Here is a 61,999-nt window from a genome sequence, read left to right on the forward strand (position 1 = left end):
GAAACCTAGATCGTTCTGGCAGTTTAATGTTAACATTTTACAAGATTTGATTTTCTGTGAGAATTTTTATTTGTTTTGGATCAACTGGAAATCAAAGAAAGAGTCTTTTCCCTCCCTGAGTCAGTGGTGGGAGGTAGGAAAGGCTCAGATTAGAGTGTTCTGTCAACAGTATACAGCCTACTCCACTGCAAACATTAGGAGAGCTATAGAGCAGTTAGAGAGAGAGATCAGAGAGTTAGAGAGTGTGTCTGCTCGAAATGTAGAACAGTCCCTCCTAAAACAACAGCTTAACTGTTTTCTTCAGGAGAAAGCCAAGGGAGCTCTGATCAGAGCCCGTTTTACTTCCATGAGAGACATTGATGCACCAACCACCTTTTTCTTCAACCTGGAGGGGTCTGTGGGCCAAAGGAAGCAGATGGTATGTCTGCGTCTTCCCGATGGACAGGTAACCTCTGAACCTGCTGAGATGAGGAGACATGAAGTGTCCTTCTACACGGACCTGTTCAAAGCCGAAGGTTGTGACGTGGAAGCCGCTGATGAACTTTTTCAGGGTCTTCCACAGCTGAGTCCAGCCGAAAGTGACACCTTGGGCTCTGACATTACGCTGGAGGAACTGACCTCTGCGGTGACACAGATGGCCTCCGGCAAGGCTCCGGGCATAGACGGTTTACCTGCAGACTTTTTTAAACATTTTTGGAGCATTCTAGGACATGATTTGTTGGATGTATTGATGGAGTCCTTTGGGAAAGGGACTCTTCCAGCTTCCTGTAGGCGTGCAGTGATTTCACTGTTGCCTAAGAAAGGAGATCTAACCCTGCTGAAGAATTGGAGACCTGTGGCTCTCTTATGTACGGACTATAAGATACTGTCAAAGGTTTTAGCTAACAGACTGAAGTGTTTTATCGAACTTCTTGTTGGTACTGATCAAACATATTGCATCCCTGGCAGATCAATTGTGGACAATTTGTTTTTGATGAGAGACACTTTTGATGTTTGCAAACTGTACAATATAAATGTTGGTATTATTTCTATTGACCAAGAGAAGGCCTTTGATCGTGTGGATCACACTTTTCTGGCTGCCACATTGCAGGCTTTTGGTGTTGGGGAGCATTTTTGTCCTGGGTGAAGTGTTTGTACAGTGATGCATGTTGTGTTGTGAAAGTGGGGGGAGGGCTGAGCAGACCTGTACCAGTTAAAAGGGGGATCAGGCAGGGCTGCCCTATCTCAGGCCTATTATATAGTATTGCCATCGAGCCACTTTTGTGCAGGCTTAGAAACCGGCTGAGGGGCCTGAGTCTGCCAGTGTCAGCTCAGGCCCCCCCGGTGGTTGTATCAGCTTATGCTGATGATGTCAGTGTTTTTATCCAGGGTCAGCAAGATATCCAGGAGCTACAGGACAGTTTAGTTTTGTATAGGAAGGCTGCCTCAGCCAAAGTTAACTGGGAGAAGAGTGAGGCAGTTTTGGTAGGTCAGTGGAGTTTAGAAAATAGGCCCAGTCTTCCTGGTAACCTCAGCTGGGGAAACAAGGGTTTAAAGGTCCTGGGAGTTTGGTTGGGGTCTGAGGACATGGTGGCACAGAACTGGGAGGGATTGCTGGGAAAGGTGCGAGCAAAATTAGCTAAATGGAAATGGCTGCTACCCCAGCTGTCCTACAGGGGAAGAGTTCTTGTAGCCAACAATCTGGTTGCCTCATCTTTGTGGCACAGACTCCAGGTGTTAACCCCACCGCCGGGCCTCATGAAACAACTGCAGCGGCTCCTCGTGGATTTCTTCTGGTCGGGTCATCACTGGGTGCCAGCATCGGTCCTGTACCTCCCTGTGGCGGAGGGGGGGCAGGGCCTTGTGGACATTAATGTGAGGACTGCTGCTTTTAGACTGCAGGCAGCTCAGCGGCTGCTGTATGGTGCCTCTCGCTGCTGGCTGGCTATGGCCCGGCTGTTGCTCTGGAGGGCAGGGGGCTTTGGTTTTGATAAACACCTGTTTCTGCTGAAGGCCCCTGCGTACAAGATAACTGGACTTGCACCTTTTTACTGCTCAGTCATCAATGCCTGGAAGATTCTGAGTTTTACCAGACCACCCGACCCCCGGCCTGGGATATGGCTGTTTGAGGAGCCCCTGTTTGACACTGGTTTTCTTTCCGGAACCATTTTCTCTTCAGCCGCCCTAAAAAATGCGTTCATTGAAGCGGGAGTGGTAAAACTTGGCCATTTGACAGGGATCTCCACAGAAAAACTGGCTGAGGTGACGGGCATTCGATCAACTCGAGTTCTGGAGAACCTGGTAGAAGAGGTGTGGCAGTCGCTGTCGCCATCCCACCAGACTTTTGCTCTGGATGCAGATCTGGCCGACCAGTGGAGAAAGGGACATGATTATGTTTTTCCTGCCTTGAGTGTGGGTCCTGCGGTGGAGGAATGGAGAGAGGAGGATGGTCTCCTGCTATCACTGGGGACTCTAACACCTGGAATGTTCAGCTCCTGCAATGGGAAGAAGCTATATCTTAGCTGCGTAAAGGTGCTAAACCTCAGCTCGCTCGCAGGCGTCAGAGAGTCGAGGTGGACAGATGTGTTTGGTTTGGGCTCTTCCCCTCAGGGCAGCTGGCGGATCCTGTATAAGTCTCCGGTTGAAAAACGGATGGCTGACATCCAATGGAGAATTATACACGGTGCAATAGCCACTAACAAATACAGGGCTCATTTTGACCCAGGCACAAGGGGGGGCTGTCCGTTCTGTTTTATGGCAGAAACATTGGAGCATTTAGTGGTGTCCTGTCCCCGGTTGGCTGGTCTTAAAAAAATGTTACAGGAGTGGGTGGAGCGGTTCGGGGAGGTTTTCTCCATACCACTTTTTGTCCATGGCCCCAAATACATCCTGAAAAAGAAGGAAATCCTACTATTGATCAATTTCTTGTTTGCTAATGCAAAATTAGCAATCTGGAAAAGTAGGAAGAACAAACTTGCTGGAGTAGGGTGGACGGATGCAGTGCTCTGTCTGAGGGGGCTGGTGGCAGCGCGTCTGAGGGTGGAGCATGCATACTATACGCTGATCAATCATCTACAGGGGTTTCTGGATGTGTGGGCTGTTGGGCAGGTTCTGTGCTCACTGGGGGAAAATGACTCTCTAATATTGAAGTTTTAAAGGGTAGGTGAATTTTTTTGTTTTTAAGGTGTGTAAAAGATGATGTTTTGAAATGGGTAAAACGTTTTCAAATGACATTTATTTGGTAGACGTGAACATCTGTTTATTTATTTTGATTTGTGTAATGTTTTTAGTTTTTTGTTTCGGTGTATAGTTAAAACAAATGGAAACATTTTTTTGTTTTAAAAATCAAAAATTATTCTTCTTCTTCTTCTTCTTCTTCTTCTTCTTCTTGTAGTTTGTTATTTGATTTGAGGTGACAGTGAGGAGTTATAGCTCTTGAAGTTATAATTTACCTAAACTGTGCCTATATTGAACGGTTCATGGCCATATGTGAAAAACACACCCGGCTCTTGGCAAAGTGTTCTCTCGCGTCTTGTGAGGAGAGCTATCTTAAGACGGCAACAGATGGCGGCGTTGGCATCAAATGGCATTTAAGGATGGTAGCTTCTGGTTGGATGCCAACACGCTGCTCCTCATCTTAATGTGCCTCTGTGTGTTTCTGTGTGTGTCAGTGTTTCTGTGTGTGTATATCATGCTTTTCTACATTGTCTGTGCATCTCGCTGTCAATCATTCAGTACGGACACATGAAACCAAACACTAAAGGAAGTACGAGTTCACGACTACTTTAGGAAAGTTATTTGTGTGTATTTTCTCTTTGTTTTTGCGCAGTGAGTTTGTAGGCAGCACTATTGAAGGTGTGAGCAATTAAATGTGCTAAACCATCTGTCTATAACCTGCCTCATGCTGCGGCTCCCACATTACTCAGCACACAAGGCATCATTTTTTCTTTAAAAATACTTTTAAAATCATACCTCTTTTAATGTTTCTGGATCTGTTTATTTCACACACTCATGTATCTTCTAATTAAAAAACTGATTTATAATTCATCATCTTTAATGCCTATTTTCTGCTGCCATGTTATTTTTTGTTTAAAAATACTAGGCCTGTCAAAGTTAACACGTTAGGTAAAAAGTAAAAATGTTGGCTTCTGAAATGTAGTGGAGTTCAAATAAAATAGCATAACATGAAAATACTCAGCTAAGAACCTGAAGATTGAAGAACGGCAGTTTTTGAGTAAATGCACTTTCTGGCTATACTTGCAGGACGATTACCTTGAATTAAATTAACTACACATAAAATGTGTCTTTGTTTTAGATTGTTGCAATAATAATAAACATACACTTTCTATAAAGCTGTCATATTAGTCCACTCCCATGTTGATAATGAGTCTTAACGACTTTCAAAAATATCCCTTGAAGGTGCATTTAAAAATAATTTTCTTTTAAAAGTGCGAATAATTTGTTACTATTTAACACATTTCAAGCTAAACTATGGAAATCATGAGATTAATTAAAGATTTTAATCGATTGGCAGATCTAAAAAAAAAAAACATGTTGACAGAAATAATGTCGTAGTAACTAATTTGATCATAATAAAAAGAGAAGGAAAAAATGAGGTCCAAATAAAATAAAATTAGTCACTGGGGGAAAAGACAAACAAAAAGATTTTGATTGAGAACATTTGTATTTTTGACATGTATTTTTGAGAACCCCGAACTTCACATTCTCAATCTCCGTTTACTGTCAGTTTCCAGAAAACTAAACAAATCTGTCAAACTAAAGTTATCCAATACATCTGTGGAAAAGTTATTTAGAATGAACCTCACAAGATGAGTAAATATGAAAGTTAAAACACTCCATACCTCGTTGTTTTTTACCTGTAGTCTTTTCGCTTAGACTTAAACATATACAACAGTTTTCCCATAATGCACTTTTGCCTGAGTTATGACTCAGAAGAAGTGGTGGGACACTACCTGTATGTTTAGTTGGTTTTTGCTGAAGCACCTTTGAAACAGATAAGGTATACAAGAGTGCTTTATGTAGGGAACCTCGTACATTTGGCAAGCCTGACTGCATGAGTTAGTGTCCATTGTTTTTTGTAATATATATGATTATTTTTTAAAAACCCTTCCCACACTCATATCCCCTCCAAAAATAAACACATTTACATTACTTCAAACAGCCTGAAGGGAATTAATCCTTCTCTAGGTTTCCTCTGATGAATTAAGAGCATTTCCCTCAGCGAGCTGCCGCGTTGATCGAAAATTGGCCTGAAGTTTGGGGAATAGTGATTTGGTCTGTTTCCTAGCTTAACTGAGAAAACCAACACGCAAATAACACCAGGGGAGGCACTTAAGGAAAGAAGAGGAAGTGGGGGGTGGGGGGGCGAGGGGAAGGAGCTCTTTCAGCATCAAAGCCAGCTAAAACGTCCACACCAGGGACCCGGTCCCATGTTAAATACTGAACTAGATTATTAATTGCTGTACCAGTAGGACCTGTTAATAAGAACCCAAAATAAAAGCTGCTTCCTCTCTGTCTTCATCTCTTGTTCTATTTCCACTTTCTATGGCTCCTTACTGGAGTCTGCTGCTGTTCATGCTTTTAAATATATAATAAATAAAGGATTACAAATTATAAAAAATAAATTAAAAGGCTGAATGGAGGATCGAACCAAATCAACTTTTGATAGTTACAGAGCAAACAGTGAAGTTCAGACCCCCATATCGGGAGCAGGGGGCCCCAATGATTAAAGTGTTTAAATATGCAGGTCATCGTTCACCCCTTCATACAGAGGCTGGAATCGAACCCACAACTTTCTGAAATGAAAATGACCACAGCCGCAGTTGCCCCTTATACAGCATCCAGCCACTAACATTCTGATATACATTTCCATTGTAGGTTGTCATATTGTAATGGTAATTCCCTTGTGCTTATATTTACATTACTTATATTAATATTCTTTTATGTTTTAGAGTACTTTTTTTTAATAGATTTCAAATTGTTAAATATTTACTAATTTTTTACATCTTCACTTTGCTTTTTAATAAATGTATGCACAATTATACAGCAAAGTGTGTAGACTATTTAGCAAAAAACCTAATTCTGAGTTGTTGCCTTGCTTATGGGCACCGCTGCAGTGCCCGGCAGGCATTTGGTCCACGTTTGATTCTTGGAACCTAAGGGTGGTAACCGGCGACCCTCAGGTTCCTAAAGTCATGTTCCCAATACTACAGTTCCACATCTGATTCTTTTCCATTCACTCCACAGTATTGACTCATCTATTTGCTATACACTGATTCACTCCAAAATTTAAAGTGGAGAGAAGACGCTACACTTACAAAATATACCTGTGTGCGTGGACAAGCCAACATTTCTCTAGGTTTTCCTTATTCAACCACTAGTTTTATTTGAATAAGTATGATAGACAAAGTCATTCATTTTTGGCAGTGGTGGAGTATAATAAAGTACATGTACACAAGCACTGGCTACAGCAGTGGTTCTCAAACCTTTTCTGTCAGGCCCCCCTTTTGGAGAAAAAAAAAGTTGGGCCCCCCCAACACAAATAGTCACGTAATGGGCCAAGTTAACATTTATTAAAATACATCAATATGAACGTGAGCATTCCGTTGCTAGAACAGTGATAATAAAACAATGCTCCATCCGTCTGTGTGGTAAAAAAAATGAATACATAATACAACTGTGCAATCCCTTTGCTAGAACAATAAGTTATAATACTTTGCCACTTTGCAATCCGTGCAAAAAAATGAAAAGAAAGAAAATGCTGATATTTGGCAAAAAAGTTTCTTATCACTAGTGGCTGCAATGAGCCTGTTTTGCTCTGCACATTTCTTCAAAACGGGGTTGCAGGCTCAGTGGCGGCGCCAGCGATTTCTTTTGGGGGTGCTGTGGGGTAGCTTGACGTTTCATAGAGGGTGCTCAAACATTTAGGGTTTCCCATTAATGTACCGGTCTATACAGGTGAATTTTCTACTGCAACAATCCCCGCAAATACACAGTGTGGCGGTTACAATGAATGCTCGATAATCAGTTCACGGCATAAGCAGGGGTAAAGTGCTATTTTTTATAGGTGGTGTGTGGACCTAACCTCGTCTAGGGGGGTCCGGGGGCATGCTCCCCCGGGAAGATTTATTTTTAAATATTGAAGTTAAATGCATCAATCTAGTGCACTTTGAGAGCAACATTAAGAGATCTATGGATACATCTCTCAACACCCATATGAAACAGAACTGTAAGCAGATTTTTCTTTATGGATATTTTATAAATCACTCCCCTTTTAAACTGTATTATTGTTTTCATTTATTGTCTTATTTGTTTATACCTATAATGATCATTTAAAAATACGTGCCTCGGAAATAATTGCTTACATTAATCGTGACCAAACTGTTTGAGACCCACTGAGATAACTTAGACTAAAGTCAGGACACTCCTCCACCTTGTTGTTGACAAAGCTCCTTATACCCGTTAGCGTAGCTCGCTAGCACCAGAAGCTAACAACAACGATCTCCGGTACCAGTGCGCTCTCTCTCCCTCTCTCTCTCTTTCTCTCTCTCTCTCTCCCTCTCTCTCTTTCTCTCCCTCTCTCTCTCTCTCTCTCCCGCACACACACAAATTGGCTCGTTCCACACACACACAGAGCCGAGCTTGAATGAAACACAGAGACCCCCACTTTGAGAAACATTGGGCTAAAGGATCTCTATTATGTTTTTTGGGGTTTTCTCTTTCCTGTAGTGTGTTACATTATACAGTTGCAAGAAAAAGTATGTGAACCCTTTGGAATTACCTGGATTTCTGCATAAGTTGGTCATAAAATGGAGGAAGCCACTGCTGTTGGAGCTGCTTTGCTGCCTCAGGGCCTGGAGAGATTGCCATCATCGATGGAAAAATGAATTCTCAAGTTTATCAAGACATTTTGCGGGAGAATTTAAGGCCATCTGTCCACCAATTGAAGCTCAACAGAAGATGGGTGATGCAACAGGACAACGACCCAAAGCACAGAAGTAAATCAACAACAGAATGGCTTCAACAGAAGAAAATACGCCTTCTGGAGTGGCCCAGTCAGAGTCCTGACCTCAACCCAATTGAGATGCTGTGGCATGACCTCAAGAGAGCGATTCACACCAAGCATCCCAATAATATGGCTGAACTGAAACAGTTTTGTAAAGAGGAATGGTCCAAAATTCCTCCTGACCGTTGTGCAGGTCTGATATGCAACTATAGGAAACGTTTGGTTGAGGTTATTGCTGCCCAAGGAGGGTCAACCAGTTATTAAATCCAAGGGTTCACATACTTTTTCCACCCTGCACTGTAAATGTTTACATGGTGTGTTCAATAAAAACATAAAAACATATAATTGTCTGTGTGGTTTTAGCTTAAGCAGACTGTGTTTGTCTATTGTTGTGACTTAGATGAAGATCAGAACACATTTTATGACCAATTTATGCAGAAATCCAGGTAGTTCCAAAGGGTTCACATACTTTTTCTTGCAACTGTATATACTTTTGTGCATGTAAATGGTCTGCAAAGGCTAAAATCCCAAAATGTATGTCCCACACACATTCCCCTCTTCCCTGAAACGCCATTGTACGTGATATGCTTGGGGCGGGACATCTCTGAGAGGTTAACCAATCACAACTGAGAGGTGAAAAGAGGTGCTGCAGCACAGGCAGTATGAGAAAAATAAAGACCATTGTTATTTTACTGATACTAAAATCAGTGTGTGTGTGTGTGTGTGTGTGTGTGTGTGTGTGTGTGTGTGTGTGTGTGTGTGTGTGTGTGTGTGTGTGTGTGTGTGTGTGTGTGTGTGTGTGTGTGTGTGTGTGTGTGTGTGTGTGTGTGTGTGTGTGTGTGTGTGTGTGTGTGTGTGTGTGTGTGTGTGTGTGTGTGTGTGTGTGTGTGTAAATGCTAGACATTGCCTTGTTTTTCCCTGCTGAACTGAGGGAGGCACACTTTGCTGCTGACCTGTCACTGTACACAGATAATGGATGCCTGTGTGTGTGTGTGTGTGTGTGTGTGTGTGTGTGTGTGTGTGTGTGTGTGTGTGTGTGTGTGTGTGTGTGTGTGTGTGTGTGTGTGTGTGTGTGTGTGTGTGTGTGTGTGTGTGTGTGTGTGTGTGTGTGTGTGTGTGTGTGTGTGTGTGTGTGTGTGTGTGTGTGTGTGTGTGTGTGTAGCCTGTCAGCCATGTCTCTCAGTAATAAAGAGGGGGAGAAAAGGGAAGAAAATGGAGGGCAGAGGGGGTTGATAGATATGCCGGCCACCTGCTTCTCACTCACATTCTGACACAAAGAGCGTCGATGCTGCGCTGCGTTAATCATCATGAACTTCCTTTGACCTCCACTCTCAGCGATAACAGCTAAAAGTTCAGTCAGAAACACATAGCAACAGACCGGAGACACTGACGATGGTGCCACAGGGACACAAAGAGGGAGTGAATGTTATTGCTGAGAAATAAACTGTGGAAGTGTTCAAATGAGACAAATACCGGAAGTATTGTCATTGTTGTGCATTATTTTAACACACTGTAAGGTAAGGTATGTTACGTTTATTTATATACAGTAGCACATTTCAGACGCAGAGGCAATTCAAAGTGCTTTACATGATCATTAACACATAATAGTAAGACAACAGAGAGGAACACAATAAATAAACATAATGTAACAGATTCATAAAAACCAAACATGAATGAGATACAAAATTGTTTAAAAACGTCACTGTAATTACGGTAGGTGCTAAAAGTTAAAAGGCTTCTGGGTAATCAGCTGTAAAAAGTAGTGTTTTTAGCCTTGACTTAAAATAACTCAGCATTGGTGAAGTAAGTCCCCCCCCCCGATGATCTCAGAGCTCTGGGGGGCTCGTAACAGAGCAGCATGTCGGACATATATTGGGGTCCCAAACCATTTAATGCTTTATAAGTTAACAATATAATTTTAAAATCGATTCTGTAAGCTACTGGTAGCCAGCGCAGAGACCTGAGTACTGGGGTGATGTGTTTTACTCTCTTTGTTTTGGTCAGGACTCTGGCAGCGGCGTTCTGGATTAGTTGTAGTTTTCTAACCTATTTTTTACAGAGGCCTGTAAATACACTATTACAGTAATCAAGCCTGCTAAAAACAAAGTTTGCTCTAGTTTTTCAAGGTCTTGTTGAGACATGAATGTTCTAAGTCTGGCTATGTTTTTCAGGTGATAGTATGCTGATTTAGTAATTTGTTGATCTGGGATTTGAAATTGAGGTCGGGGTCCAGAACTACGCCTAGATTTCTCACCTTTTCCGATGTATTTAGAAGTAGGGCTTCTAGTTTAGCGCTTACTTCAGCCCGTTCCTCCCTTTTTGCACCAAAGATAATTGTCTCTGTTTTGTTTTTGTTTAATTGTAGGAAATGTTTGCTCATCCAGCTACTGATTTGTTCCATGCAGTTGGTGAGGGATTGTAGTGGTCCGTAGTCGCCAGGCTTTATTGTAATGTATAACTGAGTGTCATCTGCATAATTGTGGTACTACATTTTGTTAACTTTTAGGATCTGGGCTAGAGGAAGCATGTATATGTTGAATATAATTGGACCAAGAATCGACCCTTGGGGAACTCCACAAGTCATTGCAGTTTGTTGCGATTGAAAAGAACCAACAGACACAAAGAAGTCCCTGTCCTGCAGATACGATTTGAACCAATTAAGTGCTTTGCCAGATAAACAACCAAGGTTTTCTAGTCTGTCCAGTAATATTTTGTGGTCCACTGTATCAAAGGCGGCACTGAGGTCCACTGTTTAAATATATGTCGTTTTAAACCCTCATAAGTGCGGGTTCAGTGCTGTGATGGCATGTTTTACACTGTACCGGAGTACAGGTTTTTTCATTAAATGAAGATTTTATGTAAGTATAGTGAGTTAGAATATTTAAACATGCTCTATATTAACTTGCTTGCTTAAAAAAAAGAATTTGAGAACAAAATGTCAGTTGTTCACAAGGGCTGTTACTTTGGGATCAGAGGTGGATGTAACATTTATCACAACCTTAAACTAAACCAAATTAAATGTTAAAAATAAATATTCCTCAACTTTGAATTATTTTTACTTTACAAATTAAGATGATGAAAGAAATAAATTACATTTAAATCAAATATTTTGTGTTGATATTCTACTGTCCATTTTGTTGAATCAGAATGTTAGTTAATGCAGAGGCCTGCCACTTAAAAATCCCTTTTGTTACTTAAAGCATGTCCATAACCACTTTATGTATTTTTAACTAATCTATTTTTAGGATGAAAGACCTATTTGGGGTTGTGTTAATGTTATTTTTTTTCTGAAAATAAAATATCTTCTTTCATATATCTTGTATTTTATCTCTGGTTTTCCTAGGAGCGAATGTCTCGTTCATTTCGTTAGAATTTCAGACGATAACATTACATACTGTTTTCTTTCCTTTAACACATCTGAAGACATATTTGGAATAAGTGCCAAATCGTACAACTTTAACTAAAATAGGCCCAATCACAGGGATGTAACTACAAATATACTTTTGGCGATATTTGTTTTTACACTTATTATTGAAGTTAAAGATGAGCAAAAAAAAAAAGGGAAAATATAAACCCAGAAAACATTATTTGCCTGATAAGTGCTTACAATTGCTGGCATGAAATGTGTGTTTGTAAAATAAAAATAAAATGCTGACCTCTTGTCATTATTCCTCATCTTATGACCCTGATAACATGAATAAATAATATAAATAAAACAACTTGTTTCTTTCCTAAAGAAATTACATTTCCAATTACATGTACAACTTTATTTATTACTGGTGTGTCTTTATTATTAATCTCAAAAAGAGGGGATGATTTATGACGGATTAAACTATTAGCTAATTTCCATATGCATGTGGGAAGATACACAATTAACGAGGAACTAAAAACACAAGGCCGTATCAAACTAACAACAATAAATCAGATCAAAGCATGGAACAACATATTAATCAGTATAATATATAATATAATATAATAATTCATTTTCACAAAAACCTTAAATTATGTTCTAGGTAATGTCGACTGGTGGCTAATGCTTTTTTTTCATGGTGTGAAAAAGATTGTGAGTCTGTTCTTGTTTAAGCTCAGCTGAAAGATATTCAATGGCTGTAAAGGAAAAAGCTAAGTAATCCTGCTTCAATGTGCAGGTATAAAAGGCCTATCCTAAGATTGGTTAATATAATTGATATCTTGAATGTATAATGCAACATGGTGCAATCCAAACGTGTGTGTGTGTGTGTGTGTGTGTGTGTGTGTGTGTGTGTGTGTGTGTGTGTGTGTGTGTGTGTGTGTGTGTGTGTGTGTGTGTGTGTGTGTGTGTGTGTGTGTGTGTGTGTGTGTGTGTGTGTGTGTGTGTGTGTGTATATATATATATATATATATATATATATATATATGAGAGAGAGAGAGAGAGAGAGAGAGAGAGAGAGAGAGAGTGTATCAAGGCGCCCTGGCCAGGTGCTCCTCAAGGACTTGCATCCAATTTGTGCATAACACGAGAAGAGGAGGGTGACGTCTGTGTGTGCGTTCATCTTTGTTATGTAACTGTAAGAGACTACAGTTACCTTTTTTTTAATATCCTAACGTAATCCCATTACATGTAGTCCGTTACTCCCAATGCCCGCATCCGCATGTACACAGCACCATAAACACGGGAAAACATAGGCCGAATTCCAAAGCGGCCCCTACACACTCCCACTCTGTGTAGTCCTGTAGTCACACTAAACAAGGCTGCCTTCTTTCAGGTGGGGGCTGTTCGGGACAAACTCCCCTCTCTCCGGCAGAATCACGGCCTGTCATCTTTTTCGTAACACCAATTTTAAATCAGCATATTTTGGACTACTCAATTATAAAAAATAAATAGAATCAGAATCAGAATAAACTCAATATGAACTTTAGTGGCATATTTTTTGTTCTTTGAAATCCTTGTTTGGTTTGGAATTGGGCCTCATTGTTGGGAGGGCTTGATAAGCCACTCCCCACTTGATGGTTTGGAACGGCACTGCATGTGTTGGACTCTCCACGTGAACGTGCAAACCGAGTGAACAAGGTCACGGGGAGGGTGTAGGGGTCGTTTTGGAATCAGGCCTAGTCTCATAGTACCAGAAAACTCTGTCCATTCTTGGACTTGAACCGGCGGCAATCAGAGCTACTGCTCTTCACTGCTCCAGTTTCACAGTGCAAACTTCCTCTATCTGAACTTAGCAACGTGTATTTTTGCGAGGCGTGCAGGTAGCGTTAGCATTAGCCACACATATCCCTCTGTCACAGAGATCAGCTTGTAAACACGATCAGGACTTGATCTTGTTTTTGCATTTTTCCGGAATAAACTCAGCTACCAAGGGGCTTAACTTGCATTGGATCCAAACAACACAACGACTCTTTAAAACCTCTTCCGGTGGCGTCGTGATTTACCCCCCTTTCATAAGCTCTCCCTTATCTCCCTTCCTCCTCTCCTCCCTGTCTTCTTCTCCTCCCCTCACCAGGGGAAGCCTATTCTGTCCGCTTTAAGTGAAATCACTCAATTCTTTTCAGGGACTTTGGAGACCACTGGTAACCAAGAGAGAGAAGGAGAGGGGGAAAGTATGTGTGCGTGAGAGAGAGTCCACCTTCCAAATAAGTTCCATTAATCATGGGCCAGAGTCTAATGTAACTAATATTTTACAATTAGAGGAGACAAGATGGAGCTGGGGGCCATCTATCTCCCTTACACCGCATGATCATCGATTCATAAGAGCTCAGGAGAGAGGGAAGAGGGAGACCATAACACACTCGGCCCGCATAAAGCACACACTCACAAACACGCAGACGGTAACACACCCACATGCATAAGCACAGATGCTCGGCGGGAAACAGAAGGATGCATGAGAATGAGGGGACAGGCTGTCTCATTAGCATTTCTTACTATATGTTCTGCTGAAAACCAGCCGCGAGCTAACACGTCTTATTTTTTCATTGATCGTTTTATTGACTGTTTTTTTAAAATCATGTGTTAATGGTCTTTGGTCACACTTTCTATACAACTCATTCCTATCATCTGTGTTATAATGTGTGTATAGCGCAGTGTGATTATGGTTTTAAGCACATGTAATTACTCAATGCTTTATAACAATAATCATAACTCATTATAAAGCGGTTTATAATGAAGTCAGTCGGTAGAAATGATGACGTATTATGCTTCAGTGTTTTAGTGTATTATAATACCCATAGTTGTAACACATTATATATTTTTATATGTCATGTTTTTCCTTTGCATTATATTTAGTTTTAACAGGTTATTGTTTGCGTTATTTCATGTACAAATATTGTGTTTTTTTAACTATAGCAAACAATGACCACTTAGACTACTAGAGTAATGTGTATTTATATAAAAACATATATATAATGATTTAAAACTACGGGAATAATGATCATCAATTATGAAGTATTTCCTTATGAGTCATACAATGCTATTATGATCATTGTTATAAAGCACTGTAAATATGTCTATATTTATAAAGTGATAAAAGAAGATTGTAATGCATGATTAGTGTGTTTATTACAATGTCGTCATAGGAAGTGTTGGTTAAGAGAAGTCAGAAAGAAATATATTCAAGTAACTCATTCTCAGAAGACATTTTCACACTGCTAAAAACATGTTAATCAAATTATAGTTGTATCAAAATGGAGATAAGTAGTCCACTCTCACTTTGAAAAAGCCGCTTGAAAATGTTTTTCAGCACTGCATATGCATCTTAAGCTACATGTCACAGTGCATATTCCGTTTTTATAAAACAAGTCATTTCACTTTAGTCTTGGACTGAATGTAATGCAGTGGTGAGGAGTAAAGTCCTTTATTTGCAAGTCTGAAGTTCCATGATGGCACAGAGCCTTTGTTACAGCACTTGGAGGCTATCTAGAGGAGGGGGAAATGAACACAAGTCAACCTAACTACAGTTGTAAACAATTAATTATATTAATAAAGGAAGAGGCCTTTTGGAAGTGATGCAATGTCACAAAGTGTTGTCCTTTTTTGTAGCTTTTGTTTTATTTACAATATAAATAGATGTATATTTCTATCTCTACAGTAATCGAAAACATAGATACAAGAAGAAGGTGAGAAGTCCTGTCAGGCAGTGCAATATCAAAGAACTTCATAAAACAAAACTCGACTACCTACACGTTAATTTGAAAATGTGTATGTTTTCTAAGCTCCAAGTAAAACACAGTGGGTGGCAGACAATCGCTACTGAACGGGGAGGCTGTGGCTCAGTGGATAGTGTGCTGGACTTGGAATCAGGGGGTAGCAAGTTCGGGTCCCACTGCAGTCAGCATGTCGTTGTGTCCCTGGGCAAGACACTTCACCCCAAATTGCTCCTGTGGGGATTGATGAATATAATTCCCCCCAAAAACTGCAATAATTCCACGGAACTATTTAGAGGTTACCTCATTCAAGAATGTCCCGCATAATCAACAACATACGTGTTGGCCAGATCAGTAAAGGAACAGAACCAGTGTTTTAAGATGTCAGAAACAAAGAGGGAGGAACGATCGATAACCTGCACAAAAGTATGAAACATCATTTATATCTTTTTGCTAAAACACCTAAGCAACACCTTCATGCCTCTTTCTCTGACCCTGCTTTAGACAGGATTTTGTAAAAAACATACAACATACAAATAAAATGTCGACCAGCCTCCAAAAATTAAGTTTTCATTTTTGTTTTGATTGAATCAGTTTAGGATCAATTCAGTTATTATTCAACTGACTGATTATTATTTCAGTAAATTGCCCTTTGCCACAAAATACATTTTGACGTGAATTGTTTCTTTTATTGTTATTTTATTGGCATAAAATGAAAAACATTTAAATAAAAAGGTTGCTAAAAAAAAGAAAAGAAACAATTCCAGAGAATGCATTCAACGACATTCACTGTTTCTCATTACGACGGAACATGCTGCTCGGTAGCAGCAGCATCACCTCCGCACCACAGCCTGGCCTGCAGCGCCCTCTGGTGGCGGACACAGAGTACTGCACCAGGCCCCAAGCACTCCAAAGTAGAGCAGGAGGGAAATTAGAGGCAGCTGAACAAATGAGAGAAAGACAGGTTCATGTGCAGGTCACCATCTGCCCGGTGACCAACCCAGCGCTGGCAAACCTCTTCAGAGCGTCCTCTCACACACATCTCACACACATCATCCACACGTTCAGACACACGGTGCACACAGACAATTATTAATACAAATGTGGCAGCATGCATGCATTGCACAAACATGTTACACACACGGCTGCACAACATGCTGTGGAGGATGTGAGGGGAAATGGATACTAAGGGGAGGAGGGGGGATAGAGAATGGCAAAGACAGAGCAAATTACGAGAGAGGAAGTTAAATGAAGGGCAAAGAGCGGTGTTCATCACACTGTGAAAGAGGTCACTTCAAATGTTGGAATTGCTCTGAAGAACAACACTCACACACACACACACACACACACACACACACGCACACACACGCACACACGCACACACACACTGACAGACACACACATACAGACAGACAGACAGACACACACACACACACACACACACACACACACCCCCCCCCCACACACACACACACACACACACACACACACACACACACACAGGAACGACAGGCCGGATGGAATGAAAGATGACCTAATGGGTTCTTTAATCAGACACATGTGCACCGTTACATGGAGACACACACCTACTCAAATGTATAGGGATGACACACACACACACACACACACACACACACACACACACACACACACACACACACACACACACACACACACACACACACACACACACACACACACACACACACACACACACACACAGAGAGAGTCATTCGTGCATGCACACACACTCAAACAACAAACACATGGGCCCCTAAAATCTACACACAAAACACACACACACACACACACACACACACACACACACACACACACACACACACACACACACACACACACACACACACACACACACACACATCCTGATTGTTACTGCTCGCATATCTCATAGCTACCTGAAACATCCTTGTGTGTGTGAGTGTGTGTGAGTGTGAGTGTGAGTGTGAGTGTGTGTGTGTGTGTGTGTGTGTGTGTGTGTGTGTGTGTGTGTGTGTGTGTGTGTGTGTGTGTGTGTGTGTGTGTGTGTGTGCGTGGTCTAGCATTACTATACTTGTGGGGACCTAAATCTGTTTACACAGTCACGTGTGGGGACTCGCTTCCCTTATGGGGACAAATTGGAGGTCCCCATGAGGGAATCATTAATTTTAGGGTGAAGACTTGGTTAGGTTTAGAATTAGGGTTATGGTTAGGGTAAGGGTAAGGTTAAGGATAAGGGTTAGGGTTAGGCATGTGTTGGTTATGTTTAAGGTTAGAATAAGTCTCCAGGAAATGCATGTAAGTCAATGTAATGTCCCCTGAAGTGATGTATACATGGTATGTGTATGTGTGTATGTGTGTGTGTGTGTGTGTGTGTGTGTGTGTGTGTGTGTGTGTGTGTGTGTGTGTGTGTGTGTGTGTGTGTGTGTGTGTGTGTGTGAGTTTGTGTGTGTGTGTGAGAGTGTGTGAGTAGATATGAACCAGTCAAACAGTTACTTTCCCCGGATGTGAGTTTTATTGGGACCAGATTTCATGGCATGGGGCCCCTCGCATCACCCCCCACCCACATCTGGTGCGGTGCAGCTGATCCGTTTAAAAATTAGTAAGGCGCTGACCTGAGCCTCCCTGCGGCACGGCAGCCTGCGGGGGGGGGGGGGGGGGGGGGGGGGTGATGTTTGGTTAACACAGATACAGATTCCATTGGTGCGGCGCAGAAATATTTCTTTAGTGGGGAGTTTATGATAGGAGAATTATTATTAATTAGATGTTATTCTTTAATACTGAACTTTTGCAGATGTGCAAACGGCACACCTCTACCATCTTTAATTCAGATATATTTTATGAATTTATTGCATATGTATTCTATTTTAGAATCAGAATCAGTCAGAAATACTTGAATAACCACAGGGGGAATTGGTTTTGTGACAGTTGTTCCATTTTAGATTAAATATATAATAAATAGAAGAATATACAATTATAGAACAAATGTATACAAACATAAGAAGTAAAAATGTTTATAAAATAAGATTTATAAATATAAGGAATCAAAGTATTATGTTCAATAAAGATCAAATAAAATATAAAATATATTTTATAAACATAAGAAGTAAAAATGTGCAATCAAAATCAAATAAGACATTAAAGAAATTAAAGCAATATGTTGAGTAGAAGTTAAATAATAAGAAGGCATGTTAAACAGTCTAATGGCCACATGCAGTAATTACTTTATTTATCCATTTCATTGTTTATTTCTTTATGTTTCTTGTATTTATACTTTCTACATATTCTTATTGTATTTTCCTGCTATTCTTAATGACTGTTACTTGCAACCCTAACCCTGATTTACCCAATTCAGAGCAATCTTTTGTAGGTGTACTCCCACTTGACAATACATCAGGTTCTGATCTGATTTACACACATATGAACACACCCTCCAACACACACAACTTCATCTTAATACTTCATACATTTACTGTAATGACTTGATAACATACTTGAAATGTCTGATTATAACCCTGAAAAAGTCTAGAGCGACCATTTAGTTGTAATTAAAAGGTTAACAGTTTGAGAATAGTAGAGTAGTTTTGAATGCATTGTTTCGATTTGTCACAAATGTGTGAACACATGTAAAGATGTGTATTTTTGGAGCTGCAGCTGCCATAAAAGATAGGTACCTGTCTGACAGAATGTGTTCAAATTATGGGCTAAATATGCATTGTATCTATCAGTACTGCATATATGAAGTTGAAAAATACTAACCAATCGAACGTGACAGTTTTTAGTAACAACAGAATATTGAATTCTGATCACAGAACGGATAGTCTTGAATATTTCTCAGTACATTCCCAGTGTGTGCAGACAGGGTTCCAGTGTGATGTGAACGAGGCCTCACTGTGGTAGTTCCCAGGTACTACACGCACTTTTCTGCATCATGAGATATTTGTTTTCTTCCTTTTTGTTACTAATACAAACATCATTTGAATGAGGAAATATTCTGGATGCAGTATTGTGTTCTTATAGTTATATTACTATGTTCCCAGTACTTTTCTCTGTACTGACTCATTGTCGCTGTGTACTTGCATAGATTTGTTCGACCAATGATACTCTATCAATGCTATTCATTCTGTCTTCTTTAGGATAAGTTAATGTTTGTGAATCATTCCAACATTTAGGTGGTGAGCTATTTATTAATTTGTTTTGCATATTGAATCAACTTAAAGTCAGTTGCAGCAAATAAACGCTGTAAAGAATCTGATGTCTCTTGTCATATACTCAATTAACTTAGCACAAGGATGAACACAAAGTTACAGTAGTATATTTCTTAAAATGAAAAATATATATTTCCGTTTTTTTATACTTTATATATTTCTAACTGGCCTTTGGCCTCTTTTGATTTTCTAATAGGTTCAAGGTTATTTATTGTGTCATACGAACATAGCTACAGTGTAGTTATGCCGACAAAATTCTTAGGTCACAGGCTAGTGTTCCCCGGGCAAAATAAGGGACCCCAACCTTGCTATATGTGCAACAACATACTGTAGATCTGCTATTGACTGCTGGATAAGCATTGGATAATATATCTGATTTCCTATGTGTTGATACAGCTGTTTTTAGTAGAAAGAATAATAGTGTCTTTTATTCAAACAATATATTTAAAAAGAAAGGGGGGTTGGTAGTCTGTAAATGGAAAACATTGGGATGGGGACGGAGATGATGCGAGGTGAATAATACGCACTGCACGTCTCTGATCTGAAAGCATTTACTGCATTTTAATTCCTTTAAAACTCTCCCTATTTGCATGGGATGCCTTAATAAGCACGATCATATGTTTCTCATCAGTGAAAAAAGATAGTAATTTAGTTGTGTGTATTCGGCGTCATGATCACAGTCCGTGAAGATTCACCCTCAAATTGACTGCGAGATAATGACGTGAGAGTAACGGACTACTCTCCAAAAAGCCACCTCTGATCACACAAAGAAGAAATGAAAAACATGAAACAGGCCGTCGCTCTGAGAGAATCCATTGTTTGTTTTTTAGTTTGAATACATTTTATTTTTACTATAAGTACAGTTCAGTAGTTACAAAACAAAGCATCTGCCATGAGGGTACAGTGAAACATAAAGAGTGTTCAGCTCACAAGACAGGTTTTGTACATAATATGTGGAGTGGAATGCTCATTATAGCTGGTTCAGAGAAGGAGAGAGCCCACGTGAGACCCCCGCCATTAATCTCTCATCTTTACACCCCCGGAAAACAGAGATAGGGGTCAGAGTTCAAAGCCGCTGGTCGGTGCTTCCAGCAGGACTCGTCTGATTGGTTCACTCAGACCCCACTTCCTGAATTCCTCCCTTCTAACACCCTGTAATATTTCCCATTACTTCTCGTATGTCTCACTCATATTATTTTAGTTTTTAAATCCCCTCTTCTCCTGGCATATTGGAATTGAAAGAATGGTTAATTGTAGTCTACATAAATAAAATTAAAATGAAAAAAACAACAAAAACAGGCTGTACTGCCGCAAAATGTCCTCAAAGTTGGAATATGAGCACTGGAAAACACGCAGGGTTAAAGCAGTAAACGCTGCAGGTGAAAAGGGAATTTGCATACAAAAGAAATGGGGGTAACAATTTGTCAAAGCCACATACAGTATAGAGGTTGCTCAAACTAAAATCATAAAGTATTATATTTGGACTGTACATACCGCATTAGAATTTTTCTCTGGGTTCACAAAAAATGACGTAGAAACATTTCACAATGCCAAGGGACACACAAACACACACCTTCCGTTTAGTTAGTTAGCTAGTTTTGTACTGTATAGGTTGGATTTATAATACTATCACAGTGCAAAATACTTCTGAGAACCGAAACAAATGAAAGAAATAAGAAAGGATTAAGTCCCTCTATGCATATTATGATTGTGTATATATGGGGTTGGGGGGGGGGGGGGGGGGGCAAATATGTTTTGCAGCAGAGGAGACGATTGTCATCTTTTTTTTCTTCTTTTGATCAGTAAATGGAGAAGGCATTAATGTACAGTACATATAAAAAAAAATCAAAATGAAATCAACCCTACGTCCTACGGTCTAGCACAGCTACATAGCTTTGTAGAAGCAATAACAGATGACTTGTATCTAAGGCTATACACAATATGTCTTTTTTTCCAGTTTTTTTTTTGTTCTTTTTTGTAGTCTCATCTTAAAGTAAATACATCAAACCATTTTCAGTAGTCAGTAACACTGTGCAACAATGATCGGTGGCAGTATTTTAGAAACATCTGCAACACTAGAGTCTTTGAGGTTGACATGAGAGATGAAGAGAAGGGGCCGGAGGGCAATAAAGAAAGTGTTCCCCCTTTTTTTCTTTTTCATAAGATCTATTTTTTAAAATGTATTTCTTCTCAGTCAAACTGTAGAAGAACGCCTACCTTTTCAGGACGTGGCCGCGTAAACTACTGTCTTTGCTTTATCCTTGTCACAAATGCTTTAAAACCTTTTTTTTTTTTTAACTACTGTATATCTCTCTATGTACATTAAGCGTCTACGGCCGCTGTGATACAGAAAAAAGACAAAAAAGGGAGGCATATAGCAGAGAGAAGGCCTGTACTGGCCTGGGTGTGGAGGTGTGTGTGGGGGAGGGGGGGGGGGGGTATAGTATCATAAGTACATTTAGGGCAGTTTCATATTCTGTCTCCTTCACAATCATCATTAGCACCACCATCATCAAGAGTCAACTTCTTGCATCGTAGATTGTCATATGGTGCCCTGTCCGTCGATGACCATAATCAATGATGGTCATTGGACGTTAATGGTCACTCATTGCCAGCTGATAGGAGAGCAAGAAGGGGGCTGGTCTGACAGTAAGTGTGCTCAGTCTCCGTCAGCAGCCCGGTAAAGTTTCTATTTTACAGTAGAATACATTCCAGGTATAATACAATGGTGGTCCGTGGACTCGTGAAATCTTCTTCATTCGACAAGAGTCTTTGAAAGCATTTGATCAAGCACTACACTTTAGTCATAATTTGGAGGAAAAAAAACGTCTCTAGCTCAAGGAATGTATAAGAGTAGGCGGTGCCAGTTACAGGAAGTGCTAATCAGACAGGTAGTTTCATCAAAAGAAAGAAAAACAAACATCGTATAAGAGAGAAAGACAACAAAGACAAGGGGGCATTCAGACCACAGGAGACACAACAGGGAATGTGCCGTCACTTGGTTTAGTGTCCGAGCGTCTCAATAATCCGTCCCCAAAGGAAAACTGTTCCTTCATATCGTTTTCGCCTTCTCTTGACTCTGACGGTAGTATGTGTTTTTTTTTTTCATCTTAAATAAAGTCTTTGTTATAGTGTACTCCTTAATTTATCCTTCATTCTCCTCACCACCATCGCCTTCATCATCCTCCTCCTCATCATCCTGCCTTGCTCCGGTGTGGGGCCGTTAGTCTTTGTTTACAGCGTGGGCGTCCAGCCCCTTGGGGTCGCCTAGGTTATGGTTGTTAGGGTGGTTAAGGTCGTTGTTAAGATGGTTTGGGTCGTGGGTCAGCGCGGGGTCGTGGGTCATTGGCTGGTCCTCCTCTCCTACCCAGAGATGCACTACAGCCAATAAGAGAACAAGAGGGAGATTAGCACCACGGACCATACACACCGACCCCCCCAAAACACACACACACACACCTTCAGCAATGCATCATATGGTCAGTAGGGCCAATGCATGGGTATGATTAAGATTTTCACCATGGGTAATTGCTAATTTTGTCAAAATGTATTACATTTTAAAGACTTTAAAAGGTCGTTTCAACAAAATTACAAAGCAATAAAAAGTATTACATGCATTTCTAGTCATAACAACCGGTTTAGTCAAATTTGTCCAGGTTCTTAGTCCATACACAAATACAATGGAGGTGAACAAATGCTGGATAATCCATTGACTGACTGCACTGCAGAAGTAACATGTAACACTGGCAACCGTTTTCATTGGGACAGTTTTTTTGTTAAGTAGTATTCCCAGTTAAAACTAGTCCATGGATTAACCCTAATTACAGGGAGAGAACAAAACATGTAAATATAGTTTTAAATATAATAGAAATTCACCTCCATTGTATTGGCATATTGACTTTCAGTTGTGACTTTAGTTACCAAAAAAGGGCATCTCCAATCCTGGACAAATGAAACCAAAAGTATCAGCATAGATATAAGCCAAACATTGTTAATTTTTGAGTGAACCGTCCCTTTAAAATGTCTAAATCAAATTCAGATGATGTATTGTATAAGTTGTGATTAACAATGTAAAACACCAGGACCAGCAACAGAAAAACCTCCAGCTCACAGTGCCACGTTTAAATCATTGGATCCGTTATGCCGTAAATGCGTATATACTGATGATACGTATTTCTATGTTAACAATAAAACAGGAACACTTCAAAATGAAATACATTCAGGTACAACAACTACACGGGTTACACCTATATCCAGTTTAATTCACTTCTCTGAGACAATCAGTATTACCATCTTAATGCAGATCTATTGAACTGGATCGCATGGTAGGGTGTTCCTGTTATTATCTTACCTACGAAACTATTAGAAAGGTACAAGGCTGCTCCTTCAAAAAAGCAAGCTCAGCAGATCTTCTACTGCAGAAATCTACCATTAGTTCTTTCTAATTGTATTTCTGCATCTTCTGTACACAGCAGCGTACATTGATATTGTGATGGTGTGCTCAGTGAAATAATCATTTCTAAAATGATACGAGACACTAACAAATTACAGTTACGACAACTGGAGTACTTTCCTACTTGTTACAATCAAGTTGCTTGGCTCAATAAGTGTGACAGGAAGTGTGACAGTGGGTGAGAACGAAGTGAGTAAATCTAATAAAAAAAGTTTTTAAGACTCGGTGAGACAGTAAGAAATGCATAACTGTAATTAGGTCCCACGCAGCGGCCACTAAATAATACAACTTGCCCCCACCCCCCATGTCTTTTTCTACACTTTCATTCCCTCAGCAACTTCTTTCGAAAATTATTTTGCAATAAAACACCAGCGAACACATTTGCATGTCATGTTCTTTTAAAGTGGCGTTATGAATCTGACAAAACCAAATTAAAACACAGGTTTATTTGAGCTGTGCTTGCGCGCGGACGGAAATGGATATGAAAATGAAAGGAAGTGGCGCCATAACAGAAGGAAAATAAAGAGCTATAACATGATAAAACATCTCTTAGATTCAGCGCCGGGTAATAACTCTCGGGCTGTCGGTGCGTGGAGGGAACAACCCCAACATCGCTGCAACCATTTACTCTATTTGTCTCATATGGTTTCTGCTTTGAATGCTCCGCTTCAGATACTTCCAATTACACTTAAGTATAATTACAAATGGCTGTATTTATTGAAATGTTATTGGTAGAGATTTTGATTAAATTGAAGTTCGAGTCGTATACCTAATGCACGTTTATAGTAACCTAGATCATACCAAGCACCATTAACATGACTAGATGTGAGAATACAGTATGTACATGGAGGTTTGTTTCTTTTATATCCAAGTAACACACATTAGAATTCCTAAGGATATGTTTTCATGACCAACTTTCACCACAAGATGGCAAGCTAAGGCAGTAAATAAGACGTCGATGCCACAGCTAAGCATACCTCTGCATATACTCAGACATGTATTTCTCTATTGAGGGAGATGCACTTTTAAAATGTCTGTATTAGAAGTCATAATAAAAATAAAATATAGGCCTCAACTCTCTAACTGTAAGACTTGAGAGCAGCAAGCCACTATTAGACCTCACTTATTTATTCTTGTCCCTAACATCTAATAGGACATTACATCTAAAAGCCAAGATACCAAATGAACCCAAAATAAAGTTTTCTTGTTTTGAAGCTTCAAAAGTATCTCTCTCTCCCCAAGGGCACTTCCTGCCTTTGACTTCCCTGTAAAGAAACTTCCCGTAACGAGCTCCAGATTAGGCCCCATATTTGATTTTCACTGTTCATTAACTAAGCCACCTGGAATGTTATTATTTAAGCACGGTGCTCCTTCTCCCCAAACAACTGCCACTGCGAAGGGGGAGAGATTTCCTGGCCAACTTTATAGATTTAGCATAACTTCCCCTCACAGTTTTTAATTTCCCATTCGGGCAGGCGGCAGATGCACCTCGCAGACACAGAAAACCTGCCTGGCATTCATTTATCACACGAATGCGAGTCTTATCTATGTGTTCACTTCAAATATGCTAAGCGTGCTACATGCACGTACGAAATGGCAGTTTGATATTGACAAAAATATACCTCAATTTGAATGATCTAACTATGATTTTCTCATATTAAAGCCAACATTAAATCTAAAGTGCATGTCCATATGTGACAGAGTAAGTTTGCCCTCTTGTGGTTGGTTGCGATATAGCCGTTTGAGACGTGTGCTTATTGGAGAGGATAGGACCTGGGAACATATGGTGTGAGGAAGCACAGCTCCAGGATCCATCCACTGTTAATACATGTGTCATGCTTAACAGAATGGATAAATGGGTAGGAGGATGGAACAATGGCATACCACTGCACTCTGAGCATGTGTTTGGACCGCCTTGGGACTACGTGTGTGTGTGTGTGTGTGTGTGTGTGTGTGTGTGTGTGTGTGTGTGTGTGTGTGTGTGTGTGTGTGTGTGTATGTGTGTGTGTGTGTGTATGTGTATGTGTGTGTGTGTGTGTGTGTGTGTGTGTGTGTGTGTGTGTGTGTGTGTGTGTGTGTGTGTGTGTGTGTGTGTGTGTGTGTGTGTGTGTGTGTGTGTGTGTGTGTGTGTGTGTGAGTAAGTGTGTGTTCTCGTAGGCATCACCTGACATTAATAGCAGTCTGTGAAAGCGTTAGACAACAAACGCAGATGAAGTAAAGCTGGTATTTCTGCAGTGAAATACTCTCTGCTTCATGAGACTAGTATGGTGTTGTAGGGCATTTTTGGAATAATATAGCAAATGCAATTTGTAGCTAACCCTAACCCCTAACTTGTGCTTCTGTCTATTTATAATCCTTGCCAATAAGATTATGTTTTAAGTTTGTCTGTTATCCTGATGACACAAAAGTTACTGGCCTGATTTATTCATGGTCCAAGAAGCACCCTTACCATTTTTGGAGCAGATCCGAATCACGGAGCCCATAAACACTTTATTTTTCACTTATGGAGGCGGCCTTGATCGCACTCCGAGTGCCCTTTCTAGTTATTTCAATTTTTGATGAGCATGAGGGTTTAGCTAATATAGATTTTTGAAGGTCGATAGGTATTTTAAAGTGGCGCTACCCTGAGCTGACATTTTGGGTTCAACTTCAGTTCACGCTGTTGAAATGGCATTATAGGGTGTTGGAAACGGTCAGTTCACACATATAACCTGTTCTTATTTCTCCAGTTTAAAAGAAAAAAGAGTCTGAGATTTCTCGCCCTAGTTGCAAGCAAGTACGGACTGTGGACTGGTACTTCAGAAAGGTACCAGTTTCCCCCTTAGGCACTGTCAAAGTATCCTTAAGCAGGAAACCACTGGTGCTGTATAATAACCCACTGCTCCTAATACTAGAATGACGATTAAAGAGGATTTCACTGGAATCCCCCATTTCCGTTGTCAGATATCTATCAAATGTAATTTGATACCGCACTGTATTTCGCTCTAATGTAAAAATACAAGAGCCCCCAGGCATCACAGGCCGCCTGGTAGCCGTGCATCGTGTCATCCTCTCTACATATGGACTTCAGCAGTGAGTGTGCAAATCTGTGTGAACCCTGAGTGAGCCGCTGAAGGTGGCTGGGGCTCCTTTGTTCCCTCTCCCAGGCATCCGGGCCCTCCACTAGCAGAAAGTGTTGTTCTTGGCACAGCCCCGTCTCATTGTACAGCCCAGTATTTATAAATATGTAAATATGAGCGGCACCAGGCATAACACGGCCCGCTTGTATACACCGAGGAGGAGCGGCGAAGAAGGAAGTGAGCACCACCTCCCTCCCTCCCCCAAATTTTTTATTTTTAGATGGTTTTAATGAATACAGGATGTTTATAGTTACCATTCCCTGTGATTCGCACAAAAGACTAGAAAAATCCACATCCACCCCTCCCCTGCACCCAATCTCTCAAAGCACTACTAAAGAAGAAGAAAGGGTGAGAGTTAAAAAAAAAAAAAAAAGCAAATGTGTGGTGGAACGCAGCAGGATTGTTGTGCTCTCTGTCTGCTTTCCGCTCAGATCCCTATTAAACAAACATAGTGTGGTGTTAAGGTGCAACAAAGAGTGAAGAAGAACTGCAGGTGGAGAGTGAGCGGGAGAAGAGACGAGACGTGGCAAGGTTCCTCGCGAAGCAACTTCAAGGCAGCGCGCAACTTCTGTGTTATTTCTGTTTTTTAAAGTCGCGAAAATAATACAAAAGCCGAATCAATATGTGCGAAGAGGTGGGTAAAGAAGGTTACCTGTTTTCTGTTGTCTGTGATAATGTGTTTTTTTCTCGCGTCTGTCTTTTTATAAACTCGGTTTTTGTTTTCCTGCAAACTCTCGGGGTCGAGAACGAGGTGATGCGTATGACAGGATGGAAGGATTCAGAGGAAATGTAAAAGAGAATGATTGCAGTCGGGGGGGAACACAATGAAGTGAATGTTAGTGGCCTCTTTTCTATCTTTCGCTCTCTGTCTCCAAAACTATTTCTGAGGCTAAAAGATTGCCGGCTTGATAATACCTCCGCTGAGCAATTTAAGCCCAAACACTCTGATGCTACAATCTGTCTTCTCTGCCTGATAGCGCTTTTCTCCCCTCTCCTCTCCAAATTACTTTCTTTCATATCTAATTATATTTGCTAATGATCTTATAAGAGAATAATGGAATGTGCTTGATCTATTACCTTTTTTTTCAATACATAAATACAATGCGGGGGGAAATGACTATTGGAGACAGGAGGAAATGTTTTTTTTAATGTTTTTGATGAGAGGGAAAATGAAGCTGGGAGCTGCAGGGTCATTAATGGGCGATGAACACAGAGGTCATCTCTCACATTCTCTTTGACATTTCTCTCATCTGACGTGCTGAAACAATCACAACCTCATCCGCACGCTTCAATCTGCCCCTTCGCTTCGCTGTTCCCCCGCTAATCTTCCAGATATCCACCTCCAGTCTCTTTGATCTTTTAATGGAAACATCGAACTTTGTTAGCTGCCAGATACAGCCTCGCCTGTTTATGTTCTGCCTTTTTTGCATTTGGCCCTAAAATTCTAAGTTGAATCCTAACAGGGGGATACGATCAAGGAAGTATTACAGGATGTTGATTTAGGAGATATACCATCAAAAGGACTGAAAATACATTAGATCACATTCATGTTTTAGTGGCCTCGGTTTAAAAGGGCACCTCTTTTATTTTATGAATTCTAGAACCTGTTGTAGACTGTCTTCTTGGGGCGCTTTATTTATATAAGAAAAAAACAATCCAGATTATGATATGACAGAAAGCATGAGAGTGCAAACTGGATGAGGCATCTTATTGTATTAGCTGTCTCGGAATAACCATCCAGCGCTACTTGCTGACTCTCGATATTCCTGAAAAAACTTGTAAACCTTGTCGGTTTTTAAAATGAAGACAGACACAGTGATTGCATGGCTTAATTCTACCCAAAGATGGGTTGAACTATTTTAGAAATATAACAAAAAAACGTTCCAAATGAGTTGCCATGTTGGTTTAGTTTGAGGGTTAGGGTTAGGTTTAGGGTTAGAGTTAGGATTAGGGTTAGCCCAAGGGTAAAATAGTTTGACCAATCCAGGGCCTGGCACCATCATGCTAATCTTTGTAATCGAGTTACCCTCCACAATGTTTGATTCTTGGTCTTTGTGATCTTGATCTCTGTATTGTGTGGTCTTGTCCATTAGTGTGTTAGCTTGCATGTTAGCATCTGAAAGTTGTGTCTAGGGTTTTGAGAAGGGACCAAGCTTAAACTGCCACGCTGCCAATATCTGCCAGTGTCCCTCCATGACTTTCTCTGTTTCAGCACAGATTTCCAAACAAGAAAAATAGTACTTCTAATGATCATCCCCCTTTTCAAATGATGGCCTTACACTCACAAAACCCATTGGCCTTTTAACTGAATAACTCTTCTCCCTCTCTGTTGCCAAACCCCTGTCCCATCTTTTCCCTCCCTCACTCCCTTCCTCTTAAGCCTCTTCTCCATCATCCATTCTTCCCTTCTTTCTCTTCTCCCCTGTTATATTTGTTTCCCTCCACAGGCCTTAGGACAAGCCAAGCCATGACAGGCACTCTAAACCCCCTGCATTAATGGAAGGAAATGGCATTCGATCCCTGTTTGATCTCCTAATCATCTCTGCTGAAATGATAATTAGTGCCCTTCCAATCCTCCCAATGAGGAGGAGAAAGGCTTGGGTTGAGGGGGGTGGGGGGAGGTGGATAAATACATAAATAGAAAAACAATCCTCTTGCTTTTTAGACCCCGAATGACATCTTTGTCGGGCACGTTCATAACCAACAAGTGCTTTCCTTTCCATGCAAATTTCCCATCCTTTTCCACACAGAGAAGGGGATACACAGAGACACACACACACACACACACACACACACACACACACACACACACACACACACACACACACACACACACACACACACACACACACACACACACACACACACACACACACACACACACACACACACACACACACACACACACACACACACACACACACACACAGTGCCTGGCGACGGCTGTCTGTGATTCTTTTCAGCTGACATAATCCTGATTGATTCGTTCAGCAGATAAAAACTGGGTCCACTTCTGCCCTTTTACTGGGGGGGCTGGAACATAATACAGCCTTTTATTCGGCAACAATGTAACATAATGGCGTTGGAATGTGCAGGGGAAAAAGGGCCACGTCTTAAATGCTTGTGACACACTGTGCTTTGAAAAAGGCTGTAGTCTAATGTAAAAGAGAGAAAGAGGGAAATAAATCATTAAAGTCCCAGATTACCCATGTGGCCCGGTTCTATCACAGTCAAATGAAGGCTGGTATTTTGGAGAACTTTTTCTTCATCTTTCCTTATTTGTTGTCTCTTTATAACTCAGTGTTGTCTTCATGTTCTCACAAGGAAATCAAGGATTTAAGCTCTAGAGTTCCAATGTTGTTCATACTTTTCTGAAAAATATGCTTTTGTTCAGGGAATAGTTGAGGTCATCTCATCCACACAAAAATATGCTTTGTTAACATGAACTCTAACATCCCCCTTATTCACTGAGATATGGACGAAAGCTAGAGTTCAGGACACTGGATGTTTGTATCGGTGCCTTCAGCTGTAATGTGTGTGTGCATGTCCTACAATCTGCCTTAACAGCAAAGATAGCTCCAGCTTCCTTTCAAATCTCACTTTAAAGACTTTCTTTATGGATTCAATTCAATTAAATTCAATATACAGTACAGGACCTCTTTGTGTGTTTGCTGCGATTCGTCTCTGTGATGTATACTAACTGAACAGCTGTGTTTAAAGAAATACCAACAATTATCTTCTATTGTTACTATTATAACTATGAACAGCAGGATTATACATTGGGTAGTAAGTAGAGTTGTAAGTCTATATGTAGTAATGAAGTCCTCGCAAACTTCTTCTCGATTTTGAAGTAAAAACCATGAAATGTCTAGTATTTAATCCAACAATAAACCTTTTTCTTCTAAGTTTGGGACGCCTTTTACATCGTTTTAACCTGAATTTTAAATATGTAAACCAGTTGGATTATACATTGGGTACTAAATCACTAAGTGGTAGTAATATCTAGACATTATTGTCCTAAAACAAACACACACTCTTTAAGTATTTCCTTTATCTGCCTTTGTGAACTTCTCGACTGATAGGGTTAGGGTTTGGTTTTGATGTTAAAACCCAAAAATGTCTATGATTTAATCGAACAATAACGCTTTTAGTTATTGACAAGTTTAAGAAAGTGTTTACCCAAATATGATTTTGTGAAGCATCAGGATTAAACATTGGGCATCAAACCAATATGATGTACTAATATCAGGACCTTCTTCTCTTAACACACACTTATTAAGTCTTTCCTTTCCCGGCTCTTGCAAACTTCTCGTTGGTTTTGTAGTGCATCACCAGTAAACTACAAAACACAAGAGAGAAGACGGCCTTCCTGCGAGTCAATTGTATTAATTTTAGGCGCTAATCTGCGAGCCACGGCCCTCCCAGAAGCGTGTGGTGTTATCCGTACCAGCACCGTGCTGGTGACATATCTGGTTACTAATTCAGTGTGGCATGAAGCCAGATGGGACATGGGAAGGAAGAAGGAGTCTGTTAATCGGCCATTGAAATGTATCCCCAAACCCGTTCATTTTACTGGGACAGAAGAAGAAGAAGAAGAAGAAGAAGAAGAAGAAGAAGAGGAGGAAAGACAAAAGGAGTGTGATGATACAGTGTGGAGGATGTATGTACAGCAGACACAGGAGGACGAGACGGAACCAAATAGGGCGATATTATATAGGGCAATGTGCATATATAGGGCAGCGGTAAGTGTGTTGCCCTCCTAAAGTGTATGATAGCCACTCATAAAGTCAGACAGTGATCATAAATCCCAACCTGAAATAATGAAGCCAAAATATTAGGCCTTTCATTAAATGGGGATACTGGTGAGTCTTCCTAAAAGCTCACCAGTCAGTGGCTTCAGTGGAAGGTCAACTTTTGAACTGTAGCATTAGTGAAACGTCCAGGAAACAATACAGAGGTGAACATAGACCAAGTCTTTATGGAAGGACGTTATGAAGATAGGCAGGAGTAGCCTCAGCTATCATCATTTTCATTTATAATAACAGAGAACCTGTTTCCCAGCTTTCTCGTGGTGAATAAATAATATACAATAATATATTAAAACTAAGTCACTGAGTGTTCTTATTCTAGTTCAGTGTGTGTGGTCCCTAAATTCCCAGGTTAACTGTCGATCAAATGATTGTACTTAATTACATTTACTGCAATGACTTTGCACCCCAAACGTGTCAAAATCTAGTTCAGGGATTTTATTCGACTTTATTTCATGATCGCACTGGGCTTATTTTGTAAATACAGTGTAGTTTAATCACATTGCCTCAGATGAAGTGTTACCTGGGGACAGGTGATTTCTAGCAGAGGGAAACCGGTTGGTGTTTAAGTCACTTTGAGGACTTTAATTCAACATTACGGGGGACTGAATATAGTTTTTGGAAAATGTTGACCCCTTCGTAGTCCAAAATCACTTGATTCCTCAAACCTAACCAAATTAATTTGAAAATAAATAAATAATATTCAGAGCTCCTAAAACTACAGAAACAGTAAATCGCACAACATTTTTTGTGAAGAATGGCTTTGCCTCGCAGATAACCTAATAAGTACATCTTGCAATATTATATAATTCAAATATTTGTTCATTTGGGACGATTGGAATACATTCAAAATAAATAAATGGGTAGTTATAGAGATTCCAGTTTGATGACCTCGAGCTGTCCTTCTCTTCTCCAATGCTGACCCATATATTTGCTTCTCATTTCTTTTATTTTTTCCCTCCTCATCTCCACTTCAGTGTTTCCATGGTTTAAAGAGCGAGAAAAGAGACAGAGGCAGTGAGAAATGAAAACAAGTGGAGCACCTGGCTTCTTTTTAACGTGGTTTCACAGGCTCTCAGCGGTCTCTGGTGATTCAACAGTTGCTGCTACAAACATCTGCTGCGTGCTCTTAGCAGATCTCAATTAAGACTCACACAGCCGGGCACGCCATCCCTTATTTATGCTCTTCTTCTTCTTCTTCTTCTTCTTCTTCTTCTTCTTCTTCTTCTTCTTCTTCCAACATGCCAAATGAGGGAAAGAGGCCAAAAGGTCTACTTAAAGAGAACATTACGAGGTGGAAAGAGAGATGTTGAGAGGAGGTTGGAGGTGCTGGCAAGAGATTTAAAAAAACTTGGCAATATCTACAACGCTGGCAGCACTTTTAAGGAAATAAAACAACAAACGTCGACAAGCAGCAGCCTTAAGCCCTCCCTCGTTTGTCTCTTTCCCCTGTTTTTTTGAAAAGGCACCCAAAAGAAAGAGACGAAGAAGAAGGAGCAGGAGTGAGTGTTGATATGATTATGTAAATGTAAACAGGATTTCCTGCCGACTGGAAGCCGTTTTTTTCTCTGACCCGTTCTCCTTGCAAATCTTCCATTTAAGACGAATTCCCCCGGGGAGGCCGCTCCGCCGTTACTTAACGGGATAATTATGATATACTAAACCTTTCCAAGATCAGCCCCCCCCCCACACCCCTCCACTTCCTCCTCATCTTCGCCTTCTCCCGATCCCTCGCTCTTTCTCCATTTCTCCTCTGAGTGTCTCACTCTGTCCTTTCCTTATGTCTGTCCTTCTCAGTAAAGCTGATGTGTCTCTGAGCTGTCTGAATACAAAAATAACGTTTACTTTGTACGGGTTTATTGAGGCTATATTATATTGTTATTTGTATATTAAGTCCACTTTTTTGGGGTTTTAATGCGTCAACATTGAGCAGCTACTGCAGTGGTGTCGGGGAACATTTGATCAATAGATCAAGCTGATTTCATTCCAAAATGTCCCAAATTGTGGAAAATCTAAAGCAGTGTTAAATCAACTGTGAGTCATTCAAATGTATCAAAAATGCAATATATCTAAACTTTCAAAGTGGTTTCTTATGCTATTATTACAATGACACAAACATATGTGATTGTTTTACCTCAGAATTAGAAAAATGTATATATTACAAAAAACAAATAAAGGAACAAATACAATTCATTGTAAAGGTGACTCTTTCTGGATCCCTTTTCCAGTAGCTATGGTATATAAAATTTTCTAAAATGTCAGTTAACTTTGTATTAATAGGCAACAATCTTTCTCTGTTTAAAGTTCCTTTCAAGTGCGTATTGACTGTGCTTTCCTAATCATTTCATATTACCAGAAACAACACATTCACAATAGTGCATTCCTAATTAAACCTAACTTTATTGAACCACAAAAGGCCTCTGTGAGATTAAAATCTCTTTTTTGGTACTTATCTTGAAAACGTTCCACTGGAAACAAAGTGGGTCTTTCTCCTTCTTATTAGTAGATTGTTATGTTTTATGTATTCTAATAGTCATACAGTCATTGCTAACTTATGTAAGGCAGCCAAATGTTCCAAATGTCTCATAGAGGATCGAAAATGTCAAATAAGAGAGTAAATATCAAACTAATGCTACTATGGTACTACAGGTAAATGAAAAAGGGATGTTTTACGGCTGTATATATTTTTATTTTAACACTGTAAGCCTGTTTCCATTCAGCTGTGAAAGTGTGTTAATCCTCTCACTGTGACCTAACACCATGACCTCACGATGGAAGAATTGAGCACTTTCACATTATATTCCACGTTCCTCTGTCCCACAGTATGTGTGTAGCCGAGTGCTATCCATAATGCTCCGTGCTTACCCTTTGATCCCTCTCTGGAACAAAGGAACACACACTTTTGATAGCAAGACCTGGGGAAATGTGAGCAGAAATCATGCTGCTCCAAACATTTCATAATGCAGACGTAGGACTTAATTGCAACGCAGCGCGTTTGTTTGGTTCCTTATTTACTCCTGCAACTTTGTTACGGAGCCACACGTCAAACTATTTACGCGCTGGTGTAAGCACTTACGGCTACGATTCTTTTCGCTTGACAACGGCCGTAAACAGACGAGCCGGAGATCAAAACTGTTCATCAGAGAGCGTGACAGATGACAGATATGGCAAAAAGATTTTCCATGATCTTCTGTGCACATGGAGAAGGGGGGGTGAAAAAGAAAGAAAAGGAACAAAAACGGGGGATGAATATGAAAAAAAAGGAAATTAAAGAAAGGTTTCTTTACTTGCACAGTGCAAGAAATGGCAAAGACAGAAACTTCCCACTTTGGGTAATGTGTCCGATCAATAATTTATCTCCACACAGAGCGCCCGGTGGGCCGATGCCGCCTGTAAAAGGTGAAGCGTTATTTCCAAAATTAAAGGACCAGGCGTCCGTCGCAATCATTAGTTTGTTTGCTCTGTTAATTGGGAGCTAATAAATGACTCAGATGTGAACGAAGATCTCCGCTTTGACCTCGGCGGTGCAGACATGACAGATGATGTTAAAACTTTGAAAACATGTAGTAAAGGAAGTTGTTTGGCACTGCAACCACTTGCCAACATGTTCCCAAAGATTTTGTAAGTGTATAGGAAATACTCAGCTTTTCCACAAAACCATTGGGTGATCCATAATTATATTCTTTTTTTTTTAATGCTCCATTTTTATTTTATATGTCAATACTTAAAAAAAAAAATGTTTTACACATTGCTCCTCCATTGAAAGAGTTTAAGGGGAAAGAAAGTATTTTTATTTTAAATTAACGGAAAATAACCTCAAATTGATGAAAGTGTACATTTTCTGTAAATGTTAAATTTGGTAGAGACTAATATTCCCAAAAATGCTGTGGTCAGTAAAAAAAAGAATATAATTTTTACACAAAAATATGCGAAAGGGAGAAAAATAATCAAACTTTTCTTCAATAGTTTTATGTTTTACAAAATTGGATACAAAAGAACGATTTCACAAAGATAAATGCAACTTCTAATTTTGATGCATAGAGAGCAAATAATAGCCGTCTTCCGTCTCTGAACCTCTCTGCCTCCCCCCTTCCCTGCCTGAGCCATTGTTTTGCTGCTGAAATCCATAACATTTCTTTTGTTCCCCTACTTTCTGTAAGCCTGCTCTCTTATTTTCCCAAGGCCGAGAAACTTCAGACATGAGAACCCCTGATATAAAACCAGGGAAATTTACCTGGGATTAGCAGCCATTGACAAATAACCTTGGTGATAGATGCACAGTAGATTTGGTTCAAAGCTCTCCCGGCAGCCTCAAAAGAGATTAGTTCACTTCTTATCAGGTCAGCCGCGTCGCCTGGGAAATGTGTTTAAAGTCACATTGATTTATTGAAAGATTCCCCAATAAGAAGATATCTCTCGACTTAAGGAGTGTGTGTGTGTTCCTGTGTGTGTCATGTGAACGCAAATAAATTATACTGCCTGTTCGAGCTGTTAGAAAAAAAGAAAAGAAAAAAGTCTGCATAAAATTTATTTGCAACAAATGCGCTTCAAACTAAAAAAGCACTTCTGGATAACTAGTGTTGAATACTGCCACTGGAGATAGACGATCCCATTCTCTGTCTACCTGTCTCGCCCGCTCTCTCACTCTCTCTCTCCATTTACCCCATGCTGATAGTGCTGCTGAAAACAGTGATTGTACAGTGGTGAGACACAGAGCGACGCTGACAGCGAGGTATAATAAGGCCTCTTTGTTCCCCAGAGAGAGAGAGGCAGAGAGACATGCAGAAAAAGGGGGGTGGGGGGGGCAGCTTTCATTTACACCATTACCTTCTTAAGCGTCATTATCGGGCCAAGGAGAAGACCACTGTGGGAAAGCGGGTGGGGCAGCCAATGAGGGGAAATGACAGATATGACACACACACACACACACACACACACACACACACACACACACACACACACACACACACACACACACACACACACACACACACACACACACACACACACACACACACACACACACACACACACACACACACACACACACACACACACACACACACACACACACACAAACACTGACTTTTAAGTTTGTCTGGTAAACCTTTCATTCCTTCATTCTTCCATTTGATGTTTCTAAGCCCTATGGACCGTATACAACAAGTGGACTTGGTCATTGAGACGACATCAATTGAATTCTAGAGATTGGGGTTATGGCAGACGCCATCTTGGTTGTTTGAAAAGAAAAGTGACACTAGAAGTTCGAGCTATGGCTCAACATGAGGTGTTTACGAGAATTGGAGGTTGTGATTGTGATGTCACCCATTGAAGCCTTGAGTCTGGGGTTTTGGCGATGCCCATCTTGGGTTTTTTGGAACTAGAAGTGAAACGAGAGGTTGGAGCAATCGCTGGACATTCTTAGGCAAACAAAATGTTACGATTAAGTAAAGTTACCATAGTACTTCAACAGGAAGGGTCCAACAGACACCCCATTCCATGCCCTATCGATGTCTGAAGAAAAAGTCTAGTATGTGTAGAAGTGAAAGTGTTTTATTCTTTACACAAATACCTCCAAAACGTTTTAGATGTGCAACATGAATGCCTTCCAGGAAGTCATCATCCCAATATTTAAAGAATTACTGCCATTAATAGACGGGAAGCCTTTTGCCAATATTATAAATATTATGAACACTCTTTCCCACAATGTCAGACATGTACATTTAGCATACACTGCTAGTTCATTCCCAAATGTGTTGGATTGGCCCTTAGTTTAGGGTTTGCTCAAGTTCTTGGAATACCATTTATTTACTGATCTCACTTTGTGCATGTGGGTGTTACGATGTTGAGACAGGAAAAGGACAAACAAACGACATTATTCGCACCAAAATATCATTGTATGCTTTATGAATGAATGGTCATGAGCCACAACACATACTGTCCTGTCGTACCTTTCTCCAGTTCCTCTATCTTTCTCAAAAACCTCCCACCCCCCATCTCTCTCCCATCTCCTTTTCCGTGTCTGGCTTCCTCCACATACCTCCAACCCTCCTTTCTCTGTCTCTCTGTCAGTTTCCATGCTTCCTCCATGCCTTAGTCTATCTCTCCCGCTGTTTGCTTTTAACTCTTGAGGTCATCCGGGACCCCTGGGCAGCTATCCCAGAATGCTGAGCCGGCTAACGTCCTGCGGAGTTGCCTTCTGGACAGAGCGGGCAACCGAGCCAGGACTCGATCGGCGCTCGTACCCAACCATGTCTTCAGCCACTGCTCCACCCAGAAAAGAGAGGGATCTTCAAAGGTTCCTTGGTTAGGACGGTGGTTCTATATCAAATTGCAATAACTACAGCAAACCTGTGATTGGTAAATGTACAAGGTGTAGCATTGTAACATCAATACATCATTATCACCTTCATTCGTAGACATTAGTGTAATTACCACAAACAAACAGCCGACCACCAAGACTGGCAACTACTACTGGCATCTATAACGTGTTTTACATTGTGTGCCAGACTGATTTATGGCACACAATGAGATTTATAAGAGAAAAAAGTAGGGATGAGAAGAAGTATCCTCATTGTGTCAGGGGGAAAAAGGGTGTAGGGGTATACAAATCTTTGCAACTTTATTTGACATGTTTACTTAATTTATTCGGCCTTTTTATATGTGTTTTCCCATTTGCTGTAACAATGTGAGTTTCCCTGCAGTGGGACGAATAAAGGATTTCTTATCCTGATCAAATAAGTATAAAGAAGCAGGAAAAGGAAATGGCAAAATTGCCTTTGTACTTTAATAACGACTTTATTATCAGCTTTCATCTTTCATTTTACCACTCTATTGACATATTCTATAATATTTAAATTGGAATGTATAAAATACACAGCACCAACAACAATAACACTGATTTAAAAGTACATTTCCTTGGATTTTTTATAAAGAAATTGAGCATAGTGTATCAACTGAGGGAATCAGTTGTGTTGTGCATGAATAGTATAACAAAAAAGCAACTTAACCAACAACACAAGCCCCTTTTAAAGAAGTGACATGTTATTCACATTATCTGTACAACTGCAAATGTGAAAAATCACATTTTTACCAGTGTACTACGGCAGGTAAAACACATACAGTCCAGATCTAGGCTACACAGTAAAGGCATGTATTTGAAAACCACAACACCAGAGAAGTTAACACAAGAGCCCGTGTCTCTGTGTCGCCGCTCAAGTGGAAAGCTATAATTAGCGATGGAGTCATTGCTTGAGTAGTTTAACTATGCACAAAAACATGCGACAACAACACGGTGCCCCCATGCAGAGTGGAGGGGTAATAATAAGATGACAAGGAATCAGTCGTCAGACATCAATGTTCCAATGTCCCGTGCACGCACACACACACACGCACGCACACACACACACACACACACACACACACACACACACACACACACACACACACACACACACACACACACACACACACACACACACACACACACACACACACACACACACACACACACACACACACACACACACACACACACACACACACACACACACACACACACACACACACACACACACACACACACACACACACACACACACACACACACCTTTCCTCCTCTGCAGCAACAATGCTCTCTTGTCCAAATGAAAGGCCTCGATGTTCACATGTGTGCATGTATTCATCTATAAGTGTCCACCCTGTGCAGATAAACAGGCAAGCCGGTGATCAATACATAACAGAGGGAGTAAAAAACAATATCTCAGCATCAGGGCCAGTGTCTATAAAATGCCTGTGTTTATTCGATAGGAAAGGGGGAGGGAAGCTGAGAGAGAGGGGTGAGAGTGAGAGGCCGGGTCTGCTGGACTAAAGATGGATGAAGAAATCAATCTGTACGTCTCTGCATTCAAACAGATGAGACATGTATTGAGACTGATCTTTCTAAACACACGGACATGGAGACTTGTATATTTACATGAACAGACAAAGACAGCGTGTCATGCTTTGGAGGTTTGGTTCAAGACAACGGACAGGAAAGAAGTTGTTTGATAGATCAGGCCGAAAATAAGAGCCAGTTTAAGTTCATCACAGATATACTTAGGAAAATAGTATGTTATATTGCCAAGCACTGACGGAGATATCAAATAGAACAATACAATTTTTTAAGAGATACTTTAACAAATAAATACAATATAAGTGTACTATGTTCAATAAAGCTCTGATGATAAGTCAACTAATCAGTGGTTGATTGATGGAAACATAATCGCCAGAGTTTTGGATCAATCGTCATTGAAGAAATTATTTGTGCAAAAGTGTCAGAAGATGCTTTGTAATTTAGCCTCTCAAATATGGAGATGTCTTGCTTTTTTCTGTTTTAGAGCATATTAATATGTGGTCTAATAGCAAATATGTTTTGGAGAAATGTATTTTGGGTTACCCATAACCCTAACCCTAGCCCTCCATTTGTTAGATTCAGTAGAGAGTACGTCACAAATTAGTAAAATACAATAGCGTTACATCAAAAACCAAAGCAAGAGTTTTCAAAATGTACAAATATTCATGGGTGATTTTAGTATAATTATAAAGTGTTGTGTCATAAGTTAATCTTACATGACTTACGCCTTCACTTTTGTATAATAACATCAACATGTCTGTATTTGAGACTGAGCGGACCTTGTTGCCTCTCTGAAACCTGCCGGTTATCGCAGAGGGACAGCAAAGAAGTCTGAAAGCGGCCGATGAGAAACACGAGGAGAGATGTGTGCAGGGTCTGAGAACAAAGTGTCTGTGTGCCTCAAAGAGCGCCGGCCAGTCAAGAGCCGCATCAAACAAACTGAGATTTTGGACACAATGATATCGACAGAATGTCAAGAACAACAGCGACTGACAGGGAGTGTCTGTGTGTGTGTGTGTGTGTGTGTGTGTGTGTGTGTGTGTGTGTGTGTGTGTGTGTGTGTGTGTGTGTGTGTGTGTGTGTGTGTGTGTGTGTGTGTGTGTGTGTGTGTGTGCGTGTGTGTGTGTGTGTGTGTGTGCACAGCTGGGTATGTGTGCAGCATGATTACACCGGTGCATCTCTGTGTGCTTATGCTTGCGTGCGTGTGTGCCTCGTGAAAAACAAAGGAATCCAAATACACACTCGCGCATAAGCATAAATATCACTGGCTGTCAGTCAAATTCAAACAATGCAGCTGTAATCTGTGATAACATAAATACAAGCAGCTGCGGGGAGCCTGAGAAAAAAAGTGGCAGCAGGAAAAGAGTGAACCTGACCATTAAAGGCAACTTCACCACGAAAAAGTTGACGGTTCAAATCCCAGCTCGGTAAATGCGTCTCGTTGGCCTGCCGGACATGTAAACTCCAAATCCCATAGGGCTGTGTTTTGCCTCTCATCAATAATCCTACTAGTCATACCATCCTGTCGACGAGGAGCAGATATACATGTTAAACCCCCACCCCACCCCCCCGTCCTTCCTCTCCCGCACACACTCGCTCTTTGATCTCTCCCCAGTGGATATATTCTATTTCCTATTTCCGTCATCACCTGGTTCTGATTTAGAGGTCAGGAGAGGGAGTGCTGGATGCAGCCGGGCTAAAGAGCTGTCACTCACACACTGCAGACTTTCTGCCTGTCTGCTGCTGAAGTTAGCTTCAAACTGCATCGTTTTCACCTTTCACCCCATCTTACCAGTGATATTCAATATACAAAATACAATTGGGATTGTGCATACTGTTTTTCCTAAAGGGTCAAATTTGACTTATTACTAAATGTTCTTATGGGTTAGGTTTTTGATGTCATTGCCGCACAAATAACATGGGTGGTTGCATCCAACGTTCTTCACAAGAACTTTTAAGGATCACTTATTTCATTTAATTATGTGTCTGCTGCCATGAAAATGTATAAATGGTTTCAAAGCAGAATCCTGACCAAACGTTTACATATATCAATATGTGATAAAACATGGAGAGTTTAACTATAAACTCAATTATTTTGTATTTGTTTTGCATTGTTATGGTTACATTTGGTTTGAATGGGGCCTATTGACCATTAAAACCAAGGAGAAAGTACTTTTTGTCACAAGTTTTTCAAGTTGGTTTTAAAGGTGTTAACCAGATTTTGTGTGAAAAACATACTAAATGTTTCATAGATTGTCAAACATGGACAAAAGTTGCACAAAGGTAACTGCCCCTTTTCTTTAAAGGTGTAAAAGGAAATATGAATTCACAAATCATGCTGCGTGACACATTTCTCCAAAGGTACAATGTGTGCCTGATGCCTCTAGATGGTGCTGATCTTCCAGACGTGCGGCTCTGGTGTGTGTGTGTGGCTCTCCGCACATCGAGTGTGACAGACAACAGTGTGTGCAGACAACCTGTGTGTTACTTTATTTCCAGCTCCCAGCCATGTGTGCACGTGAACCGAAACATGCCTGTGTGAGAGTCATCCTGTGTCGCCATTGTGTATTTTGTGTGTGTTTCTTTCTCTATTCTTGTTTTATTTTTTTTCCCCACAAGACAATAAAAACATTAATTTGGCCTGAAATCATTTCTGACGTAAATGTAGAGCGGTGCCCATTGGAACCCAGTAATGAAGCATGCGGCATCTCGCCGGCTCCTAATTTGACTAGTTAAATGACTCCATTACGTGTCTAACAGACAGAGGCAAATCATTTCTGGTCAGTTGAGGCTCACTTACCCGCATCCTGGTGCTGGGGAAATGTCTCTGTCTCTGGCTGACTGGCTGACTGACTGAGTGGCTGGCTGGATCTGGCTCATTCTCTTTGCCTTCTGATTGTTCTTTTTCTTAAATGGAGTAATATTTAGAACCCAGAAAAAAAAATACCCATGTATTGTTTTTTATGTTTGCACATGCTCCTGGTATGCGTTCATGTGTCTCTGAGATATCTCAATCAAAAAATAGAACCAAAGTGTGAGAGAAAAAATACAATGCAGTTTTGTTTTTTTCACATTTGCCCTATTTGTGTAATCATGTAAATCAACAGTGCTATTTGGCTTCCAACCGATAATTAGTGAGAGATAGAAAGAGAAAAGAGGATTAAAATATATTGAATTATTAAAAAGGACTACCTGCTGTCCATCACTGTCACTTAACACATGTAAAATGTGAAGTGCTGTCCCAGCAGCCACTGGGTGGACATCTGTTACCACGCACACACACACACACACACACACACACACACACACACACACACACACACACACACACACACACACACACACACACACACACACACACACACACACACACACACACACACACACACACACACACACACACACACACACACACACACACACACACACACACACACACACACACACACACAGGTTTTACAAGTAAAGAGACACCCCACATTTCTACATTAAAAGAAGATAAATATGAATGTGTTTATTGTTGCTGAAAGCCGCACATATTCCCCATATGACTGATATTGTTATGCAACTCCCCAGACACTGAAACACACCAAATCTGACTTGTCAATATGATTTCTTTTGAATTTTTCAATAATTTAGATTCAAAACTTCCATTTGCCCCAATATGACAACCAGTATATTATGAGAATATTTCCATAACAGGCCTTCAAATCCAATAAAATCCTTCATTTGAATCATTGTTTTTGTTACATTTTGATGAATTTAGAGTCCTGCACACACACAATAAAAATAAGCATAAGAGCTGTTCTGATATTAATGTGCAAATGCATTTTTCATATTCAACTTAAGGGGGTAAATGTCATTGCCAAAAATGTGCTTCTAGTCGAACATGATAAATTAATAGACTTGGAAAGGGAGCACATGATGAAAAAACACAGAATAGCATGAGTAGTTTTCTTATTTGAAACGTGTATCCAATAATGTGAAAAATGAACCTTTGTGTGTAATCTTAAGAGAGACAAAATAAGTACACACACACACACACACACACACACACACACACACACACACACACACACACACACACACACACACACACACACACACACACACACACACACACACACACACACACACACACACACACACACACACACACACACACACACACACACACACACACACACACACACACAGGCAGATTAGCAGTGTCCACTTCCATCACACTATGTACCATACTAAGATATGAGACGTGCACTGATTAGCTCTGAAAACATTCAACCTTCTGAACCCTGGACTTAGTGCTTGGCACTTGCATTCATGTTGTCTGCTGGTGCATGCATGTGTGTGTGTGTGTGTGTGTGTGTGTGTGTGTGTGTGTGTGTGTGTGTGTGTGTGTGTGTGTGTGTGTGTGTGTGTGTGTGTGTGTTCCACGAAGCCTGACAAGATGTCCTGCTGATTCTTCTGTTGGATGCGATGAGGTGACGACTGACATGCCTGCATCACTGATAGCAGTCTGTCTGAATAGATTCCCCCCAAATGGGCTGGTGTGTGTGTGTGTGTGTGTGTGTGTGTGTGTGTGTGTGTGTGTGTGTGTGTGTGTGTGTGTGTGTGTGTGTGTGTGTGTGTGTGTGTGTGTGTGTGTGTGTGTGTGTGTGTGTGTGTGTGTGTGTGTGTCTGTTTGTGTGTACGTAGGAAGTTGTCGTACATGTGTGTGTGGGGGTCAATCAAACAAAAAAAATGCTTTGAAGTTACTCTAACATACACTCTCCTTCCAATCACATATTCGTCTTCTACCCATTTTATTTCCTCCCTCTTTCCCCCCACCCCCCAGGCAAACTGTGTGTCAATAATGCTACCAGCTGCTCCACTGCTGCTGCTCTGAGAGAGTGTGTGTGTGAGTGAGTGTGAGTGTGAGTGTGTGTGTGTGTGTGTGTGTGTGTGTGTGTGTGTGTGTGTGTGTGTGTGTGTGTGTGTGTGTGTGTGTGTGTGTGTGTGTGTGTGTGTGTGTGTGTGTGTGTGTGTGTGTGTGTGTGTGTGTGTGTGTGTGTTAGATAGAGACAGACAGAGAGAGAGAGAGGCCTAAGTCTGGTGGACATAAAGGGCTTAATGTGATAGGTAATTATGTAGTCTGATCTCACATGCAGGATTTAAGAGCTAACTATACCAGCCGTCTCCTGGAGACACACACACACTGACGTCTATAAATAACTGTCATATGACGGTCAGATAAACTGATACATGGATACATAGATTAATGGGTGGATAGATTCTGGCCCAATATGAGCAATATAGTGACGAATAAAAAAGAGGAGTAAAATATGACCTTATGAAAATGTTATCATGTATATAAGAAATACTGTGATTTAGTTTGATATTCCTGAACTCAAGCTGTGTATTCAATTTAGAGTAAAATAAAAAGATTAGTAAACCAAGGGCTTGCTCACAAAAATGTCAGATATGAGGTACGTATAAAATACCGATTCTGTTTGATATTCCAACCTTATGTATATAACTGCAACTCATTATTAATTAATATAATTGTGTTATCAATCACAGTGTCTATAGATACTGATACCAAATATATACATGATCAATTCCCAGAACTTAAGCGATATAATCAATTGACAGTCAGAATAAAAAGAAATAAAACTGAAAATACCCAGAGAAAAAATAGCTAAAATCAACATTGTATTTATGATTAATACAATTATTAATTGTTATAAATTATCACTCATTTTTTCAAAATACATATTATGCATAACATGGTGTTTTGCAGTCTTTAAAAGTTCAATCTTGAATAACAAGTTTGACTTAATCTTGCAACTTTATGAATTATAATGTTCAATTCAATATAAATACCTAATTAGTTAGTAGTTGAGTTGGTAAGGAATAAAAAAACCATGCAAGAATTTGTAGGTTTACTCTGCACTTTGTCTCACTCATATGGATGTATACAGCACACATGAATTACTAAAAGACAGTGAAAGAAAAGCTGTAAATAAGCGGGGGGAGACAAATGGCTATTTATATATGTTCCAAAATGTCTTGCTTTATATGTGGGCCCTGCTTCAAAATGTTTTAACAAAGCATGACATAAATCTTTGCAACAAGGGTTCACTTTATGAAGTCAAGTGGATGTCCCTTTTTCCTTTTTAGTTCTATCTCTGTGCTCCCTCATGATACCCTTCCTCACTTCCCTCTGCCTCCTCGCCTCCTCCACTCCTCCCACATCCTCCTCCTCCCCCTTCTCTTTTTGCAACGCCGGGGCACTCCTGTCGTTTGTGTGGCTGTTGATCCTCGTGAAGAAGACAGATCAAATATTTCTCCTCCAGTGTGCGAGGCTTTCCGCTCAGGCCTTGCGGATATGATGATTGGGGCTGATGGACGGATGGGGGCCCCGGGTTTTGAAGTCTGTAACAGACAGCGATGGCTTTGATAGCCCCCGCTCCTCTCACACTGGATCACCACAGACACCAGGCGAAAAGAGAGGAGAAGATGAGGAAAAAGGGGGGTGCTCGTGGGGAACAAAAGCATCTGTAGAGTGGTCAGGGCTGGCGGCGGCAGCCGCAGCCGTCACAGGATTTTTGAAGTTTACACACTGCCCTGCCTTCCAAATCTTTTCCTCTTTTCTCCCCTTTCACTGCTTCCTTCCCCGCAAAGCGTTCTGCTTCCCTATGCCCTTGAACGCCTCACTCTCGCTTTCTGTCCTGCCCTTGGGTTAAACCCCTGGCCGGCAAAACTAGATGGAAGGACTCCAAGTAACTTTTCTCTATCACGCTTCATCCCCTGGATATTCCAAAAACCCTGTCATCACAGTCATTAACCATCATCAACACGGTTTGTGCTTACCTTCGAGAACAAGGAGCGGGGCAGGCTGCTAACATTTGTTACTCTGCTAAAACCCCCCCTAAGAAAAGTTATCAGTCAACACAAGTACACGCAAACAAGAAGCAGAAAGGTCATTCTCAAACTCTTAAACCCCCCTGATACAACAGTGGAATGAAATTATAACAGAGATGCTGAAGTTTCTAAAGATACCCAATAGGATGATTCTGATGGGATTGTTGGGTTTGGATATTTCACCATGTGTATTCATCATATAGCTTTGAAGAAAAGATTGAACAATACATTACACAATATATCGTAAACTTTCAGACAGGATTAGAAAAACTCTTTCCGACCTTCAAGAGAAGTATGGTGAACAGCGGCCAATGTGATAAGTGAAAATTACGAATGAACGTTATATTTTGACGGCTATTAGCTTAAGTGCTTAAATAAGATCTTTGTTTAAGGTAACATGACATAGGCCTTGAGTAGGAGCAAAGGCAGAACAAATACTGCTTACAAATGTGAATTTGAGTTGAGTTAATTTCCTACCGAAAGTTTTAGTTTTAGTTTTTATCAACCATGACCGTTCCTCATCCTTCAACGTTGAAGACGAAGGTTAACTAAACATACTGGGGTACCTTAATTTACCCCAAAGCAATTCATGTAACCTGATGCCACTAAAGGGTGAAATCTCTCATGGATTATTTAAAAGGTAATGTTTATATCGACCTGTCAGCTAAAGAATCATTAAGTCATAAGCCCCTTTCACTTTTTAACTTCAACACGTGTAATGTCCGATTAATTCTCTGTGTGAATAGAACCGCTCATTGTCCGGAGAATACATGGAAAGCCTATTGATTGCAAAACTGGAAGAAAACTAACAACAGAGGATGAAGATGAGAGATTAGCAACACAAAGACGCCAACGAAAAAGTCCAACAGGAGAGAACACACAACATGGACAAACATTTCATATGCAGAACACTTCTGATGCGGAAATGTTCCTGTTGTGTAAAGGGTAACTCCAAACATAGTCTAGAATTGATTCTAGACATAGTCCAGAGTTCATATGAGAAAAGAGCTTCAGTTAGGCAGCAATGACGATCTGAAGTTTAATAATAATTGCTAATATTAGCCATAGCTTGGATAATACCTGAAAGGTTGTAGCAGAAAAAACAGTAACTCCAATGTATTACATTGAGAAACTGTGTGTGTTGTATTGCTTATTAATTCAACTCTTCATTAAACCCTTTTTTGAGTGAGGTGTTTGAATTTTAGAGGACATAAAAGGTGAAAACTGTATTTTTCAAATAGGCAACACAATGGAATGGAAGCCACCTGTGAATCAGTTCAAACCTGTTTTCATATAAAAAGTAATTCAACTTCTGCATCACCGTGTGCTCTCCCCTCTGTACATTACAGTGTTTACAGTGATACTAGTTGACACCCAACAGATGGCTTTTGTCAGGCCTGGAGAGCAAGAGTTAACCCAATCCTCCACTCGCTCGCCCTCCCTCCATCCCTCTCCTCTTTTTAAATGTCTCCCATATAAACAGATTTTGTTGTTGCTTAAAGTGGGCTCAAAATTAAAGCGTATCGTTTTACACACATATTGCATGCATATTACGGAGCCCCAGCTGGTGGCAGGCTGCTCTTAAGAGCCATATGATTAAGTTAGAGGTTGGGGTATCCGATAAGATTGGAGCTCTCCGCCTCTCTCTCTATCTCGCTGCCTATTTTACTGCAAACTTATTAAATGGAGGAAACGACATTATTTCTTTCTGAGTGTATGTGTAATTATTGTCACACACCTGTGACTCCCTGCCATCCACGACAGGGAAGAAAAGGGGGGATGATGAGGAGGAGGGGGGGTAGGAACGAGGTAGAAATGTCGTTGGGAGCAGCGGGAGTCCTCGTTTCAGAAAAAAAGGGAGGAGGATAAGGAGGAAGGGGAAAAACAAGAGAGCTTGTTAATCATGCGCTTTCTGTCACTGGCTGAACACTGATATCCTAATGATTCACGCCGAGATAGTGACATCACATGGGAGAGTGACGGAGAGCCGTGGAAAACAAGAATGGTTGTAGAAGAAGAAAGAGGAGATGACAACCCAGGAATGGACAACTAGTTTAGTGCAGACAAGGTGACAGAACGTTTTTTTTTAAAATGTAAAAAAGACAGAAACTGGGAAATGTCTGAATCTGTTGTTGCATTCCTCACAAACAAAGGCTCGTTTAATTTGAACAGAATGCTGAACAAAGAAACGCTGTTGTGCTAAATGTGCTAAAGGGTAACTCCAAACATAGTCTAGAACTAATTCTTGACATTATCCAGAGTTTATATGAGACAATGGTTTCAGTTAGGCAGCAATACCGATCTACAGTTAAGTTTGCTAAAAGTTGCTAACGTTAGCCACCATTAGCTTCTGATTACACCAGAAAGGTTGTAGCAGAAGAAACATTAACCGCATTGTATTACATTGAGAAGCTGTGCGTGCATCTTCATGATTCACGGCGAGATGTGACATCACACAGGAGTGACACGAGCAAAACTGAAGAAAGGGGAGATAACGATCTAAAGTTTGCTAAAGATTGCTAGCGTTAGCACAATTATCTTCTGATCAAACCAGAAAGGTTGTAGCAGACAAATCTGTAATGTGGTCGTACAAAACAAGGGACAAAGGCAGTTGTAAAATGAAGAAGGAGGAGATGACAGCCCAGAAATAGAGAAGTAGTTTAGCGCAGAAAAGATGACAGAAAATACGGAAACTGGGAAATGTCCTTCTGAATCTGTGGTTGCATTCCTCACAAACAAGCGCTTGTTTAATTTGAACAGAATGCTGCTCAAAGAACGCTGTTGTGAAAGTTTTCCAGCCAAGTTTCAATCTGTAAAATAAATGATTCTCCCTCCTTCTCCTTCTCCCTCTTGAGGCAGACCACCCCGTAGAAGGCAACATGTGATATGATCCTCGGGAGACAAAGGAAATTACCTATTAAGTGGAAGGGATGATCTTCCTTTAGCCACGCTCCAAAAAAGTGAGTCATGATGTTGTAATTGTTTACCTTTGACTCGGCCCATAAGTCTCCCTTCCCATCTCTCTGTTCGGTTGTAACATAATCTTTCGCCGCGCTGCTTTCAGAAGCTTTCACTCTCCTTTTTTTTTCTCTATCTGTTCTAACAGGACAGATGTCATCGCCCCAAACAGTCTGAGTCACTGCACGCCTCCACACCTCTGAGTAACCCAAGGACATCAGGGGAAGGGAGGACTGTCATTTTTACATTTCAGACATTTAGTTGATGCTCTTAGTCATGGTGGCGGTGTCTTGCTCAAGGACACGTGGATGGGAACAGTAATGTAATGAAATCAATCAAAAAAGAGGGTTTGTGTTTGTGACCTCCGGGTATTCTTCTTCTTTTGGAGAGTACAATTGATAAAAGATAGATGGAAAAGCCCCAAAACGTGCTGCACTGTAACGCACTTATCGATTTAGGTCGGGAAGATGTATCTCCGTGTAAACAGGTGTTATTCTGTGAACTCTACTTCTACCTTTTTGAACCTGTGACCTCAATATACTCTCTGTATCCTGTAGTGTGTAACCCTTAAATGGTTTCTGTATCCTGGAGGATACATTGCCAAGATAACGTTATGAAACAGAGATAATTACTCACACATATACTTGTGTTTTGAAGCATACACAAAATATAACATAGCATATGACACCTCTTCTGTGCAATACGTATCTCTTTGTGATTAGCGATATGAAAACTGGACGTTATCTCTTAGTTAGACTATTCGATTACTGTGACATCAATAATAACTGTGATAACTGTGCAATATCCTTTCATTTGTACTACTGGCTGCTCTCACACTACTTTCTACATGCCACACTTATGTTTTTCAATACTGCTCCTGGAATAAAGTCAATTTCCCCTCTTTGGGAGGAGAATTCTGATTATGATATTACTCAGATAATCAGGTATCATAAAAAGGTGTAATAACAATGTAATGTATGTGTAAAAGCAGTCAAAATAATGGATGTAATATGGTTTTAATATCGGTGTAACATGGGTGGAATAAAGGTTGAATATGGATGTAGTTGAGGTGTAATATGGGTGTACTCTGGGTTCAATAATATACCCTAAATTGGCAATCTATCGTGCAAGATACAGTTGGGAAAAAAAGAAATGAAATTGTGTAATTATACATTAGAAAAGGGCAATTCATAATTTCTTTTCTTAAACTATGGCCTTGTGCTAACCCATTCTAGGGTTAATATCAGCTGCTTTATGGTAGAGCTTGTACAAAAAGCTACTCAGGAACTTTTTGAGGTTTCTAGTCAGCTGTGGGAGTTCAGCAGGATTGAAAAGGGTTGTTTGTCTGTGCCGATACAATTTCCCCCACATCTGAAAGGGAAAGAAAAAAACGTATGGAAATAGCATCGCTGAGCGAGCGGGCTGCATGTGCTTTTTTTGGGTGTAACGTTTTAATAGAAAGCAGATGGTTACAGATGCAGGGGCCGAGCGCTCGGTGATGACACATCTTTAATATTTTAGAGTGGTCTTTGCTGTAAATGTTTGCAGCAGCTGTTTTCCGACGCTGTACATTTACAGCATTTTTTTCTCTCTCTTCTGTGTGATTGTGTGTGACTGACAGCTATTGGATTTACTGTAAATTACAGAAATGAATATGGAAAAGTGATGAAAACGCAGCGAAAGGGGTGGAGGCTGCACGTGTGCGTGTGTGTGTGTGCGTGAAGTGTGTATGCCCAACTGTTTGCCGCTGAATCAATTCCTCGTCATTCTGAACCCCGCTGATTATTCTCTTATTTTAGAACGAGGCGGCTCACACTGCAAAGTATAGGATCTCATATATAATGAGATGGAGGAAGAAGGGAGATAAATATATATTTGTATCAGGTTTGCATTGTGGCTTTTTAATGTCAGCGGCGAGGAGAAAGGGGTTCCCGTCCATCTTTTTGATTCCAGGCGATTGTCATCAATTCTTGGCATTTAAACCACCCTCTTCAAATATTTGAAATGCAAATACAGCTGTGTATGCCCAGCCAAATTAAAAGACACACAGGAACGAAGAAAGAAAAGGGAAAAACTTTTGAAGACATCATTTTTTTCTACCATCATCCGAGCATGCATTGTCAAACACTCTTTGTCTCTTTCCCGAAACAGCAGGCAGATAATGCGGCTCTCTGCAAAACTGATTATATATTTTTTTTAAAAGACAGTCTTTATCTCGCCCTTGGCTTTACTGTCGCTGTTTTCACCTCACGAGGTGTGTTCGATTATGTTCTTTCCCCCCCCCCCCCCCCCCCCACAAGACAAAATATGATTCACATTTTTCCCCCTCTCTCCATCTTTCTGGCGCTACAGTTATTTAAACATCAATAGCAATGTGTCTTCTTTAGCACACACTCTTTCTCATATTGATATTTGTATATGATCATTACTTTGGGCCCCTGCACGCTTTGTTATACTGCGTCAGCTTCAATAGATGTAAGATCCAATACTGCAACCTCTGACATTCAAGCCCTCCCAAATAACCGATATACTCACTTTATTGTGTACGGGAGTTTATTCAAAGACCAAACTGGATGGAGTAAATATTGCAATAAAAAAACTAAAGAGGGACTTAAATTGTATGTAAGGTTGGTTGGCTTGAGCATTTTCTCTGTAAGCGTTTATCAGATATCAGAGAAAAATACCCTCGTGAAAAACAACATTTAGTTTGAGTTAACAGCCTGGAAGAAAGACATGTTCTTATAAAACTCCAGGTAAGCTGACGGCACTCTTTCACAAAGAGGGGGAAACAAGAATGGGAAAAAAAAGAGTTGGGCCTCACATCTGATGAAGTTGCTGAATATTTGTTTTCTTAATTAACAAGGCAGGCTCAGATGATGAAGAGGATGAAGAGGAAAAAAGGGAGTGTTGGAATGTTTGGTGATGGACGGATGGTGTTGATCGCATCATTAGCAAACAAAAAATAATCAAAAGACGTCTTAAAAATTTGGGAAATGTTCACAAATGCTATTTCTTCTTTACGACGCATACGGAAACGAAGCAAAGTTTAACAAGGAGTGTGTGTGTGTGTGTGTGTGTGTGTGTGTGTGTGTGTGTGTGTGTGTGTGTGTGTGTGTGTGTGTGTGTGTGTGTGTGTGTGTGTGTGTGTGTGTGTGTGTGTGTGAGAGAGGAGGAGGGATAAGATGAGGGTTGGCAGGAGGGGGGGGGGGATGACTACCTGCAGAGAGCCAGCGTCCAAATGAGAACATAATAACAACATCAGAGAGCGACTGTCTGCGCGATGACAACGGTATTAGAGAGAAGTCAGATAATTAAGAAACGCACTTAGTGTTTTGTCAAAAGTGGCCGTCAGTAGCGGAGATGGAGTTTGTGGCCCCGTGTGTGTGTACCTGGGTAATGAGTCTGGAAAAAAGATGAAGGAACAAAGGAAAAGGAGGAAAAAAACTATAAACAGTGAGAAAATCATCAAATAATTGAAATGAAAAGTTGCGTTCGTTCGCACGAGGATGCCAACTCGTATTCTGATGGAGCTGTCCAGTCAGGGAAAATGTCTTGGATTGGAAGCAAACAAGAAGGGGTGGCAGAGGATGGGAGGGAGGGGAGTATAGAGGGGAGTTGAGGGGGGGGGGAGTGGGCTACAGAAATAAACCCAACTCCCATCTGATGAGCAGCTTGTACATAATACCGAATCCCCCTCTCTTGCCAAGTCTGCTTTCTTGATACAGAAACACGATAAGTGCAGATTTTTCCCAAAGATTCCCTCATTTGTCCCACCTCCCCCCCAAGTTTTCTCTTTTGGCCCTGGAAGCACTTCTTCTTCTTCTTTTGCCGGTGCCACGGAGAATCAGGTGTTTTCTTGTCACCCATGATAATGAAATTAAAAAGAAGAACTACAAAAAAAAAAACATTTATCTCTTTCGCGCCCAATGACTACAGGACAGACGATGTGGCCATCTTGATATCGTTTGTCATCTGTCAGGCAGCGTTGACCTTGCGATGAATGCAAGGACTGATATTGTGGAGAAGAGAGAGAGAAGACGGAGGGGGAGACAGAAAGAGAGAGGGCTGTTGTTTTCGGTAATAAAGACAACATTTATGCCTTCCATTCGCACTGCCAGTTAAAAGAGGCACACACATGGAAATCCATTATGGAACGCTACTTAAAAGTGTGACCAATCCTTGTTCAGTCAATTAGAGTCTGGAGACCGAGAATATGATGTTTGTCTGTTTAGCCCCCCGACTCATACAGATCAGCGTGGATAGAGAGATTTTTCACAGTGGAAAAGATTGAGAAGGAAAAAAAGAGAGATGTGGAGGGGCAGCGTAGCCAAGCTCTGCTTATCTCTTTTCTTCTTTCTTTTTCTCCTCCTCTCTTCCCCTCCCATATACAAAAGCATTAATGTGCGTAGCTATGTGCTTTGCCATTGTTCTGTGTTTAAAAGCTTAAAAAGGGGACGTTGTTTGTGTAACTGGCAGAGTTGGCGGTGCGCGGCCGTGTCCAAAAGCCTGTACTTAAAGTTGCTCGGCGAAGGAAAATAAGGCTGCGTGGAAAAAAAAGAAAGCGCTAGAAAAGCAAGTTAATAAGAGTGGTTACCCCAGAATGAGCGGGGATGAGGTTTCACATTAAAAAAGATTTATCTTAAAGTGTGGTGCTAATCCCCTCAATTTTAATCCCCTCCCCAACCCCGGACCCTCTGCTCGCGCACCCCTTTTCATTCCTTCTGAGGCATAATAAAAAACTGTAAACCATAAAGTTCTTACAATTTCTGGAAACTGGCAACTGCACGGCGCCTTGATTTTACAAGGATTCCTGGCCAGTGAATCACGGAGCTCCGAGGACTCATCTCTCTCACAACAGATTATTAAACCAAAGAGGAAGTCATGGGGTACGGTGGAGGGCAAAGAGGACAAAGGAACAGAAGAAGAGAGCAGGGAAGGATGTCTGCTGTGACCTATTTGACGACTGTGGTGCTGGTGCTGATAGGTACTTAGAAGTAGTAATATCCAGATGTGGATAGTAACTACGTTTACTCAACTAACTACTGTACTTAAGTACAATTTTGAAGTACTGTATTTTTTACTGTGTTTCCCCAGCTTTAGTGACAAGTTACTTTTAAGATTTAGATATAAGCTTATTCAATGTATAAATCTATTATTTAACACATTTTGACAAATCATTATAGGTTAAATGATCCTGTGTATAATCACTCAGATCAGATCAGTTCCACCTTCACCAGATGTGATACACACACTAACACATCAGAAATCATCGAATCTGGAAAAGGGCAAGGGCAAAGAGTATTTTGACTTTGACTTAAAGTACATTTTTCATACTTTTGTACTTTAACTTGAGTACGATTTTAAATACAGGACATTTACTTGCAACAGAGTATTATCTTACAACTTACCGTTCCTACGTGTACTGCCACCAATAGTAATACCTATAGTTTAGAAATACTCTGTTACAAGTAAAAAAGTATAAGCATCAATATAGTCTTAAAAGTACAAAAAATGTAAGTCATGCTGAATGGAAATGTTAATATATATGATATTGTTTTCACTGAGTTATCCATTAATATGTTCGTCGTTTTAATTATGCAGCTGACTTTTTATACTGTCAGAATTCTATGACAGCACATTATAATTCAATAGATTTGTATTAATAATATTAACCTGCTAAGTGGCTAATATTCTGACATTAATGAAGAGGAGTATGTTATTTCCTTCCAAATTGTAGCGGAGTAGAAGCATATGCATTACATTGGAATACTTAACTTATACTTGAGTAAATGTACTTAGTTACTTCCCAATATTGGGTGTGCTGCCATGCTTTCTGTCACACAGCCTGTGTCCACTGCAAGCTGACTGAATCAGGAGCATATGGATGTATGAGAACCTCAGCCCACTTCATGAATATTTGATTCATATTTCCTGTGTGTGTGGGAGAGAGAGAGAGAGAGAGAGAACCAAAGAGAAAGAAGGAGAGAAAGGAAAGGGAGGACTTTTTTTCTCTCTTTCACTTGTCATTGCAAAAAAATCACAAGGCTTTACTTTGTGGCATTCTAATCATAATTGCCAATCCTGAATACAAATCTCTCAGCGCTAAACACATTGAGTGAAATTGAAATGACAAAACGAAGCTCATATAACGGTGTAATCAAAGATACATTCAGTGGGGGGGAGGGTTTGGGCAGGGGGAGATAGAGGAGGAGAGAAAAAAAAAGTTGAGCCAGTAAGAGATGAGGATCAGGGGCCAGTTATTAGCTGGGCCCCGGGAACAAAGGGCTCCAGTGTTGGAGGCCAGCTTAACACTGAGCCAGTTACTGTACCTTTCAAAACTAATATGTAACCATATCTGTTTTAAAAGGACGATTCATATTACTGTGAATGCATGAGGAAAGTTGTTCCCATCCTTGCGACCCAGGAAACTCGAATCCCACTCGTAATAACCACCCCCCCCCCCCCCCCAACCACACACACGCTCAATTGCAGGCCTGGCCTTTTGTTGCAAAGCATTTAAAAAAGATGGCGACATTAACATTTTCTGTAATGATGTAAAACATCCTCAGCTTTTTTTGACAGGACAATGGTGCTTATTGTTGCCGTGGCGACTCCAAAGGTCAGTGTGGGTGTGGCCGGGCGGACAAGGGCGGCACTGAATGAAAATTGGGTTATATGTGATCAACTAAGTTATTAATCAGATTAAAATGGATTCCCTCTGCCTTCTGTTTAACAAGGAGGGAGGGGAGGGAAAAAGGAAAGGAAATAAAGACGGATAGAGAGAAGCAAGAACAATAGGCCAGTGTTTACCCGCGCAAGAGCAAAGCGAGTCATTGTTTTCTGAAGTCATTGTCGTCGTCAAGTTTTTTGGATAACCGGTCCGTCTAAAAGCAGGTGCTTTTGCCCCCTAGCTTCATCCAGGTAACCTCTGTAATCCTGATTAAATCACTGTAATTAGAACAAGCATTGCTCCTCCGCCCCCATACTTCCCTAATAAAACAATGCAGCAGTGTAAATCCGGTCGCTGGGATTTGCGAACGCAACAATGCAGTTTATATCCATCTCTGCCGAGGAATTAAGTGTATTTTCTAACTGCTAATGTTATAATGTTGCCGCTTTATTTGTCTCGACGCTCGCTATTCTCTTCCTTATTCCCCCCGCGGTTTGTGTTCTCACTCGCTGTGTTTTCTTTTTTTATTATTCCTAGCGCAACTTTGTTTATTTGCGTCTTTATTTATTTGCTTCTCGTCGCTTTTTGATGTTTAAATCAAACACGTTTTTAGCGAGTGGTCGGGATCATCCTCCGCCACGGGAAATAATGCAAGTTATTTGTCTTTAATTGCCACGGAGCTTTTCAAACACGCCAACTTGCTGCCTATGTGTCTATACCTGTGTATATTTTTTGTTTTTATTAGTAACACTGCACGCCTCCATTGATGTGGAATAACAGAGGAAATAAAAGTTGACATAGTTTCCTCTTCTTCTTCTTTTTTTTTTACCCCCCAACCCCCTGTTTCCCCCCCTCTCTGCCTTGCTCTCTGTTGTTTTTTATATATCTGTGTTTTTCCTTGAAGTTGCTGCGGCATTGTCTCATTATGTGTCGACTGGCTGTGTAAGTGTAGTTATTATGCCTGTGTGACTTTGCCTGCCGGTACTGTTCTTCCTCTCTCTCTGTCTCTGCTGTCTCCCCCCTCGGAGGATGAGGAGCTTTATGAGTACAACTCCTCTGAGGCGTCCCCCTCACATCTCCGGGGCGCCTGGGGAAGGGAACGTTGCATTCTTAAGAGGAGCAACTCAAACTGAACAAAGTCTACAGGAGTCAGGGAAGAAAGAAACAAACAGCAAACTAACGAGATGGGAAGCGGAGATCATGTCAAATATATCGGGTTGGAAGGCCAATTTATAACCCATTGTTTCATGTTTCGCAATATTGAATACGTGGAGAGGGTATGCATATATACATAAAAGCACTTGATTTCCACTCACACACATATATAGAGTGTTCCAATGTGATCTCCGGCTCCCTGTAACCTCCCCGCTCCCACGCTGTCTTCACTCCTGTTTCCCCCATCCTGCTTCTAAAATAATGAATAGAATAATTGTCGTGTAACTTTGCAATCATCCAGCATTCGTCTCTGTTCCTTTTCAAGGGCAACTTGATACTGCCCTTCTTTCACTGTACTGTACTTCCAGGAAACGTGATGTGGCCAATACCATTGTCAGTATTAGCGAATATGGTCTGAGAAAAGAATGGGAAGCCTTTTTCAAAAAGGACCTTTCAGCGGTTGATATCTGGGGAATTAGCGAGGGAAAATATTTTTAGAGTTATCACATTCTGCTAGAGTGAGAAAGAAAGAAATGAGCAACAGGTACCATCCTCGGGGCTTGACAGCAGCTATTACACTTAATTGCTCTTTGAAAACTACACTATTTGCACTTTTGGGTGACAAGGTGATAATTCACCTCTGCACAAGTTAAACTGGCAATGCTGTTGCACATGTGAAATAGCACCTCGCCTTCGCCACCTGTCAAAGCTGTCATCTCGGCATGGCGGAGGCGCACAATGAGAGCCGGGGGAAGTGTATCACCAACAGTCGTCATCTACTTCTCGACTAAAAGACAGACAGACAGGCCTCCAGACGGCTTAATCACTGGAGGAGCCCATGCCCTCCAGCAACAAGGAGAGAAAGAAAGACCAGAGATAAAGAAAAAGGGAGGATCCTGGAGTGTGGGAAAGTGAAATGCAGGGATCTGAGAAGAGAGGAATTACTTGCTTTGGTCCGAACAGAGAAACATCCGTGGTTCAGTTTCAGTCGGTAGGATATTGGTTAAACTCTGCTTGAAGTTTTAATCAGGTTAAGCTGTTTACAAGGACTGGTCAAGGGGCAGAACACCAAGTGCGCTTATTAACCATGTTATTAGTTTTTTGATCATGAATGGGATGTGAAAACAAAGCCAGAATTTCGTATATTACTATGATGATTGTGCTTCATTGCAATTTTGGACTGCAATTTTGTATTTTCTAGCATTGTTGATATCCTATTTCTTGAGATCATCCCTAAAAAGAAGTGGCAATGGACAATGAACCCAGACAATTGGACAAGACTTACAACGAAAACTGGAATGTGTCAAAGATTAAATAACACAATGTTCCTCCTCTAGTTTTACCAATATGATACTGTCAATTGTGGAAGACAAACCACTGCTGCTGTTAAGGCTAACTTTTTTTTAAGATGGTAACAATACTATCAAAACTGTCCATTGGGATTATCTACAGTATGACTTCCTGTTTAACTCTGATCTATCATATTTGCTACACAAAGTGTTACTGTGCAATGTTGAATTACCCACATCTTGGGGGCACTCAATATCAGTTTACCTCCAAATGTACCAATGGCATGGATACATTATTATATGTTCTTTTAAAATGTCTGATTGTATGAAGGCTTATGTTTCTTGCCATGTCATGCTGCAGTGTTCCTTGATTTTAGCAATTATTTTGGTGAGTACAATATTACCCTGGCAATAAAAGGGCCAAAACCACAACATAGGAAGTTCCAAGGTAATTAATACCAAATGATCAACGACAATACTGCTCTTTGGGTTGTTTCAAGATGGTAACCCCCTATTTTCAAAACTTGGTTGAGGATTAGTAATCTCGATTGGTCAATGTGCAGCGAGTCTCGTAAGGTTTTTTACAAGGTTTCTCAAATCTAGTACCTCCCATTTTACTATCAGTGCAGACGCTTTTCTGATTGCTCTCGCCTCTGCTTACTTTTTTATGCTGATTTCCTATTTTTCTTCTCTGAAAACTTAAAGCAGCGGCTCCTGGACATTAACTTATCACTGGGACAGTTACTCTTCGTAAATAAATGGAGGGTTTCAGCCATATTTCAATATTTTTACGATAACCTCAGTCTTACAGTAGCGTGGCCTAGCAACAGCTAAAGCCTGGTACTGCATATTATTTAGCTTAAGCTAGTTAGCAGCAAAATGCTTCCGTTCTCTACACATGACTTCCACAAACTTCTACAGAAGATGGCTGTGTTGGAAATGAAAATGCAATGGTTGGAAGTTAATGTGGAAGTGAATGGACTAGGTTGGAATGAGACCACTTTACCAGTGTTGGAAAAATAATGGACAAAGGCATGCAAACTCACAGCTAGTTAGCAGCTACAAGGATTCCAAGGAACAGGACGGCTGTGTACCGGGTAATAATCTACAAGTGGTAGTCCTCCCTGGAACTCTCTGGGTGCAATGCCGAAGAGTAAATCATTTCCATAGGATTTGGGAGGACGAATAACAGGCAGAGCCCAGCGCTCTGAAATCTGTGATGCGACCGGCTGGCTTGCATTGTTACCACCCAGGAAGAGTGCCTCTTCAACCCCTCTTCATACTAGGAAACAGCGTGGACAGCTGCTAAAGGGAGAACTACAAACAATCCTCCTAAACCACCAAGTGTGCCAATCCAGAACAGATACGCTCCACTGACCCAGAACCGGAGATCTCTTTCTGATGACCTGGATAACCTGTCCTCTTCACACAACAGGGTAAGGACCAACAGCTTCTCCAAAAGTAAAAGGCTAGAGGGAAAGCTAACGACTGGGCCTGAAACTCTGATTGTGGGTGACTCTGCTGTAAGAGATGTAAAACGTCTGTGTAGTAAGAACAACACCAAAGTCCGGACTTTCGGCAACAGTTCTAAATTGGTTTGAATCCTACTTAAAGGACAGAAAAAACATTGTTTCTATAGGTAAATACGCATCGAGTGACAAATATGACATGTGGGGTTCCTCAAGGCTCCATCTTGGGCCTCTTCTCTTTAACATCTACATGCTACCACTGGCTCAAATAATGAAAACTACAAAATAAGTTACCATAGCTATGCGGATGACGCCCAAATGTACATAACCATTTCATCAGGAGACTATGCTCCAATTCAAACACTGAGTAAGTGCATTGAACAAATCAATGACTGGATGTGTCAGAACTTTCTCCAATTAACCAAAGATAAAACTGAGGTAATGGTTTTTGGAGCCAAGGCAGGACGTATAAAAGTTAGAATAAAGCCAGAAATCTAGGTGTAGTCATGGACTCTGACCTGAGTTTCAACAGTCACATTAAACAATTATTAAATCAGCCTACTATCACCGAAAGAACATATCTAGGATTAAAAGACTAATGTCACAGCAGGATTTGGAAAAACTTGTCCATGCTTTTATCTTCAGTAGACTCGACTACTGTAATGGTGTCTTTACAGGTCTCACTAAAAATCTATTAGAAAGCTTCAGCTGATTCAGAACGCTGCTGCTCGAGTCCTCACTAACACTAAGAAAGTGGATCACATCACTCCTGTTCTGGAGTCTTACACTGGCTTCCTGTGTGTCAAATAATTGATTTAAAAATACTGCTGCTGGTTTATAAAGCTTTGAATGGTTTAGGCCCAAAATACATTTCTGACTTCCTGCTAAATTATGAACCATCCAGATCTCTCAGGTCCTCAGGGACTGGTCAGCTTTCTGTCCCCAGAGTCAGAACTAAACATGGAGAAGCAGCGTTCAGTTATTATGCTCCAAATATCTGGAACAAACTCCCAGAAACCTGCAGGTCCGCTGCAACTCTGACTAATTTAAATCCAGCTGAAGACTTTTATTTTTGCCGCTGCTTTTAAATGATATATTCATATCTTAAACTGCACTGTAACTTTTATTATCTTTGCTTTTAAATGAGTGTTTTTAAATGTCATTTTATATCATTGCTTTTAGATGAGTGTTTCTAGATATCATTTTATAATATGTTTCTTAATGCTCTTAATGTCTTTAATTTTTGTAAAGCACTTTGAATTGCCTTGTGTTGAAAGGTGCTCTATAAATACACTTGCCTTGCTTTACACACAATCTTTTTGGAAGGAAATATAAATAATGGTGTAGCAACAATACAATGATAAGATAATAGATTTTATTCTGGTTTTGGTTTTTACTCCTTCAGTATGCATGCACCCTATCAAGTAAAGAAGCCTTAATCATTGCACTAGAGTCTACTGCCTTAATGAAAGTTCTATCCATAGCCTCAATACATATTCTAAATGAGACCATAGGCACCACCTGCCCCCTCTAGGATCCTCAGGTATCACCTTTCTGAACTTTCAGACCTACTTTTAAGTGTACTGAATAATTACCGCAACACAGGTAAGCTATGTGTCTAGCTCATTAGTAAACACATGGGTGTCTGGGAGCAATAAGTACCCAGGCCTTTTCCACTTGTCAAAGCATTTTTGTGTGAGTGTTTATGTGTGTGTGCACATGTTTGCTAGAGACAAACAGCAACCAAATTCATGGTAATTAACCACCTGATGAGGACAGTATTATTGGCAATTACCAGGTTTTGCATTATTGCAAGTTTTAAAATGTGTGTGTATGTGTGTGTGGTTGTGGGTGAATATTTATGAATGCAGGTGTGTGAGCTTATATCAGATAGACAGATTAGAGATGGTAAATGAGAATGTAGTCAAGGAGTGGAGAGAGTGTTGATC

General features: G+C 40.6%; 1 long non-coding RNA gene across 1 annotated transcript; it reads right to left on the reverse strand.

The window, feature by feature from the left end:
- Positions 1–20,142: 20,142 nt before the first annotated feature.
- LOC307027211 lies at positions 20,143–57,783 on the reverse strand. The gene is made up of 2 exons (XR_013804566.1): positions 57,454–57,783; positions 20,143–22,710 (listed from the first exon to the last, which is right to left on the reverse strand). It is a non-coding gene; the product is annotated as an uncharacterized lncRNA (long non-coding RNA).
- Positions 57,784–61,999: the final 4,216 nt, after the last annotated feature.

The sequence above is a fragment of the Notothenia rossii genome (assembly GCF_949606895.1).
Source record: "Notothenia rossii genome assembly, chromosome: 2".
Classification (NCBI taxonomy): domain Eukaryota; kingdom Metazoa; phylum Chordata; class Actinopteri; order Perciformes; family Nototheniidae; genus Notothenia; species Notothenia rossii.